The 60948-nt window shown below is 38.5% G+C and overlaps 2 protein-coding genes across 3 annotated transcripts in view; one reads left to right on the top strand and one right to left on the bottom strand.

Annotated features, from left to right (window-relative positions):
• The first annotated feature begins 318 nt into the window (after positions 1 to 318).
• DDIAS (DNA damage induced apoptosis suppressor) lies at positions 319 to 36105 on the top strand. Its single transcript, XM_007490885.3, has 5 exons — positions 319 to 732; positions 21685 to 21811; positions 25781 to 25942; positions 29090 to 29207; positions 33172 to 36105. Exons 2-5 carry the CDS (start codon positions 21699 to 21701, stop codon positions 35815 to 35817), a joined length of 3039 nt encoding a protein of 1012 aa, XP_007490947.2. The 5' UTR covers positions 319 to 732; positions 21685 to 21698; the 3' UTR covers positions 35818 to 36105.
• A 15975-nt stretch (positions 36106 to 52080) lies between these two features.
• The window catches only part of RAB30 (RAB30, member RAS oncogene family), a 124798-nt gene continuing 115930 nt past the window's right edge, over positions 52081 to 60948 (bottom strand). For both annotated transcript variants that reach the window (XM_056794910.1, XM_007490883.3), the window contains 2 exons: positions 56568 to 56751; positions 52081 to 53899 (listed from right to left, as the gene is read on the bottom strand). In XM_056794910.1, coding sequence (XP_056650888.1) covers positions 53649 to 53899; positions 56568 to 56751 — 435 coding nt within the window. In that variant the 3' untranslated portion in view covers positions 52081 to 53648. The remainder of the gene's footprint in view (positions 53900 to 56567; positions 56752 to 60948) is intronic.

Here is a 60948-nt window from a genome sequence, read left to right as displayed (position 1 = left end):
GCTTACAAAGGACCCAAACGTGATCCCGTTTTTAAGTCCCACCACTCTCGGGCACACTAGATCAGAGCCTTGAATCTCCAGAACTGAGATGGGTTCTACCACTACTCCCCTCGGAGAAGGGGGAAAGGGACCAGTCCCGCACCCCTCTTGAATGAGCAGACGTGGTTCGTTCTCCAAAGCTAGACTGTAGCCTTCACGTTTGTGGCCCCTTGCTGTGATTGGTTCCTTTGCGCCGGAGTCTCTTCCGTCACTTCCGTATAAACTGCTGGCGGGAGATTCTATTGGTAGGAACTGAGGAAACGAAGCCGGGCACTGTTTGGGTTCGGTCCGCTACTGAGCAACTGAGCTCCTAGGCCGCCGTCGCTCGTTACTTTCGTGGCTGGCATGGGAGAGACGCCCAGATAACCGTTTCCCCTCAGATTTTAGCCTTAGGAACTGATGGCCTCCTGGGCGCTGTCTGCCTTAGTTTCCCTCTCTGTAAAATGAAACAGCTGGAAGGGGTTTCAGGGGCTCTTTTCCCTCGTTCTACAGTTGGGAAAACTGAGACCCGGAAAGATTGATTGCCCAAGATTTCACTGCTAGTCAGTTGCCGGGCTACGAACTGAATTGAAATATAGCACAGTTGGTTCTCTACGATACCGCCTCTCTGGGGAAGATGGGGAGAACTGTTTTCGAATCATAAAGGAAAATTACAAAACGCCCCTTTTGCTGAGCAAGCCCGTGGGGCCCAAGGTAAGTTATTTCGTCATTGTAAAAGGGAGATAATATTTGCAAATTACATACCTCACAGCCTTGTTTGAGGACATTTTTCGCCTTTTTTTAGGTCGTAGACCATTTGGGCAGTCTAAGACTGATGGATCTCTTTTCAGAATGATGGGGTTTTTTATTGAATAAAAAACCAGAGGATCACAAAGTTTTAATGAGTTAGTTATGAACATTAAAAAAAAAAAGTTCACAAACCCTGGGTTATGTCTCTAAAGTAGAAATCTAAGGAAACACTCCTAACTAACTCCCTTGCAGAAGTAGAAAGTCCACAGGGTGTAGACACAAGTATATTTTCAGATTTTTTTGTATATATAGCTCAGTTGTGCTGATTTCTCTCTTTTTTGTCTTTAAAAAGCAAATTTATCTGAGGTGGCTTTCTGAGAGAGGGAGGGGAAGGGATTCTCAGGGAAACTGGTAATGTAAAAAGCAAAAGACATCAAAAAGTCATTTCATTTGTAAAATCTAGTATTAGAGGTGTAAGGGCCGGGCAAGTAGGGTTAAATGACTAATCTAGGGTCACACAGCCACCAAATGTCCTGAGGCTAGATTTGAATGAACTCAGGTCCTCCTGTCTCCAGGCCTGTCACCTAGCTGTCCCACTCCCACTATTCCTAAGCAGACCCACATCACTTCATACCTAAACTGCAGGCAGTAGCCTCCTAATGATTCTATTTGCCTCAGGTCTCTCCCACTTCAATCTGTTCTCCATTCAGCCTCTAAAGTGATTTTCCTAAATCACATGTCCACTCATTTTATTTCCCTACTTATTAAGCTCCATGGTTTCCCTATTGTCTCCAACAGCAAATACCAAATGCTTTGTTGGGCATTCAAAGTCCTTGATAACCTCTTCCCACCTTTCCCATCTTCTTTTGCCTAACTCTAAAACATGTACTATTTGATTTAGTGACATTATCCTCCTGTCTGCTCTATAAACAAGACTTCCATCTCCCAACAATTTCTATGGCTGTCCCCCATGCCTAAAATACTCTCCCTCCCTCCAACTACTTAATATCCCTGACTTCCTTTAAGTCCCATCTAAAATCCCATCTTCTACTGAAAGCCTTCCCCAACCCCTCTTAATTCTAGTCTCTTCCTTCTTGTTAATTATCTCCTATTTATCTTGTATATAGTTTGCTTAGTATGTATTTGTACCACCCCAAACACTTACTAGCTCATTAGATTATAAGCTCCTTGAGGGAAAGGATTTTGCCTCTTTTTGTATCCCTAGCACTTCCCCCTCCTCCCCCCCCAGGAAACAAGCCCAGACTTTCCTTTGGTCACAAGGTCAGTGAGTGCTGGAAGTAAAAGGGAAAGGGGATTCAAATCCACATATTCCTGATTTGAAGTTCATATAGTATACTCCCCTCAATGCCATACTGCCTTTACACTAGCACAGAGCTCAGCATAAGATGATGAGATTTATAACTGGAGGGGACTTTGGAGATGTCCTTTGTTGGTGATGCCTCCCAAGGTCAGTCAAGGAGGGCTTCCTGTTGGGTTGCCAACTCTATTATGACTTTTTTATAAGAACTAGAATTAATTGGCAGTGCATACTCTTGGAGCTAATCATTTAAAACAAGTTCAGATTTATTTAAGAGCTATCCTTATTAACATGTGAGATAGAAAATATAATTCAACAGAAAGTTAACATGATAGGTTTTGTTACAGTAGCAATTCCTGAGAATTAAAGAAAAAGGTCTTTGCAATCCATGAGCACCTGAATCATAGAGTTTTGGCTATAGTGTACACTTTAGACAGAATGCATATGAATAGTAATTTGGACCCAGAACTAAAAAAAAGGTTAGGCTAGATTGTATTTCAGGAATTGTGTGGCACTTTGGCAGTCTACTCTCTTGGACAAAAGCCCATTTTTTCAACATCAGTCCTTGCTCAGTGCTTCTCTACAATTTCAAAACACTGAAAGATCATCACCCTCTCTAAAACAAAATTACTGGTAACTCAAGATGATAGAGAAATGCTTAGTGGATAGGATACTTTGTATAATCCAAAATGCTGTAAAATATATCATTACAAACATATGACTGAAGACCAAATGTAGTCTGATTGGGGCAGAGGATATTGGAACTATTCCTTGTCCTTGGAACTAGACTTCTCTTTAAGCAGTAGGTCTATTCTCAAAGGAATATTTATGGAAAGACATGAACAATACCAGCTTGGAAGACATCTGTATCTTGTAGCTCCCTCAAGTGGAAGGAATGCCTATATCTGAGATTATGGCTATGTTGATTGCTAAAGACATAGTCAGTGATAAGCTAGTCTACTCTAATCCCCTCTTGAAACAGATGAAGAAATTTAAGATCAGAAAGATAAATTGACTTAAAGTCCTTCAGCTAAATTAAGTAGTAGAATTAGGACTAGAATTCAGGTTTCCTGAATACCAGTATTCTTTGTTATATTATCCAATTGTACAGTATGTTATTTTGTCCATTAGTCATGTCCAACTTTTCATGACCCTTTTTGGGGGTTTTCTTGGCAGAGATACAAAATTATCTTTTTTTTTGCCTTTTTTTTGCCATTCCCTTCTCCGGTTCATTTTATAGGATTAAGTGATTTTGCCCAGGGTCACAAAGCTAGTAAGTGTTTTAAGGTCTGATTTGAATTCAGGTCCTCCAGACTCCAGGATAGGCACTGAATCCACAGTGCCACCAAGTTGCTGTAGCTCTATAGTATACAAAAAGGAAAATTTCAATCTATACCAAGGAGCTTTAGCCCTTGATCACCATCTTGCATTTCTTACTAATCGTTCCAATGTACACTAAACATCTCTCTCAAACAGAAGAATAAGTTTCTTGGAAAAAAAAAAGATATGTATTCTTATATTTTTTAGAGATGTAATTTACATATCTTTTAAAATGTAATGTATCCTTTTTTGCTTGCTTTTTTCTAAGTTCTTATCTTTTGTCTTAGAATCAGCACTAAATATATCGATTCTAAGAGAGAAGAGCAGTTAGGGCTAAGCAATTGGGGTTAAGTGAATTACCCAGGGTCAGTATCTGAGGTCACATTTAAACCCAGGTCCTCCTGACTTCAGGACTGGTGGTCTATCTGTAGAGCCACCTTGATATCTCTATCCCTTACTTTTTCTTATTTACCTTACTTGTAACATCAGTATTTTTTTTCCCCTTTAGTGAGTATGCTGGTGGGGCAAGGGGATGGAATTTCTCAATGGTACCTTCAGATCTGTAGCTATAAGTGTCCTATTAGGGGTTAAATTAATTAAAACTGGACTCAGGGCAACAAATCTCTCATAATTATTAATAATAATAATCCCCTTCCAAGTCTGAATCACTATTAATCAGAGCAATGAAAATTAAAACAACTCTGAGGTACAACTCCCACATCTATGAGATTGGCTATTATAACAGAAAAAGGAAAGTGATGAAACTTGTAGGGGATGTGGAAAAATTGAGAATATTTCCCTGTGTAAAGAGTGAATCAAATTCTCTTTCTCTATCAATCAACAACTTTTAAATTAATCAACCAAAAACTTAAGTACCCCTACACTTGGTGCCTTACCAGTCACTAAATATGAGAGTTCACAAGTCATTTGGTAGAGTGGGTGACAACTCCAGAGGCCAATGCCGCCCCTCCTTAGGCAATGCTAGGCAAATGGTAAAGTGGGGGAGCTACAGGAAGTGATATTGAGAAAACTGCTTTAAAAAGGCCAACTTGAGGTTTAGTCTTGGACTCTGCATTGATGAGCTGGACTGGAGTAGGAGACTCTTTCCTTGGATCCTGTGGTAGTGAGTGGAGTGATTCCTTCCTTGGTTCTTTGGTGAGGAGACCCTCTCTGCTTGTTGGTGCTTTGGTAGGACAGTCTCTTCAGTGTGAGTTCTGGTGAGATTCTTGGTGGTGTTAGCCACCTCTTTGTAAATAAAACTGCTAAAAGTCATTTTGACTTAAGCTGTAATATTTTTGAATCCGTATTTTGAATCCAATATTACTTTAGAAATTACTTTAGAATTCTCATATTTAGCATAAAACCTAAATTTAAATTCTTACACCTATTTAGAAAGTTGTGAACCAATTCAAGCAACCATTATGGAGAGCAATCTGGACCTATGTCCAAAAGGCTATAAAACAGCAATACCACTACTAGGTTTGTATTTCAAAGAGATTTTTAAAAACGGGCGGGGGGAAGGACTTAAATGTAAAAAAGTGTTTAAAGCAGCTCTTTTGTTGGGGTCAAAGAATTGGAAAGTGAGAGATTACAGATCAATTGGGGAATGACTGAGTAAGTTATAGTCTATGATTGCAAGGAATACTATTGTGCTATAAGAAATGACAAGCAGGAAGAGAAAAGAAAAACCTGGAAAGACTTAAATGAACTGAAGCAGAGTGAAGAAAGCAGAACCAGGAGAGCACTGTACACAGTGAAAGCAATCCTGTAAGATGAACAACTGTGAATAACTTAGCTATTCTTTACAATACAGTGATCCAAAACAATACCAAAGGACTCGTGTTAAAAAATGCCATCTGTTTCCAGAGAAAGAACTGATGAAGTCTGAATCCAGACTAAAGCAAACTTTTTTCACTTTCTTAATTTTTGTTTGAGTTTCATTCCACAAAAGGATCAATATGGAAAATATTTTGTATGATTTCATATATAAAAATCTATATCAGATTGCTTACCATCTGGCAGGGGAGGGGATAGAGGGAGAGACTTCGAGACTCAAAATTCTTCTTTAAATGTTGGAAATTGTTTTTACATGTAATTAGAGGGGAAAGAAAAGAAAAAATTGAACTAAGGGGTAGACTTCAGACTTAGAAGGGGGGAAATTGGATGCTTGGAATGGGGAATGTGGTGTTGGGTTGTAATGATTTACAAGGATGGAATGGTTTTGTGGAGACAGGCCTCAATTGGCTATCATAGGAACTGTGAGATTTTGCCCATCTCCCGAGTCTGGGTATTCATGCATCTCTTAAAGGTCATGTCCTGCCTCACCCCTAAAATCTCATATTTCTGTCCTCAGAAATTATACTTTTCAAACAATCCAAAAAAAAACAACAACAGCATTTTAGGCAGCAACTCAAGGACTAGGTGATGGAATCTAGGTGTGATGAGGACTTGGTGTTTGAATCCTGGTGTGCTAATTTCTTTGTGACTTCTAACAATGGAGGAGGTAGTGTGGGCTGTTGGAAGGAACACAGGATGGTGTCAGATCTGAGTTCCAAATCTGCCTCTAGTGAGTGGAGCCAAGATGGTGGCTTAGTAGCAGTGAAAATTACTCCTGAGAATCCTTCCAAACCATTCTGCCTCTGCTTTCTTACTACTTGTATGACTTTGAGCAAGTCTCAACCTCCCTGAGCCTCAATTTCCTCATTTGTAAAATGAAAAGCTGAGATTAGATGGCCTGTGAGGCCCTTTCAGCTCTACAACTCATTCCATTATCCTTTTTTTATTCATTGTCTGAAAATGAACTTGAACATTAACAGAATAATTTTTATTTGAGAACTTGGAAAAGCAGCATGTGGAATAGTGGATAGTGCAAAAGACTTGGAGTCATAAAGACCTGAGTTCAAATATCCCCTCAATTACTTATTAGCTTTGTGACTCAAGTCACTTCACTTCTGCCTTGGATTCCTTATCCAAAATGAGAAAGGTTGATTAATGTTCCTTCTAGCTTTACATCCTATTACTCACTTAGTCCACCAGAGGGCAGCCATGTCTCTCCACAGCTTACTTGGAACTTTTGAGCAGCTGCCTGTAAATGGTTTATGAGGAGTTCCTCCAGCACAGCTCCGATCAGGAGGGCTCTTCTGTGGTTTACAAAGGTTGAGATCTTATTATTGGTCATTCTCATTTTGATGTTACTTAGCCCTTTCCGTGTTTGCTTTTGTACCCCCAAGTAGATTATGAACTTTTCTTTTTTAAATATGTATTGGTTCTAAGGCAGAAGAGCAGTAAGGGCTAGGCAATGAGGTTAAGTGACTTGCTGGGAAGAGAGGGGGGAGGCATAGCTAGAAAGTGTCTGAGACCACATTTGAAGCCAGAATTTCTCAGCTCTGGGCCTGACCCTCAATCTGCTGAGCCACTTAGCTGCCCTTGGGTTATACACTTTTCAGATCCTTTCTTTTTCATCTTTTGTACCTGTGATATGGAAATCACTTTAAAAGACTGATATATATTAATTTAAGGTTGCCAAGGAATTCAGCTATGTAATTCCTAAATGAAAACTTAAGTCAGCAGTCAACCTTTTATGGAGTTTTTAATTACAAACAGGAGGAAGAAAGGTGAGAGAGAGAGAGAGAGAGAGAGAGAGAGAGAGAGAGAGAGAGAGAGAGAGAGAGAGAGAGAGAGAGAGAGAGAGAGAGAGAGAGAGAGAGAGAAAGGGGAGAGAGAAAGGGGAAAGGGGAGAGAAGGGAATAGGGCTTAATGCCCCCTCTGCTTAGGCTGGGCCAAAGGCCCAAGCCCTTAGATAGCTGAGGCAAAGAAAAGAGATCAGTCCCTATCACTCACGTGACCAAAATGGAGAAACAGTCTCAGGGGCCTCCACCTCCAGCCTCCTTCAGAGCAAGCCCTCCTCTCAGATCTCTCCAGGAGCTCTCCCTCCAGGACCTCTCTTCTCTCAGACTCCTTCAGACCAAAACCTCTCAGAGCCAAACCTCCGAGCAAAACCTCCATTCTGTGTCCTCAGACCCCGCTATCTTTAAGGAACCCATCTAAGTCCCCTCCCCTCAGTTCTCACATCTACCAATCACTGTCAATGTCTCCCCTGTGCCAATGGTGGCTCTAGCTTAACCCAGGACCTCCCAGGGGTCTGGCCCCTTTGCACATGTATGTTGAAGGTCATATTCTCAAATAATTAAATCTTGATCTTTGCTGCAGTCCTTCCTAAATCCTGTTACTCTGAGTAGGGTGGAGATTGTAAGTTCCAAGACCTGGTTCTGTCATTCCAAGTATCTCTATTGTATCAATTCTAAAATCAATCATGACTCAAAGAACTTCCTGTTCTATGCTTAAGCATAGGTCAAAGCCCTTTCCATTGCTTAGCAAAAGGTTTCTGTCCTAAAGCAGTCTTAAGTAGGGAGGAGAAGGATCCTCCCATGCCAAGGGGTTTCACATTCCAATAGAGTTCTTACTATCAGTAGGAAATTTTTTCAAGTATGGAATTTCCCAATGGGGAAATTTCCAACATTCATAAGTCTAAGAAATTTTAAGGTTTACATACCCCAACAACTACAAAGAGGATGATATTTGCATAGCATGGGTAGTCAAATAAATATTTGTTAATAAAAATATGCTATTGTGAGATAGAGAAAACTTGAAGGAAAACCTCAAGAAGTTCCTTATAACTCAGAAATCTAAATAGAATTGTGGCATTATTGCTTCTCAGGGTTGTTGTGGGATAGCCCAGTGTAAATGTTAGTATTCAGAGTAGTTAAAACACATGATAATAAACATGACTAACGTTTAGGTAACATTTGCTATGCACTAGACACTGTGCTAAGTACTTTACAATTATCATCTCATTTAATCCTTACTACAATCCTGAGAAGTAAAAGCTATTATCCCCATTTTGTAGGTGAGGAAACTGAGGCAAACAGAGGTTAAGTGATTTGCCCAGGATCATACAGTTGGTCTGAAGCCAGATTTGAACTTGGGCCTTCCTGACTCTAGACCCAGTGCTCTATCTAGTATACCACCTAGTTGCCCCTCTATATTTAAAAAAAAAAAATTTAACATCCTACTGTATAATTATTGGCCAAGGATTTTATATATTCTGTTTTCACTCTGTCCACTGTTTGTTATACAATATAAGGAGATTTATGATGATATTAAATCAGAGTCCCTGCCCACATGGAGAGAAAACATAAGCCAAAGAGAAAACTGCCAATAAAAATTAAATAGAAACAAGCTGTTCATTTAGATGCATGGGAAGAAGTTTTCCTTCTTTCTTTCTCTCCTTTTCTCTTTCTTTCTCAAAACTTATTGAAAAGGAGTCAAGATATTCCCCGGAGGAAGTAGGGAAGATACCTATGCTAGGTACTATTTTCACAGAGACAAAGACAAAATATTCCCTACTGTGGACTGTACAATTTATACTCAAATAAAATATATATAAAGAATCATATGAGCAGAAGCACTAGGTGTGAAATCAGAGGAACTAAGTCGACTGCTTCCTCTGCTTATATGCCTTTAATAAGAGGAATAAGAAGAGATTGAAGAAGGAATATAAAGAGGAATAATGGGAAGGGTATATGCTAAATGAATGTTTCTTAAAAGAATACATTCTAGAGGATTTGAAGAATAGGAAACAAGACTGGTTAAACTCTTTTTACTGTTAAATCAGTAAGCATTTATTAAGCACTTCCCAAATACTAGCTAGGTGCTATTAGTACAAAGACAAAGACAAAATATTTCCTATATTCTACTGGGGACTGTACAATTTATACTCAAAAAATATATATATGTATAATATGTATATATATATAATACTAATAAATCATATGAGCAGTAGCACTAGGTGTGAAATCAGAGGAACTAAGTCAACTGCTTCTTCTGTTTATATGCCTTTAATAAGTCACTATTTCTCTAGGTCTCAGTTTTCTGATATGTAAAGTGAGGGGCTTTTATTAGCCTCTAAGATCCCATCTAGCTTTAAACCTTTATGGGGAGAACCAACTGATTGCCTTGTCCTGTCAATTTGAACTCTCCCGTCTCTCCTTCTGAAATTGCTCCCATCCTGTACAGAACCTCCCCACAATTGCACTAGTGCGCGTGTGTGCTGGCGCGTGCGCACGCACACACACATACACCACTCTTAGCATCAAATACTTTCAAAATTTTCCTATACCTTATGAATTTTTTATCTTCCTTACTTTTTTGATCCATTGACACTGGCCTCGTTACCCTTCACAGACAACATTTGATCTCCCAGTTCTGGGCACTTCCACTGACTGTATACTCTATCTTCTCATCCCCACCTACTGGCCTCTCTGGTTCCCTTCAAGTCCCAACTAAAGGCCCATCTCCTACAAGAAACCTTTCTGGATCCCCCTTAATGCAATTCCACTGGGTTTTACATGTATCATTGATCAAGACCTATTTCCATATTATTGATATTTGCACTAGGGTGATCATTTAGAGTCTACATCCCCAATCATATCCCCATCAGCCTATGTGATCAAGCAGTTGTTTTTCTTCTGTGTTTCTATTCCCACAGTTCTTTTGAGGCTGAACTTGAGAAGACCATCTAAAATTAGTTTCTCTGCTCTTTCCTCTCATTCTCTTCTTAATTCTAACATTTTCTGACTTCTACATCATTCAACCTAAAGTGCTCTTTCCAAAATTATTATTTCTTAAATGCTGACTGTACTGATCTCTTCTCAGCCCTCATCCTCAACCTCTCTGCAGTCTCTCATACTGCTGATCACCTCTTCTCCTTAATACATTCTTCTCTCTAGGTTTTTCTACTACCTTTTCTTGATTCTCCTACCTGCTTGAATCCTCTTCCTCAATCTCCTTTGCTGGATCTTCATCATGGTCACATCTGCCAACCAAGGGCTCTGTTCTCACTTTGCTATTGCACTTAGTGATCTTATCAGCTGCCATGGATTCACTTATCATCTCTGGGTAGATGGTTCTTAGATCTACTTCTCTAAATTTAATTTTTCTGCTGACCTCCAGTCTTGGATCTCCAGCTACCTACTGAACTGGAAGTTAATCCTGTTCTGAAGTGGAACACATTTTCTTTTCCCAAAAATGTTCTTCTCTTCCTAAATTCCCTTTTACATTTGAAAGTACTATTCATACCCCCAAAACCCCAGGTGTCATCTTTGACTCCTCATTCTCACCCCCCTGCCCATAATATATATTCTGTTGCCAAGACCTGTCAATTTTGCCTTTTTAAACATGTCTATATGCCCTCTTCTGTCCTCTGACAGTTCCTGAACTCCTAGAAGAACTGCTTTTTGGTCTCTCTGCCATATCTCTTCCTGCTCCATTCAACTGAATCTATTCTCTTTAATGTGATCAATGATCTAGCAATCACTGGTTCTGGCCTTGCTAAAGCACAAACAAAGGCCACAAGGAAGCAATGTGTTAGTTTTATTTCACTTTTATGGCTTTCCTTTAAGGACCCTTACTGTATTCCCAAGTAGAAAGCTTCACAAGTTCCTGCCTTTCTTGGTTGCCTTTATGAATTGCATCACTTTAGCGTATTCTGTTCAACAATTTATTTGTCTCTCTCCCTTCAGGGTTAGTGAAAATATTCATACAAGAAACACTCTAAACATGTTTCACCTAAAAACTCACCTACAAACATACCATTTAAAAAAATCTTATATATGTATTATGTTCTTTTCTCCTTGTAAGTACATAGTGTTTTGCTCCTTAAATACTTAGCTTACTTTTTAATATATATATATAAAAGAAACTGAATAAATTATTCATTAGATGTGATTGAATCAAAAGCATATATCTTCTTAAGCTATTCTTTGTCATTATCTTTGTTAACATTTGTAGAAAATTAATATTGAATCATATCTTTTTTAAATCATTTTCTCCCAACAAACCATCTGGTTTTAAAACTGAACTGGTTTCTTCACTAAGCTATGAAATTGGGTTGAATACTCCCTTCTTTTGTTTATATCTTGTTAAAGGATGACAGGATTACCATAGTATAGTGGTAGTCTCTCGGTGACCGAGAATGACGATTGTCTTTGTGCATTATCATCTATTAATGTACCCTCATGTGGCTTTGAAGTCCAAAAACTGAGGCGCAAAGTTTTTGGCACATGGGGCATGAGACGCCCGTTATTACGGGAGGTGCAGTTGTGGCCTGGTGTCGGCGTTCATGCGCAGCAGCAAGACATTGACGTCGTTCATCTTCAAAGGTGGTGGCAGCATGGTTAATATGGGTTCGCCAGCTGCTTCTGACAGAGGCAGCAAGTTCTAGTTGCTTTGGTGTAATGCCAGCCCACTTCAAGTTTGACTTTAGCTGATCCTTGAATCTTTTCTTTGGTCGGCCTTGTTTCCTGAGTCCAGCTGACAGTTCACCATAGAATACCTGTCTTGGTATTTGCTGTGGGTCCATGCGGATGACGTGTCCAGACCATTGTAGCTGGGTTTTGAGCTGGTGGAGTTGGCTCTGTCGAGGACTTCCTGATTGGTGATTCTGTCCTGCCATCGGATCCTCATGATTGACCGGAGGGAGCGTTGGTGGAATTGCTCCAGCTGTTTCATGTGCTTCCGGTACAGTGTCCATGTCTCGCAACCGTACAGGAGTGAACTGAGGACCACTGCGTTATACACTTTGAGCTTCGTCGCAGGGCTTACACTGCTGTGTTGGAGGACTTTGCAGCGCAGCCGCCCGAATGCCTGGCTGGCCTTTTGGATCCTGGCATTAATCTCGTGGTCTAGGGACCTGTTGTTGGTGATGGTGCTGCCCAGGTACTTGAAAGTGTTGACATTAGAAAGCTGCGTGCCATCAATTGTAATGCACAGCTGGTTAGTTGGCCTCCCTGGTGCAGGTTGGAACAGCACCTCTGTTTTGCTGAGGCTGATAGTCAGGCCAAACAGTTTTGTTGCAGTGGAGAACCTGTCCACAATGGTTTGAAGATGATTTTCTTGGTGGGCCATGAGAGCACAGTCATCTGCAAAGAGAGCTTCCAGGATGAGTCTCTCTGTTGTCTTTGTTTTTGCAGTCAGGCGGCGAAGGTCAAATAGTGAGCCATCCAGTCGGTATTTGATGTAGACGCCCAGGTTTAGATCCATCACAGCATGTCGTAATACTTGGGTGAAAAATAGGTTGACTAGTACCGGAGCGAGGACACAGCCTTGTTTCACACCATTGGAGATGTTGAAGCGATCGGAAGTCTCTCCACCAGACAGGACTTCCCCTGTCATGTCGACATGAAAGAGCTGGATCAGTTTGACAAATTTTGCTGGGCAACCGAGCTTGCTAAGGATCACCCACAATGTGTCCCTGTTCACTGTGTTGAACGCCTTCGTCAGGTCTATGAAGACAATGTAGAGACTCAGGTTCTGCTCAAGGCATTTTTCCTGCATTTGCCTCACCATGAAGACCATGTCGATGGTGCTGTGATCTGGTCGGAAGCCACATTGTGATTCAGGCAGGTTCTGCTCTGAAACAGATGATAGGAGTCTGTTGAGTATAACACGGGCGAGGATCTTTCCAGCAGTGGAGAGTAGTGAGATTCCTCTGTAGTTGTCACAGGCTGCTCATGAGCCTTTGTTCTTGTATAGGGCTATGATGGAGGCATCTCTGAATTCTGGGGGCATGTCTTCCTCTTCCCATATGCTGGTCAGCACTATGTGGAATGCCTGGAGCACCTTTCCATTTAAGGCCTTGTACACCTCGGTTGGGATCCCATCTTTACTGGGTGCCTTGCCTGCACTCATTTGTTTAATGGCTTTTTGGACTTCCTTTATTGAAGGAGGGACGTCAAGTTGTTCAATGGTGTGGTTTTGGGAGATCTGGTCAAGGGCGCTTTGGTCAACTGAAGAGGGTCAATTGAGAAGCTGACTGAAGTGTTCTTTCCACCTGTTGTTGATGCCTTTTTTATCTTTTATGAGAGTTTCACCGTCAGAGGATAGCAAGGGTGTGGTGGTGGGTTTTAATGGCCCATAGACAGTCTTGAGGGCACTGAAAAATTGTTTGTAGTTTTTCGTATCAGCAAAACGCTGGATTTCTTCTGCCTTTTTTTCCCACCATCGGTCTTACATCTTCCTGATCTCACACTGCACCGTGGCTTGGAGAGACTTGAATCTGTCCTTTTTAGGAGCAGACAGGATTACAGGCAGGGCCAAATAGCTATGGTGAACCCTGACTGAGTGTGCCAAGTTGAAAAGTATGATGACTCAGCCATGTGGCAGGGAAAAATAGGCTTGTTGATGTCCTTAAGACCTGCCTGTGAAGTAATGAGGGAGGAATTGGGGTCTCAAGTCACCTTTGCAGTGGCTATTTACCCATTAGAGATGTCTTAGGATGTCTAGAGGAGGAACTGATTGGTAAAGTCACAAGGGGTATATATTGGCAGGCCCAAGAGGTTCCCAGATTCTTTTTTGCCTGCATGATCTCTCTCTCTTGCTCAGCTCTCTTGCTTCACTCACTCTTGGTGGTGGTACCTGTTCAGATTGTTTGAGGGACACTCAAATCAGTTTCATAGCCTGGGGAAAATATACCATGTTAGCCTTAAAATCAGATTGTTCTTGGGGGAAAAATTACTTCAAAAAGATATCACAGTTTGATATAAATTTTCCATAAATGTTAAAGGAAATTTTAGATTTTCCTTGAGCAGTTGATTAATAATTTTTTAAATTATGAAATATTGCCTCTCAAGAATTTAAATCATTACACATTTTAAATTTAAATTTTTTGCATTCTTGTTCCAAAGCATGGAGTGGGTTATTGAATGGCATGCTGGGCTTCAAGAACAGAAAAACCATGTTCAAATCTTCCCTCTGACACTAGCTGTGTTATTTTGGGCAAATCAATTAACCATTACCTCTATGCCAAAAGCAACTCCACAGGAATTATACATTAAGTCATAGATGGCTGTGATATGAGTGGGAGTTTCCCTACACTGACAAAATCAAAAATATTTTTAGTACCCTTCATTAGGTATTTTAAACATTGTATAAGAATAAATGGATTTCAGCAGCTGCTGTTGCTCACTGTTGCTTTTTTTCTTTGTTTTTTATGATAGGGAAATGTACTACACCTGTTATTTCACCAGTATAGAAAGCTTCCAAGTAAGGAAACTTTTGCTACCAGTGCAGGCCAGCATCTAAAGTTGTCTAAGGCACTGAGAGATTAGGAGACTTGCCTAGGGTCACACAGACAGTAGGTTTCGGAAGTGGCACCTGAACACAAATGTTCTGGCTCCAAGACTAACTTTCATCTACAACAAGCTACCCGTCTTATTGTTTATTATAAAGGCAAGATAAACCTACTGGATTTAGGATCATGGGAATTAGTGCTAGAAAGAACCTTAAAGATCATTTATGAAGAAGAGCCAAGGTGGCAGAGCTCTCCCAAATTCCCAACCCCCCGCCACCAAACAACTCTTTTTTCTTTATCTAGAATATTTTTCCATGGTTACATGATTCTCCCTTCCTCCTGGAGCTAACAAGCAATTCTACTGGGTTATACATGTATCATTGTTCAAAACCTATTACCATGTTATTCATATATGCAGTAGAATGATCTTTCCCATCGAGCCATGTGATCAAGCAGTTGTTTTCCTTCTGTTTCTACTCCCACAGTTCTTTCTCTAGATGTGGATAATGTTCTTTCTCATAAATTCCTATGGATTGTCCTGAATCATTGCATTGCTACTAGTAAAGAAGTCCATTACATTAAATTGTGCCACAGTGTATTAGTCTCTGTGTACAGTGTTCTCTTAATTCTACTCCTTTCGCTCTGCATCAATTCCTGGAGGTCTTTCCAGCTCACATGGAATTCCTCCAGTTTACATTCCTTTCAGCACACTAGTATTCCATCACCATCAGATACTACAACTTGTTTGGCCATACCCCAATCAATGGACACTCCCTCATTTTCCAATTTTTTGCCACCACAAAGAGCATGTCTATGAATATTTTTGTACAAGTGTTTTTCTTTATTATCTCTTTGGGATACAAACCCAGCAGTGGTATGCTAAACAACTTCAAAATAATACTTCATATTGAATTCTCAAGTGGCAAAAACAAAAAGAATCAGGGTAAAACAATTTTATTTCTCAAGACAACTTGGAAGGTTGATGGGAAAGATCCATCTCACGAGGATAGTGGTTGGGCCTGGAGTACAATACATTACAATCTATACCCTGGCAAACCAGCTACATACCTTGGAGGTAATTGCATCCATGGCAGCAGCAACTTTGAATGTTCTCTACTCATAGATTTTAAGAAGGTCAGAAAACTGGTCAGAAGATTACAAGGGACTCTTTGCTAGGATTGTGTGCAGGGCCTTGTTGCATTGCCCATTCACAGTTCTAGGTTGTAGTCTCACGGCAAAGAGGAACATTGACACACTTACTGACACACTTGCTTACAGCAGCCCTGATCTCTGTTCAGGGCAGAGAGGAATATTTACGGTTGCACACAGACCAGGGTACAGGCCAGAAGAGCAGTGACCACAGCTCCCCATAGGTCATATCACCTTTGAAGAACTGAAAACTTAGTGATCCCAGTACTGGCTCTGAAAACAGCAGCACCAAAAACCTAAAGCTGGGACAGTGCTCCCTCTACCCCAGGAGTAGAGCCCAAATGTAACATAATGATAAAAGTCTGAGAAAATGAGCAAACAAACAAACAAAAAAAACCATCTAACCTGAATATAGAAAGCTATATGGCAACAAGGAAGATCAAGATACAAACTCAGAAAACAACAAAGTCAAAATAGCTACGTGCAAGCCTCAAAGGGAAAAAATGTGAATTTGACACAAACCCAACAAGAATTCCTGAAAGAGCCCAAAAAGGATTTTTGAAAATCAGATAAGAGCAATAGAGGGAAAATTGAGAAAAGAAATGAGAATGATGCAAGAAAATTATGAAAAGAGTATTAAATGTATGGCAAAAGAGGCATAAAAAATATGGAAGATATAACACCATCAAAACCAGAATTGACAGGATAGTAAAAGAGGTACAAAAATCCACTGAAGAGAACCTGAAAAGCAGAGTTGACTACATGGGAAAAGAGGTATAAAAGTTCACTGAAGAAAATAATTTTTTAAAAATAAAAATTAAGTTGGGCGAACGGAAGTTAATGACTCCATGAGACATCAAGAAATAATAAAACAAAATTAAAAGAATGAAAAATAGAGAAAAATGTGAAATATTTCATTGGAAAAACAACTGACCTGAAAAATAGATCCCAGGGAGATAATTTAACAATTCTCTACCATAAAGCTACAATTAAAAAAAGAGCATAGACATCATATTTCAAGAAATTTTCAAGGAAAACAGTCCTGATATCCTAGAATCAGGAGGGTAAATTAGGCATTTTTTAAAAAACTCCAATTACTTTCTGAAAGAGATCACAAAATAAAAATTTCCAGGAATATTGTAGCCAAATTCCAGAGCTCCCAGGTCAAGAAGAAACTATTACACACAACCAAGAAACAGTTCAATTATCATGGGGCCACAGTCTGGATAACACAACATCTAGTAGCTTTTACATTAAAGGATAAGAGAACTTGTAATATGATAGTCTGGAAGACAAAGGGGTTAGGATTACAATCAAGAATAATATACCCTACAAAACTAAATATAACCTTTTAGGGAGAAAATATTTAATGAAATAGAGGACTTTAAATCATTCCTAATTAAAAGACCAGAGCTTAATAGAAATTTTGATTTTCAAGTACAGGACTCAAGAGAAGCATAAAAAGGTCAACATAAAAATGAAATCATAAGGGATTCAATACAGTTCAACTATTTATATCTATATATGGGAAGATGATACTTCTAATTCCTAAGAATTTTATCATGAGTGGTTAGAAGGTGCATATATATGTATATATACAGACACACACAGAGAGAAGGCATGGGAGTGAGTTGACTTATGTGATGATTTTTTAAAAGTAAAATTAAGGGGGCAGCTGGGTGGCTCAGTGGATTAAGAGCCAGGCCCAGAGATGGGAGGTCCTGGGTTCAAATTTGGCTTCAGACACTTCCTAGCTGTGTGACCCTGGGCAAGTCACTTAACCCACATTACCTAGCCCTTGCCTCTCTTCTGCCTTGCAGCCAGTATTGGCTCCAAGACAGAAGGTAAAGGTTTTAAAACAAATTTTTAAAATAAAATTAAGGAATGAGAAAGAGGGATGCACTGGGAGAAGAGGAAGAGGTAGAATGGAGGAAAAAAAATTTTTTAAAGATGCAAAAGAAAGAACTGTAGCAATGGAGGAGAAGATGAGAAGTAGCAGGCAGCACTTGAACTTTACCCTTATCAGAATTGGCTCAAAGAGGGAATAGTATATTGACTCAAAGAGAGATTACAGACACTCAATTGAATATAAAAAAAACTTATAGGAAAGTGGGACAAGAAGGGAATAAGATAGTCCTGATAGAAAGGAGGATAGATTGGAGGCGGCACTGATCAAAAGCAAAACATATTTTTGAGGAAGGATAAGGTAAAAGAGAAAGTTAGAGAAGGATAAACAATAGAAAAAAATAGGATGGAAGGAAATGCATAAATCATAACTGAATGTAAATGGAATGAATCCACCCATAAAATAGGAGTAGATTAAAGACTAGAATCTGACAAAAGTTGTTTACAAGAAACAGTTGAAACACATACAGAATAAAAATAAGGGATTAGAACAGCTGAAGTTTAAAAAAAAAAGGCAATAGCAACCATCTCAGACAAAGCAAAAATAGATCTAATTAAAAGAGATAAACTAGGAAACTATATCTTGCTAAAAAGTATCATAGACAATGAAGTAATATTAAAACTATATGCACCAAATGGTATAGAATCCAATTTTTTAAAGGAAAAGTTAATGAGCTATAGGAGGAAATAAACAACAAAACTATACTAGTGGAGGACCTTAACCTTTACCCTCTTAGAACTAGATACATCTAAACATAAAATAAAAGCTAAGGAGATGAATAGAATTTTAGAAAAGTTAGATATGATAAGCCTCTGGAGAAAACTGAATAGGAAAAGAAAGAAATATACCTTTTTCTTAGCATTACATGACACCTTCACAAAACTGACAGATATTCACTGTAGAAACATCACAACTAACTGCAGAAAAGCAGAACTACTAGATGTATTATTTTCAGATCATAATGTAATAAAAATTATATTCAGTAAAGGACCATGGAAAGATAGATAAAAAATTAATTGAAAACAAAAGAATCTAGTCTTGGAGAAAGAATAGATAAATTAATTGAATGTATAACTGGGGAAAAAATTAAAAACTCCCAATTAAATATCAAGGTGGGAATCCTGAAAAATCAAAGGAAAGGTGAATAAAATAGGAATTAAAAAATAAAAACTATTAAGCTAATAAATAGCCATAGGAGCTGGCTTTATTGGGGGGGAAAAACACACACAACGGGTAAACTATTGATTAAGAGAAGAAAACCAAATTACCAATATAAAAAAAGAAAAGGAATTTGCTACCGGGAGCTATTTTGCGTATTTATATGCCAATTGATCTAACAATCCAAGTGAAATGGATGAATATTTACAAAAATATAACTTGATCAGGTTAGCAGACAAAGAAATATAATACTTAACCCTGTTTGTTTTTTTTAATGAACAAAATAGCAATAAGAAAAAATTCCCAAGGCCAGATAGGTTCACAAGTGAATTCTATTAAACATTCAAAGAACAATTAAATTCAAAACTACATAAGTTATTTGGGAAAATAGGCTAAGGGGCCCCACCAAATTCCTTATATAATATATGTATATATAACCTAAATCAGGAAGATAAAAAACAGAAAACTATAGACCAAATTCCCTAATGAATTTTGATGCAAAGTTTTTAAATAAAATACTAGCAAGGAGATAATAACAATATATCACAAAAATCATACCCTGTAACCAGGTGGGATTTATATTAGGAATGCAAGGCTGATTTGATATTAGGAAAACTATCACCATAATTGACCATGTCAACCACAAAACCAATAGAAATCATATGATTATCTCAATAGAGGCAGATAAAGCTTTTTTGGTGAAATATAACATTCCTATAAGAAAAATTAGAAAGCGTAGAAATAAAACTACAGATATCTGCAATGACAAACATTCTTTTTTTTTTAATCCCTTCTCTTCCATCTTAGAATCAATACTAAGAATTGGTTCCAAGGCAAAAGAGTGGTTGGTAAGGGCTAGGCAATAGGGCTTAAGTGACTTAACCAGGGTCACAAGGCTAGGAAGCTCTGAGGCCAAATTTGAACCTTGGACCTCCTGTTTCTAGACCTGACTATCTACTGAGCCACCTAGCTACCCCAGGAAACATTATCTCTAATGGAGATAAGCTAGAAGCCTTCCTACTAAGGTCAGGGGTGAAGCAAGGGTGCCTGTTATTACTACTATTATTCAATATTGCACTAGAAATGATAGATATAGCAATAAGAGAAGAAAAAATAATTGACAGGATTAGAAATAAATGAGGAAACAAAATTATCACTCTTTGCTGACAATATGATGGTATGCTTAGAGAATCAGCTAAAAAACTAGTTGAAACAATAGAATACCAAAAAAAAAAAACCTCACATAAATCATTAGCATTTTTACATAGTGTTACCAATAAAGTCCAGCAGCAAATGATAGAAGAAGAAATTCCATTTAAAATAACTGCTGACAATATAAAATACTTGAGTCTACCTGCCAAGGCAAACCCAGGAAGTATCTGAACATGATTACAAAATACTTTCTCACAATGTCAGATCTAAGCAATTGGAGAAATATGGAGCTCATGAATAGGCTGAGCCAATATAATTAAATGATATTTCTACTTAGATTAATTTACTCATTCAGTACCATACCAATCAAACTACCAAAATATATTTCGTAGAGCTAGAAAAAATAATTAATCGGAAGAAAAAAAGATCAAGAATAACAAGGAAATCAACTGGGGGAAGGTGAGCCTAGAATTGTAGATCTCAAACTGAAGTACAAAGTAATAATCATCAAAATAATTGGTACTAAGAAATAGAGTGATGGACCAATGGGATAAATTAGGTTCACAATATACAGTAGTAAATGATATTAGTAAATTAGTGTTTGATAAGCCCAAAGATCCAAGCTTTGAGGACAAGAACTCGCTGTTTGCTGGGAAAACTGGAAAGCAGTTTGGCAGAAACTAAGTACAGACAAAAATCTCACACCATAAACCAAGAAAAGGTCAAAATGGATACATGATTTAAACATAAAGGGTGTTACCCAGAACCAGGAGAACATTGTATATAATAGCAGCAGTAATGTACAATGATCAACTGTGAATGAATTAATCTACCAACAATGCAAGGATTCAGGATATCCCAAAGTGACTAATGACCAAAAAGACCAGCCAATGCCATAGAAGGAACTGATAGTGTCTGAATGCAGATTGAAACACACAATTATTTTATTTCCTCCACGAATTTTTCTCTAGTATAAGTGATATTTTCTTCTTTCAGTGTTATGAACATGGAAATATGTATCATAACACATGTATAACATACCACCTGCCATTTTGGGATGAGGGAAGGGGTGGAAGGGAGAGAACATAAATTACAAAATGTCAGAAAATGATTATTAAAAAATGTATCAACATGTAACCATTTTTTAAAATAATTTTTTAAAAATATGAAATGCAAAAAAAAAGAGTGATACCATAAACAGATTAGGGAAGCATGAAATATTTTACCTATTAGATCTATTAAAAAAAGAATTTGTGACCAAATGAGATTGAGAGAGAACTAATGGGTCTGAATACAGATTGAAACATACTTTTTTTAACAACTTCCTTTATTTTTCTTTTTCAACATAACAAATTTGGAAATATGCCTTGCATGACTGTACCTGTATAATTTATATCAAATGACTTGCCTTCTTAGTGATGAGGGGGTAGAGTTTGGAACTCAAAAATTTTTAAAGCATGTTAAAATTGTTTTTATATGTAATTGAGAAAAATAATTTAAGATATATAGATAAAGATATATACTCACTTAGTCCAGCCTTCTAATTTTAAAAGTAAGAACACAGAAAACCAAGAGAGTGTTAAGAAGCTTGTTCAGGATCTCCCAGGTCAAATATAGGACCCAAAATGGATTTATTTTTAGAAGTCTGGGTGCACAAAGCAAACTTTGTAAACTTTGTACAAAGTCAAGTTTACAAAAATTTTCATTTATCTACTTAGGAGTTATGTATCTCAGTTAAAGATTTGTCATTCACTTATAGAAGCTGCTTTTTTTCTCTCCTCACAGAACAGAGAGAACGCATGAATAGAAGAAGAAAGTTTCTCATTGCCTCTATAGTTGCTGTTCAGAATTCCAGTTTCATATATCCATCATGTCAGAAGTGCTTCTCTAAAGTAATCCTAGTTTCCAAAAGGTAATTTTTGTGTAAATGGTCTGACTTAAAGGGGTAAGAGTCAGGGGATAAGTGCAATTGAAAATACTTTAATAGTGAAGGAACTATTAAAGGATGGCTAGAAAATCAGTTAGCAAAAGGAAAAAAGCAGACATTCCCAGGATGGGGAGGGGCAGGGGAAGTGGGGGAGGTGGGTTAACAAAAGCATGGGAGGTAACAAGTGGGACAGAAACTACTTGAGTCTGGCTGGAGCCTAGTATGTAAAATCCAAACTTCTTTCCCTGGCTTTACGACCCTCCACAATCTGGAACTATTCCTTCCTTTGCAGACAAACTCTTTTACTTCCCTTTACATACTTGCCCTTCTTGGTGACTGTCTTTTGTTGTTTGGATTACCTTAATGGTGTTTTTCTTAGTTTCTCTCTCCTGTTAGTATGTAAGAGTTATCTGCAAAGGAGTGGTTCCAGATTGTGGAGAGTCGTAAATGCCAGAGAAAGGAACTATGGAAGATTTTTTAGCAGAAGGCTATCTTGATATGTTTTGCATGATAGTACATTTATAACCCAGATCAAATCACCTGCCAGCACCAGGAAGGAGGGATATAAGTTCAATTATATATAATTTAGTAAAACACGTGGAAATTTGTTGTTACGTGTAATTGGTAAAAAATAAAAATAAAATTTAAAAATAAAATGTTTAAAGGATATCTTACTAGATCGATATGCTTGAAGATGATTGGTCTAGTAGCAGTATACAGAACAGAAGGAAGACCTGCAGAAGGGTATTGTAATAGTATAGGTAGGTGGTAATGAGTGCCCATACTCAAACTGTGGCTGTGAGAATAAAGAAGAAGGAATATATGTAAGAGATTGTGGAGATGAAATCAGCAAGCTAGAAACCTTCATATATAACCCCAAGCTCTCACGCATGGGAGACTGACAAAAAATCATTAAATAATAATCAAATTGAGTGGGGAAAGATCTGACAGGAAAGAGGTGGTTGTTTTTGTTTGTTTGTTGATAGAACCATAAAGACACTTTGGTCCAACTGAGGCAAAACAGTAAAAAAGATAGGCCTGAACTTCTGCTCTGAAATCCTTTGGCAAGGCCAGAAAGAACTACAGTCCTTTGTTAGGAGCCAAGGTTAGTTCCAAGATAAGTCATTCCTCAAGTGGGCCCCAGACTCCTCAGACAAGCAATATCTGCCTAGCACTATTTTAGGCAAGAGACCTTGAAGCTGTATCTTCATAGACACATGTATACTAAAACCAAAAAACCCTTTGTATTCTGTGTATCTCCAAATTTGCACCTCTATAGTTTCCCTCTCATCATTCCATTGGCTATTTCTGATGTCATGCCTATGAGCCCTGATTGACTCTCAGTGGTATAATGCTTCTTTGGAAAAAATCATATATACATTGGACCTATATTCTGAATAAATTGAAACCTGTTGCATGCATGGTTTTCCCTTGAGTCCATATAACTCAGTCTTTGGGATTCCTGTGCCATCTACTGCCTGTCTTTCTCTGTCTCTCTCTGTGTCTGTCCTCTTTGGCTTCTCTGAGCTAGTTTTCATTGAAGCCAGCAATTTTCTCCCCTTGAGCTGGCTTCTCAGCAGCTACCCATAACAATTTTTTTTTTAAGTTTGAGCTTCCAGTAGTACATCTAAGTAGAAATGTTCTAGATGTAGTTAGTAATTCTGGTCTGGGGCTCAAAAGAAATGGTAAAGCCCGAGGTAGAGATTTGGGAGCTGTCTACGCAAAGTTAGTCATTAAAATCCTGAGGATGAAAGAGAAGGAACATGAAGAGGTAGAAGAAAGTCGGGGGAAATCTGTGAGAAATACTCATACTTAAGGGCCAGTAACAGAAAGGAAAGATTGGACATATTGGGAAGTTAAGAAAAGAACAAAGAGAATGTAATATATCAAAAGCTAAGATAGGACTTCGTGCAAAGATGGGGACATGACAGGTTCTAGCTAACCCACTAGAATCATTGCAGGAACAAAGAAGAACTGAGTATCAGCTAACAGGAGAATTGAGCCAAGAAACTCCATTGAGGTAATCCACACAACAAAAGAAAATCTTCAAGGAATATGATTAACTTCATGTCTGAGCCAGTGTCAGAGGCCCTTATTTTCCCCTCCACAGATTTGTGGGATTGTGGGAGAATTGTGGGAGAGGACAAGGCTCAGAGAAAAGAATCCCATCAGTTAGTAGCTTGGTGGCTACTTATAGCCTTCTATTTTAACCCTAGAAAATAACTTGAGGAACAAGATGGTTATAAACTCTAATAGTTACAAAACTAAGGTGGAGATCTACCACCTCTAGAAATAACTGAAAAAATGAACAAACAACTAACAATTTAAAAAAAAAACTACAAACAACAAAAAATAAGTGTAATAGTTGAAGAGAAACCCAAGAGAAAATTTCAAAAAAGAAAATAATTCTGCAATAATTTCAAATAAAAACCCAGAAAAAAAAAAAGAGTAGCTTGGCATCAAGAACTCCAAGAATGATTTTATGGCCTACTGAAAGAAATAAAGCATTAAATGAAATGGATGGAATTGGATATCTTGATGAAGAACTCAGAGAAAGAAAAAAACAGCATAGAGCAAAAGCTGGACAATTTTATTGAAGTTGTAAGCACTTGCAATGGATTGAGTTTGCAATATTTAGGGAATAAAGACATCAGATGTGGAGAACTTTTTCAAAAAGTTTAACAATAAAAAGGAAAAAATGATCTGGGATAGCAGCCTAGAGGGCTAATAATGGTCAAGAGAAGGATTTTTTTTTTTTAAGATTCAGGAAACGTGTATGTAGACAATTAAGAGCAGACCAGTAGAGAGGGAGATATTGAAGAGGCATGTGGGGCAATGGCTGGAACAAGAGAGAAGAAGTTGGAGAGTATGGGATCAAGGACCCTGGTAGAGGAATTAGCCCTAGTGAGCAGGATACATATCCTTTTTATATTTTGTGTCCAGAGGAAAGAAGAGAGTGGGTGACAATGAAAAACAGTATTTAGGGAAAAAAAACTTGAGGAGTTCACCAAGATAGCCTTCAATTTCTCAGTGAAGTAGGAAGCTATCATCCATCTACTTCTTTCCAAATCCCCTATGATCCAGAGGCTAACTCTCTTGCTGTGTCTCAAACAAAGCATTCCATCTCTTGATTATATTTTCACTCTAACTGTCCCCCACACCTGAAATTCTCTCCTTCATCTCTACCCCCTTGCTCTCTGGTTTCCTTCATGTCTCAACTAAATTCTCATCTATAAGAAGCCTTTCCAAGTCCCTTAATATTAGTATCTTTTTTAGTTTTACTATGTATCTTGTTTGTACTTAATTGTTTGCATGTTGTCTCCCCCATTAGACTATAAGTAATAGATATTTATCTAGTTCTTAGCTTCTAAAAGTGCTTTGTATGTCTAGATTTTAAAACCTAATTAACTATCACATTCCAATAAAGTTGATAAAGAGAAATTAAGTTATTCCCATTTGTGGATAAGGAAAATGAGGGACAGTGTGTGTAAAAGAACAATACAATATTAGCTACTAAATTCTTGGCAGAGAAATAAAGGTTAGAATTATGGTCATCTGTTAGTCTGATATTATCTTCATTATGCTGCTTTTAAAACAGTAAAATGTCAGTCACCAAATTTATAAATGGAGGTTTGGATACTTAATAAATACATGATAGACTTAATTTTTCACCCATTTTTTCATTACTTCCATATATGACTTTAACTCATGCAGTAGGCCCTAGTCGTTAGTGAGGTCAGTATTTCTGAAAAGAGCAGTTAGTTTTGAGAGAGAGGAAACTAAACTGAATTTTAATATTTTGCACCAAACATAAATAGAAAAACTTGTCTTTTCAGCTTCATTTATTTACTAGAGAGGCACTTTTTGTTGGAAAAAGAAAAGAAAATGATGAATCTTTAACCATGCATAAGTGAACAACATTTAATTCTGCCATTTTCTTTTTCAATTTTACAGGTTTGATTGCCCCAAATGTGGCTGTACTGGTGAAGCCAAGAATGTCACTTACAGATATAAACTCTCCTTAAAAGTTTCTGATACAAACAGATTGTTTTCAATTACTATATTTGGAAGCTGCTTGGATACATTTTTTGGCATTACTGCCACTTGCCTTAACAGGTAGAAATATTTAATGTTTTACTTCATTTATTTCTTTCTAAACATTCTCTTAAGATGTCACTAGAATTTAGATTTGAATATATTTTAAATCAATATATCCTGAACTTATTGGAATGTTGCAACATTCATAAAATTTTAAACATGATTTTAAAATACATTTGCCATAACTTCTTTCACCAGATAATAAAAATAAAACATAGAAAGACAGAAAGATTATTTTCTGGATGCATATAAATAAGATTACTGGTAACCAGATGCCATTTATTCAGTTAGAAAGTTAGGATAAGGGGTTCAGTTACAAAACCTACATATAAAGTGGAAAAGTATAGAAAAAATGAATAATGATCCTTTCCAGTTGAAGGTTTATCTAAATTGGAGTCAGAATTCCAGACCACATTAATTAATTGTATTTTCAATGTTTAATAGTTCAACCTGTTCAAACTTGTTAGATTTTTTTATGGTTTGGACTCTGAATATTTAAAATGGTGGTCGCCAGGGATTTAATTTCTAAATCCCAAAATGAATTACTAAAGTAAAATGTAATTTATGGTAGTTTTATTTACAATAGAGGGAAGATATTAAGGAATGAGAGAGAGGGAAAACTCCAGCTTCCTCTGAGCCAGGTAGAAATTCTAAGGCCCTAATCAGGGAAAGGAGTCTCAAGACAATGGGCCTTTCTCAGAGGTTTATACCTCCAGAAAGGCAAGGTCACTAAGTCAGCCTTTCACTCACCAAGGTGACCATCTAAAAGGAAAGCAGTCTGAAGTCTCCTGCATGAGCTCCCCCAGGGATCCAATTCCACAGCCAAGTCTGAATGTCTATCTTCCAGTCTCTCCTCCCAGTGACTCTTTTATACTCTAAACTAGAGAGACTAATCCTCCAGTCCAACTCCGAGTCAGAGTTCTTCCATCTGTCTCGAATCTCTCTCTCTCTCTTGTGGTCCTCTATTTAAAGAGCTTTTTCTCTTGTGTCATCTCCCCTAAATTTCACATCTACCAATCACAGCAGACACCCCTCTCCAGGACTGCCCACTCTTTCACACCTGGGTCACAGACCTCCCACTCAATGCATGAAATAGGTGTTCACACCTTTTTGTAGTTAGTTATACCTTTTGTGGTTAGTTAACACCTTTTTTGGTTAGTTCATCTTTTGTAGTTAGTTAACACCTTTTTGTAGTTAAAATGGGTAGATCTACTTCAAATACTGAGTTAACACTTTTGTAGATTAAAATAGGTAGATTACTTCAAATATTGAGTTACCATCTTTTGAGGATTAAAATCTAAAAACAGGTTGTGGATTACAATTCAATCTTCCCAATAAAGGAAGAGCTAAGTACCTTCATTGTTATAGACAGGAGGTAGCTAAATCCAATCTTCTCAAACTTTTATACTGTATTAGGTTGCTAAGAATTCTAGGAGTGTCCTAATACTAATAGGCCACATGGTTTATTAAGCATTTTCCTCATAATAGTCCTTTGAGGTAAATTATGGTAAATCGTATTACCAATTCTTTCTTGTGCTGTCTGCAACATTCTTTTCCTGTCCCCTCCATTCCCAGTGGTGTACATCCTAATAAAGGCCTTCATTACCACCCCTTTATTATTATTATTATTATTATTATTATTATTATTATTATTATAGTTTCTCCTTATAAGGCTTTCAGCCAGTCATTCATACTAATGCTAGTATAATCCTTTTTATCCATACATCTAGTCATATCACTCCACTATCTAAAAATCTTCAATGTATCCTAATGATTCTGAAATGAAGTCCATATTCTCTCCTGCCTCCAGAGGAAGCAGGACTTCTGCGGTTCCCAAGCACACACCATGACCAATCATTCCCTGTACCTGGAATGCCCATCCTTCCCCACTGGACTCTCCCCTATCTTTTAAAGATGCCACTTTCTCCAGAAACTTGTTCTTCTGAGCACCCTCACCTTCAGTTAGTATAACCTCTCCCTTCTGAGTTTGCTTTCTAACTCTCTGGTGCACTTATCAATTGGATAATATAATCATATATATCATTGCTCTCCATGATGGTCTATTACACCTATCCCATAGTATAAACCTCTTAAGGCTTGGAAACATATTAAATGTCTGTGTTGCCAGTATTCTTAACTCCATTTTATACTTGTGACACTTGCCCATGGTATTGTAACAGATATCAGCAATGAGACTCACAGCCTGGTTTTCTCCAGTAATTTTTCCACTACACCCCTTCGAAAAATAGCTAACATTTAGATAAAGCACTTTACATTTTACAAAATATCTTCCTTGCACCTGCCCTAGGAAATGGATAGTACAAGTATTTTTAGCTACATTTTACAGATGAGAGAGCTGAAGCTCTGAAAAAGTTGACTTACTGGAGTCACATGACTGGAAAGTATCAGAGCCATGACTCAAACCCAACTTACCTATTCTATTTCCTTTTCCTTGTCAATAACTACAAACCTTCTCATTCCCTTCCTACCTTCTGCCCCTCTTCTTTAAAATGGGGCACAGTGAGGTTAGACTTGATCTTTAAGGTCCTTTCTAGCTCTGAATATTTTGAACCTATAATTATTTTCCTTAGAGATATAAATTGCTAAGATATAACTCAGTGTGTGCTGACCTAGGGTATCCACTTGGTTGCAACTCAGTTTGATAAAAGAAACGGTAGGGGATCCCAGGATTTCTAAGGAAGAACAGAGACTCCCCTTGGCTTTCAAGGTAAGGGAGGGGTTTTAGGCCACTGTGCCACTGTTAGAACAGTACCACCCTCAATTGTCTGGGAAACTGGTAATGTCATTACTGTAGCTCCCTGGAAACCAGGACCACTCCAAAGCCCCATGTTCCACTAGACCCTAGTTATATAGAGCTAACAACCAATTCCCTAAATTACTTTTTTTCACATTTTATACTTGATTATTATGTTTCTTTAAAAACAAAGACCTACTTATGTAAAGTTAACTTCCTATCCTCTCTATATTTGGTCCCCAAAGGATATATTGCAGGTGGATTTGCAGAAGGCAGTTTCTATTTTAGTACTACAATGAGGGAAGTTAGAGCTCTAATATGAGAACAAAACTTCTGATGCTCTCAAAATAATTTGGTCTCTCATTTTTCAGAACATTTTGTTTATATTTTAATTTTCTCTTCCATTCAAGGTATATAAAAGATTCTAACCAAATTGATGGGACATTGGACAGTAACTCAATTCAGGATATATTAATTCAAGCAGTCCAGGCATGCTTTATTGGGAAAACCTTTATTTTCGGAGTGACGGTAATTAAGATTCATACTTTCTTAAAGTATCCTACCCTACTCTTCATAGTATTCAGATTATTTCATTTAGCCAGATAGTTTTGAAAGGTTGCATCATAAGGGACCTGTAACAATAGTCATTAAAATAGGAGAAGTAATCAATCAGTAGTTTAAACCATTCAGCTGATGAAATTAACACCTGTGGCAATATCCTCTTTTTGTACACAGAAGGGAAGCCCTTTTCTATTTAAAATTTTCACAGCTCCAAAGACATAATATGATCTCAGAAGTGTTGACTCTCCAGTTCTGATACTTGGTACATTTTCTCTTACAGATTTTGTTCAGATATTCTATAAAATAAAATTTCTTTTTTTTTAACACCCTTTCCTTCCGCCTTGGAATCAATACTGTGTATTGGTTTTAAGTCAGAAGAGTGGTGAGGGCTAGGCAAGGGGGGTTAAGTGGCTTGCCCAGGGTCACACAACTAGGAAGTGTCTGAGGCCAAATTTGAACCTAGGACCTCCCGTCTCTAGACTTGGCTCTCAATCTACTGAGTTACCTAGCTGCCCCCTAAACTAAAACTTCTATCTGTTCCTCTGCTCCTCTTTTTAACTGGGCATAATTAAATTATTATATAAAATAATTAAAGGAAGACAAGGTAGAGACTTTGTAGCCATATGAATTCTTAATAAAGACTCTTTCCTGAAGACAGGAGAAGAAACATGTTAGCTAAAAGAATTCTTCATTTATAAGGTCCATATATTATCAACAAACTTGGGGTTTTTCTATAGCACATATGTATAATAACATATACATATTTTATATGTGTATAAATTATTTTTTTTTATTTATATATATATAAAATAGCTATAACATGGCTATTCTGAGATAACTTGACTGTAATCCAATCCATGAACATGTATTGGACTTCATTAATTTGCTGTTGTAGAAAAAAACATTGAATTTGAAGTCAGGAGAACCCAGATCTGTTCCTGACTTTTTACTTTACTTATTGTACAGATTTGAGCAGATCACTCAGCTTCCTTTCCTTATATCTGATTTAAGAATACAACACTTACCCTAGTCTATGGCATTGGGTTGTTGTGAGAATCAAATGAGATAATATATGTGAAAGTGCTTTGTAATTTATAAAGTACTTTGGAAATGTAGGAAAGTATTTTTTTTTTAACTGTAGCAGTGATTTCACTGGAGAACCCTTATCCTAACCCACAAGCTATGGGATGGTCCCTTATGCTCTAAGCATTATTCTACAGGGTTATGGAAGTATCAAAAAAATTGCAGGTCAGCACTAAAAGAAGTAGTTTGTGTCTTGGGAATTCCCTTTACCAAAGTCATTATGTGTTAGAGGAAAGACTTGAACTCATGTCTTTAGAATCTGAGACCAGTATTCTACTGCTGAGGCCTCTCCAGTTAGTATTATTCTTATTATTATTACTTGCAGAGTAATGGATTGTGCTTTCAAAACTAGCTTGCTTTTGATTTTGCAATGAAAAGTGCTGAAATTTTAAAATTATTTTAAAAGCATATACTTAGAAAACATCAATAAAAAAATTTAAGCATTGGTTTTTACCTTGTGCCACATGTGCTTTTTTAAAATATAGTGAGTATTGACATAAATGAAGCAGTTCAAGAAAGGTAGTTATTTGGTCTCCTTTCAATCTTTAAGGAAAAGGAGATAAAAATTCACTCATTCAACTAACATTCTTTAAGCATCTTCTGTATCTCATAAATGTCTCTTCAGATCTATGTCTTTAACGAATAATGCTTGGAAATGATCAAATAAAATATATTTAAAAAAAAATAAATGTCTCTTCACTCACTCTAGTTTATCACCTCTCACCTGGATTACTCTAATTACTGATCTCCTGTCCTCACATTTCTCTCCAGTCCATCTTTCACACAACTGATTTTTCTAAAATGTATAACTAACCATGTAACCCTTTCCTCCCACTTCCTCCGAAAACTCCAGTGACTTCCTATTATTTCCAGTGTCAACTATAAACTCCTTTATTTGTCATAAAAGTTCTTCATAACTTGGCTTTTTCCTACCATTCTAGACTTCTACATTTTACTGCCCAATAGACACTCTATAATCCAGCCATACTGGCCTACTTGTTGCTCTTGATATGACATTCCAATTCCTAACTCATGCCTTTGTTCTGACTGTCCCCCATTTCTACAATGTCCTCTCTTCTTAACTCTTCCCTCCTAAATCTCTGGCTCTGTTCATGACTCATCTTAAATCCCATCTTCTATAGTCCTTCCCTGCCTCTTTACCCCCAGGGAGTACCTTCTCTAAAATTGCCTTTTATCCTCTTTATATATATTTTACATGTACCTAGTTAATGTATATGTTGACTCTTCTATTTGAATATGAGCTTCTTGAGAGCAGGGATTGTGTTTTTGCCTCCCTGTAATTCCAATGCTTAGCACAGGAGATGCTTTAGAAATACTTTTTGATTGACTGTCCTATATGATTAGTAGTAGAATTTCAAAAGATGGAGATGGAAGCAAAAAATGCATAACAATCTTTTCCTTTTTCTCCTTTCCTCTTGGTTGTTTTTTTTTATTTATTTAAAATAAGTTTTTTTAACCTGGAGCTTAAGATAAATTTAATACTTTGGAAATGTGCCTTTTAATTAATCATCTAGCTTATATGTTTTTCATATTATAAAAGTCAATCAACAAACATTTATTAAGGGGCAGCTAGGTGGTACAGTAGATAAATCCAGGTCTGGAGATAAGAAATCCTGGGTTTCAAATGTGGCCTTAGATACTTCTTAGTTGTGTGACTCCAGACAAGTTTTTTGACCCCCAGTTGCCTAGCCCTTACCACTCTTCTGCCTTTGAACCAATATTTAGTATGGATTCTAGGACAGAAGGTAAGGGTTTAAAAAAAAAAAAGATTTCCCATTCCTATTCCTACCTTCATATTCCTTCAAATTATATCCCTAAAACTTTCTTTAGTAAGTGGACTTCTTGGTTATTGGTGATATACTGTCTCTCTTTTTTAAACCCTTACCTTCTATGTTAGAATCAATACTGAGTATTGGTTCCCAGGCAGAAGAGGGGTATGGGCTAGGGCATCAACCTTTTAGAGACCCAGTACCCAAACTACACCCTCACACCACATGTGAATCCCCGCCTTACCCCAGACAGGAGAAGGAGGAAGCATTCCCATTGGGCTCCTGGGCAGAGGGGTGGGTGATGGGAGAAATGTCCTTAGGCAACACATGGAGAGGGGAAGAGGAGCAGCTTGGCCCTCCATCACTCTGGCTTTCTAATAACGAACTCTGGTGAACTCTGTGCTTGGCACATGTGACCCCTCTGGCATGTGTGCCATAGGTTTGCCACTACAGGGCTAGGCAGTGGGGGTTAAGTAATTTCCTCGGATTTGAACTCGGGACCTTCCATCTTCAGGCCTGGCTCTATCCACTGAGCACCCAGCTGTCCCTACTTTTGCCTCTTAAATACAAGTCAGTAGTACTATAAGTACTATATTTATGCAAAACTAAGTCCATTTAGCATTTGAGTTAATGGGAACAAAAAATAGGTATAATCCCCAGATAATCAGCTGTACCAAGTCCTATGATCCCACTCTCTGCCTTTAAGATGCCTGCCCTGAGTGACAACAGGGAGGGGAATGGATATAGATATGTAAATACCTCATGGGCTCCATGTCTATAGTCCTGTGAAATCCATCATTACTCCAAGACAATCAGCTCAATGCATTTATGTTGTTGGGTGCATAGTGTATTTATACGTAAAGAATAACACCTAAGAAAATCTACTTCCAAAAGATAAGTTCCCACTCATAGTAGAAGTTGAAAAATTTGAGAATTCATAGGACTCATTCTTCTATATGAAATTACATCTTGCTTTAGTATTCTAAAAATTTTGCTAGGTACTTGGGTAAGGCTAGGGAAAACACATTACTAATGTGAGCACATTCATTTCTCTGCAGAATTTTGAAAACCAAGGTGAGCAAGCTTTGGCCTCAAACAATTTGTTACAAAAATGCTCTCACGATGATGGGCACATTAGAGAGCTAGTCGCCTGCCAGATTTCTCTGCCAAACTCAGCTGTCACAGGATACACAGTTATCAACTACTTTGATCAGCTTTTGCAGTCTGCTAATTTCAGGAATATTCACTGTGGCCCACAGCTCCCTGATAGCCATTTACTGGAAGGTGATCACCCCAGCAGTGAGCTCAGCAGCTTAGGTAGCTCTGGCAGCAGCTCTTCTTTTGTTCAATCAAGTGGCAGAGATCATCTTTCAAGGCTTTGGCAACAATTCCTTGGACTCACACCAATTGTTACACAACCAGCTGATGATGATTTCTCCATTTCTGAGCAAAGTAAGGCTGATGTCATTCTTCTACAGCAGAAAGAAAGGGTCTCCTCTGCTGAGACCCCCCATTTTAGTAACTGTCATGAACTTACTCGGGACTCTCACAGTCCTCACTTGTCTCTGGGTGAGGCGTCTAAAAAGGGAAAGCTGGATACAGAATCTAATCATATGACTGCCATTCTTAACAACTGTCATGAGGTTGGAGCGGCCAATAACTGGGATAGTTTTTGCCCTTTAAAAATGAAACAGCCACTCGAGCAAAACAATATGAATCTTCTTGGACCTCTGCAGAAAGAAGAAAAATGTTCACAATCCAAGTTAACTCATCATCAGGATCGCAATTTAGACCTCTCTTCAAACCTTCCCAAGAGAACTTCATTTACCACCTTATCTCCTAGTCATGAAGTAAGTGCTGGTGATACACTGGAGGAAGACCCTGAAATTTGGGATGACCTGCCATTCTCTGAAAGTCTAAATGCTTTCATGGCAGTCATCGAAAATGAGAACACTATTGCCCAGGCCACAAAATGTTCTATTATAGATAAAGACATCAATCCATTGGACGATCACTGTGGCAAGTTGTTTCCAAATACACAGAAAGCTACTGGAAATACTCATGTGTCACATATGAGGCCACAGGTAAAATGTAAAAACTGTGGCGAAAATAGTGTTCTTTTCCACTGTGGCTCAAAAATGAACTTAAGTTCACAAAAGGAAAGGCAACTAGATAACACAGCCAATTGCTTTTCAACGAATATTAGTGGAAAAGAAATTTCTGACACAGCTATGCCTAATGCTAGAGTGTCAGACCTACCTGAGACTCCAAAAGCCTTCAGAACATACCTTTCTTTAAAAAAAAATGACAGTTTTCTGCAATCCAAAGTTGAAATCATCCCAAGTCCTAATACTCCAGGGAATGTCCATTTTTGTGCCAATACAAAGTATTCTGTGAAATGTGGAGAAAGGCGATCTTTAGAAACAGACAGAACAGCTACTTCTTTGTCTTCTGAAAAGCATGTTGTGTTTTCTGGTGTTTGTCATGCAGGAAATAAAAGATGCTCTATCTGGCTACAGAATCAAGAAGGAAGTTTTACAACATGCAGGGAACTTGTGCAAAACTCAAACACCCATTCCAGTAATAAAAATGAGAGTACAAATGTGTTTTCATTAATGGCAGGATCTCAAGGAATAACATCTACAACTGTAAAAAAAGACTTCCTTCAAAACCACTCTCCTGGTCATGACAGCAGTTACAATGCTTCTGCTGATCTCTTTGATGTTAGTGCCAAGGAAACTGGGGAGGAATGTATAGATAAATCACAGGGCATTTTGTCAACATTGGAAACTGTTTTGACAGAAAGTCATCCTCTATCTAATTTTCCCCATAGTCCTTTAGATAGTAATTGCAGCCATTTTCAGAGAAGGTCCTCACAAAACATACTTCCATGTTCAAGAACACATTCTTCTCCACCTTATTTTCAATCAGATTCAGACTATGATCTAGGAGACAACCAAGAATTTGTCCCTTATTCACAGTCAACTCCTATTGCACCACTTCATCATAGACTGAGAGTCCATAAAATGAAAGAATCTTTCAAAAAAGACCCCAAACTTTATATCAGCTATAAAGAATCAACAATATCCTTTGAAGATGGCCTACAGCAACCCACCCCAAATTGCTTAAAAAATGAAAAAACAACTAGTCCAAGATCCAGGAACACTTCCATAGCCAATGATTCACAGCAAATGTTAATCAGTAGTAGTCCTACTATCAAGTTCCTTGAAACTAATTTTGATGATTGGGTTTACCATACTACAAAAAAAATATTTTTTTCACCTGTACTTCCCACATCAGAAATGCTTAGATTAAATTCCAGGGGCCCAGGGAAATGGCCTGCTGCCTGCAGTACCCCTAATCAGGCCATGGGACCCCAAAACAAAAAGAGGCAGATGGAACAAAGGACTGATAAAGATTTAATCGGGAAAGAATTTCCTCTGAAGAACAAGAACAGGGTGACAACTGTGAAAGAAATTACTCCTGAACTTGAAAATAATAAAGACAGTGGAGGCTGGAGTTCCAAAAATGCAGCTCTTAGGACTGATTCCTGTTCAAATGTCAAATGTCGACTTTCATTTTCTGAAAATGAGACCCCTCCAGCTATTGAAGTTCCAAATAACTGGTCTCCTGAATTGTTCACACAAAGTCAACAAAACCCAATTACTAAACACTTATTGAAGATTCCCGTTTGGAAACTTTAGTATGTATTGGCATTGGAGTCTGATCATTTTTAGACTTCAATAAACCTGATGCTTTTAATGCCTTTTGGCATGATTAAAATGTTGGGGTTTTTTTTGGTAATGTTATTTGGTAAATGAACTCTGATGTAGATAATCTGGCACTTTATTTTATTTTAAAAATTGTACTTTGGTGATGTTGATTTTGTTTCTTAAAATATAATACTTTAGCCAAAGAATAAAACTTATTGCTTAGTTATGTGCAAATTGTGAGATTTATATGTAAATAAAGATGGGAAAACAAACTAGGTACATGAGTAGATCCATTCTGATCCCATGATGACTATCCTTGTTCATTTTTTTAAAAACCTATACCATTACCAACTTCTGTTTTTCTCCCAGGACAATTAAGTGGCACAGTTGAAAAGAGTGGCAGGCTTGGAGTCAGGAAGATCTGAGTTCAAATCCAGACTCAGACACTTAATAGCTGTGTGGCCCTGGACAAGTCACTTAACCCAGTTTTCCTCAGTTTTTTCATTTGTAAAATGATCTGGAGGAGCAAATGGCAAACCATTCCAGCATATTTTGCCAAGAAAACCCCAAAATGGGGGTTATGAAAAGTTGGACATGACTGAAAATCTGAACAAAATTTTTCTCCCTCTCCAGATTCTTGTATTAACTATAAAATAATAGAAGTAGCACGGTATAGTGAACAAAAAGCTCATCATAGGGCTAGGACGACCCGAGTTCAAGTCTTGCCTGCTATATATACCTGCTTTGTAACAAGTCACTGATTCTCACAGTGCTGTTGGCAACTATCAAAGACTACAAGTCACCAAGAAGGCATTAGTCTGCAGTAGTAGTTCCCTTTACCAGTGAAGTCACAGGTCTAATCCCCAAATTATATAATAATAAATATGTAATAATCTAATAATATATGTAATAAAATATGTATCATAAATATATAATAATAGAGATAACTGATATAGTACTTTAAAGTTTTTAAGGAGCTTTACCTATATTTCCTCATTTGATCCTTAACCACCCTGCTAGGTAGGTACTGTTAGTATTACTATTTTATAGAGATTGAGAGATTGACTTGCTCAGGATCACACAACTAGTAAGTTTATGAGGCAAGATTCAAACTCAGGACGTCTTGACTCTTCCAAGTCCAGTGCTTTCTCCACTACACCAATGAGATGCAATGAGAATTGGGCTATCTTCAGTACGTCCCAGTTCTTGGAACCCACCAAGGCTCCCTCTTCTCTCAACAAGATCGCTGATGTGATGTCAACAACAAAAATATTTGTGCAGTGTATAATTATCCTACGATGTTATACACTGATTGAAACTTTCAAACTGCTTTGTAACTTCCTATTGGTAACATTTCCTATTATGTCACACAGACTTGATTGGTGTATCACAGGATGGATTTTCAGTTCTTCTGTTGTATAGATATAAGCGAAGTCCTTCCTTTCCCCTTTTTCCTTCTTCCTTCCCTTCAGTCCTAAAATTCTCTTAAGGACAAGTGGCCAACGATATTTTAAGTTCTTGCTCAGCAGCCAAGCAGCCCTGGTTGTTCTGTCTTATTTCTTATCTCTCTCTTGATAATGAGCAGCAGGCAAGTGGTACAGTGGATAAGCCTTGGATTTTCATCACAAGACCGAGTTTGAATACAGATTCTCCCACTTCTTACCTTTGTGACCCTAGGCAAGTTTCAATCTCTTTGAGCCTCCGTTTCCTCCTCTATAAATGAAGAGGCAACTAGATGACCCCAAATGGCCCTTTCCACTCTAAATCTGAACCCAAGACCTTAACTTTCATGTTTTTGTCAACTTCCTTGCACATTGAATTTCTAACAGAGCCTTCCCTGATACTATTTTGGTCTGAGAATATGTTCTAAATGTGCTATAACATATTGAGAAATTAATGTGTTACAGAACAAAGAGTTTGAAAACATTTCTTTTATTACCAGGGATTCCTCAAATTTTAGGAAAATATTATATTCTGCAACATTACATCAGATCCATAATCCAGGCCAGCAATACTCTGGTTCTGTTGGTGGCACCAAAGAACACATTGAAAGGAGAAAACAATAGTTCCCTTTATAAGATCATGATTTTAAAATTAGAAAGGACTTGGGAAGCTATCTGGTCCAACCCCTTCATTTTACAGATGAGGAAACAGAGGCTCAGGAAAATTAAGTGATTTGTCCATTGGCACCCAAGTACTAAGAATCTGAGGTAAGATTTTGGCCCTAGAACCAGTATCCTTTCTGCTGTACAATGCTACGTCCCTGCAAAAAGTTAAGTATTGGGAAAAAATCTGATGAAAGCTATAATTTGATATAAATGTTTGGTCAAACCCCAAATTCAGGCCAGTTTGTGATCAAGAAATACCCTGTCTATATAGATAGTCTCTATAGATATCTATATACCAGATGCACAGATGACCACATACATTGTATAGCCTTGTACTTCATGCGAAGGAACACAACTAGAACAAGAATAAATATTTTAGCACATCTATTTAGCAAAAATTAAACACTGAGGGGCAGCTAGATGGCTCAGTGGATAGAGAGCCAGACTTGGAGACAGGAGGTTCTAGGTTCAAATTTGACCCCCAAGCTTCCTAGCTGTGTAACCCCATGCAAGTCATTTCACCCTGATTGACTAGCTCTTACCATTCTTCTGCCTTGGAACCGTTCCAAGATGCGAGAGAAGGGTTTGGTTTGGTTTTTCAATAAAACAGTATTAGTTGGATACAAAGAAGCAGATATCCTTACATATTGCTAATACGCTGCTTAGATTTAGTTTTTCTGAAAAGGATTCTAGCATATATAACAATAACTACAAAGCAGTTCATACTCTGAGTAATTTCTGATAGGGAATGTATCCCACAGAAATAACCAATTATTTATTTCCCAAAAATATTAATAAAAGCAATATTTATACTGGCATAAAAGTAGAAATACATCAAATACCTAACAAGGAAAAATATTTAGGCTAGCAGGATAGGATGTATGCACACCATGGCAATAAATGGAATGTCTGAAATTATGCCAAGTGAAATATATGTATATATTCTGATTATGGCTACTTTCAACTGTCACAAGGAATCGTACGTATTTCAGATTACACAAGACTGAATGGAATACTCTGGTTTTTCTTCAGATCATATAAATCTTTTGCCTTGATAAATGGAAAATTTATAATATTACTGTTTACTACTTATTAATACCAAATGCAGCATAATACAACGAGATGAATGTTTGCAAGACTGGAAGTTCTGAAAGCTAAATTGTGAATTTAGACCTTGAAGTCATCTATCCCTCATTTTGCAGATGAGGAAGCAGAGGCTGAAGGAGATGACTTACCCAAAGTCACAGGTGGCAGAACCAACATTAAGTTCTCTGACTTACTATCAGTATTCTCCCAAAGAGAGGAGGAATTTCCTTTAGGAAGGAACTCCTCAGTATATTACTAGAATATTCAAAAGAGTTTGGAGGGTGGGTCAATGGATAGAATTGAGCCTGGAGCTGGGAGGTCCTGGGTTCAAATCTGACCTCAGGCATTTCCTAACTGTGTGGCCTGGGGAAGTCACTCATTCTCAATGTCAAGCCCCTTACCATCCTTCTGTCTTGGAAAAGATATCAATTCTGAGATGAAAGGTAAGGGTTTAAATACAAAAACATTGACTCAAGATTTCACATAGGAAAAACTAATGACAAATTAAGTTGGATATCGAGTCCCATCATTTTAATCCATTATATATGTATATGTGGGTGTGTTGGACAAGCACCTCAGCTAGACAATAAGTCAGGCCTTGAACGAAATAAGAAGAAAATAGGCTGACTTGCAATTGGAAAATGATGCAATATTTTCTTTATCCCAAGATACCAACTTATATATAAGCCATTTTTTCTAAACCAAGAAGAAAATATAAACCAATTTCCCTAATAAATATTGATGCAAGGAAATTACAGAAATATATCACAAAGATTGTACACTAGAACCAGATGGGATTTATAATCAGGAATGCAATTGGTTCAATATTAGGAAAATATCAGCATAATTGACTATCTAAACCACAAAACCAACAGAAATCAGGATTATCTCAATAGATGTAGAAAAAAGAAACGACAAAATACCACACTAGAAAACAGGAATAAATGGAGCTTTCCTTAAAATAAGTAGTATCTATATGAGGGGAGCCCTCTCACAAAATCACACATTGGGGCCCCGCCTACCTCACGCCATGAAGGGTGGGTCATGGGGCAGTGACTTAGGCACCAAGCCAGAAAGGAGAAGGAATAAAAGGGAGTTCCTGGAAGTGGGCTGTCTATTCTTTCAGGTGCTCAGCGAAAGGAAGGTGGACAAGAGAGCCATGTGGAGAGTCCCCCACATGGCTAGTCAGAAATAGGCTTTTTCTCTCTGCCTTCTCTTATTCAAGTAAATAGTAATAAACTATGGAAATTAAGAACTGAAGTTGAATTTAGTTATTACATATCTAAAACCATAAGGAAGCATAATCTGTAATAGGGATAAGCTAGAAGCCTTTCCAATAAGATCAGGGGTGAAGCAAAGATGCTCATTATCACCACTATTGTTCAATACTGTACTAGAAGTGCTAGCTCTAATAATTCAAGAAGAAAGAGAAATTGAAGGAATTTGAATAGCAATGCTCTCCCAGTAACTTGTATGGTTATGAATCTTGGAACACCAAGGAATCAAAGTTGTGGGTGACCCTCCAGGTAATAAAAGAGATGTCTGACTAGTGCATAGGCTGCAACATATTATTCCAGTGCTCAAGAAGGGATATGACCAAAGAAATGTATGGTTATTAAAGGAGGTGAGCAAGAATGAGGGAGAAAAGTAGGATGTTCTGAGTGCCTCACTAGTGCTCATGAAATATGTAATAGGACCTCAAAGGCTTCTAGCATGTTGGACAGAGGCTGTGGGTGAGGATCTGAAATATGGACAAGAATCACATAGGATGGGAAGGTTGTGATTATCATCAATGGAACAAATCCCTGCTTTGATTAGAAACAGGGATCCCATGAAGTATGAGAAAAGTTTATCTTCACACGGTTCTAATTCTCTGTAAAAATGCTTGCATATCTAATAACTCAAGTTGGGCTTATATTCTGAACATCCCTACTATTCATAGATGTTAGAGCTGAAAAGAACCTTTGAGGTCTAGGACCAAGGCTTTTTTTATTTTACAGGTGAGAATGCTACAGTTCTCTTAATTTCTGAGGGAAGTCAACATTTCTTTGAAAAAACATGGAAGGAGCTTCACAAGGAGACACAAACTAGGGAATTCCAGAGGAGATAATGGAAAGAGAGTGAGATTGTATTTGATGGGCTATAGGAATGGCAGAAAGAGAAGGGAATTTTCTAAACATCCATTTACTCTGGAATTGCAGAGGACAAGAAAATTCACTGTCCCAAATTAGTTACCACTTTTCCAATAACAGAATGGTCACTCACGTCCTAGCTAGTATGATGGCAGACTATGATTGGGGTGTGCTGAGTGTTTAGGAAAGACTAGTGCCTTTGGTATGATGACTTGCTGAGCCATTCTCAGGACTGCTTACCCACCTGCCACCCAGCTCTCACCCGTAGTTTTCCTGTACTTCCAAGAAGCTGTGGCATGTGCAGCAACCACCCCCTGGTAAACCATCTCAGCAGGTATGCTAAACCAGCGAGTTAGGGGGTATCTACCTGAGACATATGAGGACTTCCCCTGATAAGAGGGGCATATGAGAACAATTTGTTTCAATGGTCATTTAGGCAGCAGAAGTGGACACTGTGGAGTACTTAAAGCTTGCTTCGAAAGACATTGAAGAAGCCCAGTCATCATCCACTGCCACCTGGGACCATTGACAGTCTTCCTTACTTTTGTCTTGCCACTGGACTTGGATGACTCTGGAAGAAAGACAACTTTGTACAACTCTGCCTCGCTTAAAGTCGATTCATAGGCAAGCCAAAACATCACCCTCCTGGTGCCATTTTGGACCCTTTTGAGTACAAAGGACAAAAACAAGTATGACGGCATGATTTTCTCTCTCTCATGAAGAGGGAGAGAACAGGGACTACACTCTGGGCCTGGGCTGACCCTGATGACCAGGAAGCCTGGTGACAAAAGGGCCAGTTCAGGTAACCAGATGGTAACAGGCCTGGTGTCTGGTCCTTGGTGATTAAGAACCAATGATGTAATTGATTTTACTCACCATCATCAACCAGGAAATCTCTAGTTGCAACTTCACACTGATAATATGCCATAGTCTACTTACACCTACATAACTGTCTCTCCATTGCACTTAGGGACATCAGTAATTTTAATTCTTTGGTGATTGTGATGTTGCATGCTTTCTGTACTGAATTAAAAATCTGCTTCAATGCAGCTTCTCCCCGCTGATCCCGGTTCTGTCCTCTGAGACAAAAGAGATTACATTTACTCCCATCTCCCAGGTAATAAACAGCCCTTCAAATTTTTCAAGGCAACTTTCCTACCTCTGCTTATCTCTAAGACTTCTCTGGTTCCTTCCACTGATCCTGGATTAATTTCTTTCATCAAGTCTGGCTCTTTATTTCCCATTTATTAAAACTGTGTCTTGGGTTAGAGTTAGTGAATCCTATATGCAATATCCTAAAAGCTTAAGTTAGCTGCAAATAGCTTCCCAACAGGGCTAGAAATGGGTAGTTCTGCTCTTGCAGTTCACTATAGAAATGTTAATAGCAAAGGCCAAAAGCACAAAAGTACTAAAAATAGGCCCATTATTTGCCTGTTGGCTTCTCTTGCTCTCCAGAGCATGCAGTTACAATATGCCTGATATATTCAATAAGAGCAGACATTTGGGATCATCAACCACCCACTGAGGAGTATTGGTGGCCCATTAGATACAAAGAAGCAAATTTCCATATTTTTCAAGTAACTTGCTTCTAGAGTGTCTTCCTGCTGTTGCCCAAACGAAAAATGACCATATTGGGTCTTGGAGATATAAAAATTCAATACTTGGAATGCTCACAGTATAAGAAGAGCTGCACTCTCCACCAGTGCAGTGCCCGTCATGCTCTTCTAATGATCTTTGATAGTTTATGGAATGTTATATCCTGCCAAAAAAAAGTTCACACTTCAGAGTTTAGCATTCCAGACTTTCCATAGTGGGATGCTGCTCTCCTTTTGTTGTCCTCTGACGCTGCTTCCACCATGAACTCTACACCACAAGAAAACTGGACTTTTCGTCCCATCTGGATCACATCTGGCTCTTTCCTGTTTTGGTGCCTTGGCTCATACTGTTCCCTGGTTCTGAAATACCCTCGTTCCCAATTTCCACCATGTCAGAATCTCATCTTTAATGCTACATCTTCTATACAGCCTCCTCTGATTATTTAGTCAGAAATGATCTTTCTCAGCTTTATTTGGTATTTTGAACCTCTGCATGCATTTTTTTCCTCTTTGACCCTTTGCCTTATTCTGGGGGAGGGTGGGTGTGGGTAGGAGAAATATGGGGAAATATTAATTTATTTAAACATTATTTGAAACCAAGAAACTTGTGTTTGAATTGGATCTCTGACACTGAGTAGCCATGCAAAAATGGGTAAGTCATTTCACTAAGCTCTATTTTCCTTTATGTAAAATGGGGATAATAGTAAAAAAAAGTATACTACCTATCTCACAGGGTTGTAAATTATCAACACTATGTAAATGTGAATGATTTTCAGCAAGGTGAGAGTGTTGTAACCAAGACTATCCAAGCTCTCCTCTAGGTCCGACATTCTTTGTGTCTACTTCAAGGACTTGAAGTGGTGATCTTCAAAGTACAACAAACAGTAAAGCAACTTAATTAAGCAAGTGCTTCAGGGCACCCCCTCCCCAAAGTATAAATAAATTCTATGAGAAGAATTTTGTTCTGACTAATAATATGATTTTTCTTTTTTTTTTCATAATAATCCAATCTTTCACTAGTTACCTTTCCCCAAAATGCTTCCTGACAGCATTTTTTTTTTAAATCTTTACCTTCCAACATGGAATTAATACAAAGTATAGGTTCCAGGACAAAAGAGCAGTAAGGTAAGAGCTATTGATGGAGGTTAAGTGACTTGCCCAGGGTCACAGCTAGGAAGCATCTGGAGCCACATTTGAACCCAGGATCTCTCATCTCCAGTCCTGGCTCTATCCACAGAGCCTCAATTGCCTTAAAGCCAGTCTGACTTTTAAAGAATTACAAAATCCATTTATGATCATAACTTATAAAAACAAAAGAAAAGGATTTAGCAAATTATTCACACTTGTCAATACCATTTAAATTCAATCCACAAAGGGCCTTTGCTTAACTTAAAAAATCAGAGATCTTAAGGAAGAATGAATATATTATTTGTCATCTTGGTATCTGTAGCCTCTAATAGAGAGCTTTGCACAGAATAAGAGATTAAGTACTTGATGAACTGAAGATTGAGAAATAAATTCACGATATACCATACAAAAGCTACTCAGCAAAGTCAAATTAGATTTTTGCTCAAGAGATGTGTTTTCACCAATAAGGATGGTACAGTGAAAATATTCCTAAATGTCACCAATCTTTGACAAACGATTTTTCTGAAGAATTTTCCCAGATGGTAAAAACACAGTACTGGTGTCCTAGAGTTTAAATCATAATTATGCTAAGATGTGTGCATCATTTAATTATGTAGCTGTGCAATAGGCACACCTTTCTGCTTTTGATTCCCTAGTAAAAAGTATTAGTGAATGTACTGAAATTCTACTTACCATACTTGAAAAGATCTAAGTTTGCATGATATGTGCTGGTTGACCTTTTTTTATGAGCAAACTAACACTGTTATTGATTACATGTTTAGAGTGAAAAAGACATAAAATCATATGTTCGTTGTTACTGGCCATCGATCACACATTTTTCCAATAATGACACCAAAAAGGGAGCCCATGGAGAATTAAAGGTTGAGTAATACTTATCCTAATGTTCATTATAGGGCCAATGGATTGTTTTCTGTTGCTTTTTTATATTGGTTTTGTTTTGCTTTCCTACAGAGCACATATGGACAAAAAATGCAATTATTCTAATGGAAATGGTGAGTGAGAATTTACAAAAGGGAGTAAGGTAATCAGCTCCATCTCCCCAGGAGGACAGAACACGACGAGATTTAAATTGTACTGTGAGGTACTTGGGTTAAAAAAAGTTAAATTTCCTGAAAGTGAGGGTTTTGAGAGAGGATGAGATATTTCCATTCTAAATCAAGAAAACTAGCATGGGATCATGGGAATGGGATAATACCTCAAATATATGAGAAGGCAGTCTGGTATAATAGTTTGAGCCCAGAAAGAAGAATCAAAGATGACCTGGGTTCAAATAATGCCTCAGATACCGTATTGCATCCCCAGCCATCACGTCTTCTTGACTTTTGTCTTGCACCTGAATTTTGACAACTCTGGAAGAGAGAATGAGGCAGATGACTTTGTGTAATTCTCCCTCACTTAAATCCAATTTATGTTCCAGTCAAAAGACATCACCCAATGATGCCATTTTGGTCTTCTTCCAGTACAAAAGATAACAGACCAACCAGATATGGTGCTTATTAGCTATTTGACTCGAGACAATTCATTTAACCTTTCTAGACTCAGTTTGATCGTCTGTAAAATAAGGAGAATTAGCTTTATGACCTCCATAGTTTCTTCCAACCCCAAATCTATAATCTTAAATTTTTTTATGGGAAGAAAGCTTCCACCAGTTATTAGCAATAAAAAGGAAAAAAAAACCCACCTCATACTTTAAATAATAATAGCTTGTTTCTCTTTAGTATTTTATGGTTTTAAAAAATTCATTTTCTCACAGCAATTCCTTACAGTAGGTAATAAAAGGATTATTGTATCCATTTTCTTTTCCTTGGAACTAAGAATTAAAGAGGTTATATGAGGGACAATAGGTGGTTCAGTGGATGGAGAGTTGGGCCTCGAGTCAGGAGGACATAGGTTCAAATCTGACCTCAGACATTTTCTTAGATGTGACCCAGAATAAATCACCTAATCCCCATGCCTAGCCCTGACCACTTTTCTGCCTCAAAACCAATAATTAGTATGGATTCTAAGATACAATATAAGGAGTTTAATAAAAGGGGGGGGGGGGCGATTTACCAAGGTTCCATGCCTAATAGCTGTTGGTCAGAACTTGACCCTTTATCTTCTAACTCCAAATTCAGTTTTCTTTTCACTCTATCACGGTACAATTCCGACTCACGAATGGATAATGATGATCATTTACACCTCAGAGCTCTTTCTCTTACTGACCTACATTAGTATGTTCTTAAAAGAATTTTTTTTTAAATAAACCCTTACCTTCCATCTTGGAATCAATACTGAGTATTGGTTCCAAGGCAGAAAAGCTGTAAGGGCTAGGCAATGAGGGTTAAGTGACTTGCCCAAGGTCACACAGGTAGGGAGTGTCTGAGGCCAGATTTGAACCTAGGACCTCCTGTCTCTGAGCCTGATTCTCAATCCACAGAGCCACCAACTGCCCTTAAATGACTATGGGGGCAGGTATCTGGTTCAGTGGATAGAGAGTCAGGACTAGAGACTGGAGGTCCTGAATTTATTTTATGTATTCGAAAACTTCATTCTGAGTAGGACCCCATAGATTTCATCAAATTGCTTAAGTTATCCGTAGCACAAAAAAAGGTTAAGAACCCTTGCTATTCAGAGCATCTGGGTGGCTCATTGGATAGAAAGTCAGGCCTAGAGTTGGGAGGTCCTGGGTTCAAATGTGACCTCAGATACTTCCTGACTATGTAACCTGAACAAATCAGTTAACCCTGTTTGCCTAGCCCTTACTGCTCTTCTGCCTTGGAACCAATACCTAGTATGGCTTCTAAGACAGAAAGTAAGGGTTTAAAACAACAAGAAAAAACCTTTGCTATTGAGAAATCATGGATTTAAAGCTAGAAAGATCTCAAAGACCTTCTGGACTGAGTAGCAAGTATGGGCAGCAGAATTTGAATCCAGGTCCTACAACTCCAGAGCAAAGTCCTTCCATGGTATCACACAGATTCCTGCTTAGGGAAGGACAGGACTAGATGCTCACAGTCATGAGGTCCCTTCCAACTGTGAGACTCTACTGAGTGCCAAGGAGCCTTGGTCTGCAGCTACAACCATACCGAGGTGACTCATTGCTGCTTTTTCTAAAATGAGGACCTTGATCTTGTTCTTGTCTGTGTTAAATAGTTTGGTTCACGTTTCCCTTTACTTACTTAGTTCTTCATTTTTTCAAATCGTTTGCTCAAGTAGATAAAAATCACCTTGTTTAGTTTTACATGAGAATAGAAACTCAGTGGTTACCCAAAGCTCACTGCAGTTTATAACCATTTCTTATGCCCTGCACATAAGAATGCAGTTTAGGGGAAGGAGTTTGCACTTGGTCAAAAGACTTGGGTTCAAATATTTGATCTATTAGCTAATGATGGGACCTTAAATTCTAAGCCAAAATGCCTTCATGATAAAAGGGGGTAATACTTTCACTGCTCACTCCAGAGGGTCCTTTTGAGGATCAGATGAGATAATCTGATGTATAAATGTTGCAGAAAAATCACTTTTGGGGAGTGTTTTATGTAGTTTTAAAAATATGTGTTCAAATTCTACTCTCCAGAAAAGACTTGCTCTGAAATCTCTAAATGAGATAGGTGGCTTTTGTTTGTTTGTTTGTTTTTTAATTGGCTCCAAAGCAAGAAGAGTGATAAGGGCTAGGCAATGGGGGTCAAGTGACTTGCCCAGGTCACACAGCTGGGACGTGTCTGAGGTCACATTTGAACCTAGGACCTCCTCTGGTCTCTAGGCCTAACTCTCAATCCACTGAGCTACCCAGCTGCCCCCAGTTTGTTTGTTTTTAAAACCCATACCTTCAGGGTTAGTATTAATTCTAAGACAGAAAAGTGGCAATAACTAGGCAATCTGTGTTAAAAGTGATTTGCCCAGGGTCACACAACTAGGATTTGAACCCAAGTCCTTCCATCTCCAGGTCTGGTGCTCAATCCACTGTACTACCTACCTGCCTTGGACTAGATGTTTTTAATGCAGTGATTTGTGTAATTCCTGTTAGACCTCTGAGTCTTTGACTATACTGAAAGGACTATACCATGAGAATCCTGTCTTGGCAACCTTCCTCTGTGCCCAAAAGAGGAAATCACTAAACAGATATTAACAAGTCTAGAACTAGAGAGAACTTTGATGATTGAGGAGAAGCCCCCCTCATTTTATAGATGTTACCCAGAAAAGCCAAGTTACTTGCTCAAAGCCATAGTCAGTACCCAAGTGAGATGGGAGGTGCTTTTTGCAGATGAAGAAAAATTGGGGGGAAAATACTGCAGTCAGCAAGCCCTTAATGAACATTATGCAAGATGCAAAACACTGTGTGCTATATTAGTTATGGGAGGAGATGATAATATAATGCAGTGGTCAATCTGTAAACATATTTACTCCCAGACCAGAAGGACCTTGCTTGTATGACAATATTTATCATGTCATTAAGTGTGCTTAATGCAAAGAAACATTGTAAAGTAAGGGAAAAAGCATTGAATTTGAAATCAGAACTAGGTTAGAATCCCAAACTTTTATTTACTAGTGTGTGATCTTGAACAATTCATTTCTGGACTCTAGACCTGTCCCTTCCCCTATAAATTGAGCAGGTGGGATTAAATGGTGGAAGAAGGGGGGAAAGGAAGGGAAGGGAAGGGAAGGGAAGGAAGGAAGGAAGGAAGGAAGGAAGGAAGGAAGGAAGGAAGGAAGGAAGGAAGGAAGGAAGGAAGGAAGGAAGGAAGGAAGGAAGGAAGGAAGGAAGGAAGGAAGGAAGGAAGGAAGGAAGGAAGGAAGGAAGGAAGGAAAGAAGGAAGGAAGGAAGGAAGGAAGGAAGGAAGGAACGACGGAAGGAAGGAAGGAAGGAAGGAAGGAAGGAAGGAAGGAAGGAAGGAAGGAAGGAAGGAAGGAAGGAAGAAGGAAGGAAGGAAGAATCCTAGATCTAAAAATTCTTTTAGGGCTTGAATGTAACCAGAAATGGCCTTTAATAAATAGCTTTGACCTTAAATTAAATTTTTTGCCCATCTTTTTAGTTCCTATTTAAGAAGCCAGGGCTTTCATTATAAGTTTTCCTGGTCAACTTTAAGGGGTGACAAAACCAGACCCTCATAATAAGTAAAATACGTAAATAATAAGTAAAATCCAGTGGGAAAATGGGTACAAAATTCCCTATAAGATTGGGGGAACAACTTTGTTGTATGTATAAGCTATATTTCTTTTATTGCTTTTTTATTTTGCTTTTATTTATATTGCTTTTAATTTTATAATTTGTTTCCAACAGTTTTTTTCCAGGTTTTAAAAAAACAAATATATCAATCTGGCCTCAGACACTTCCTAGCTATGTGACTCTAGGTAAATCACAACCTCCACTGCCTAGTTCTTCCCCCTCTTCTGCCTTAGAACCAATGCTTAGGATTAATTCTAAGACAGAAGGTAAGGGTTTAAACAAAAAACCAACTATCTCTGCGGTGAACTGGATTGGAAATTAAACTTGATCAGTTACATTTGCATTTAGAAATACAATATGATATGGACTAGTTAAACTCTTCCAGAAATATTCCCCAAAACACATGTATGAAACATGTAACTTAGTGTAGTAGAAAAAGCACTGAACTTAGGATACACCTGGGTTCAAATCTTGATTTCAACACTTTTGAAGAGGATATAGACAAGTCACCCAGCATCGTTGAAGCTGTTTCCTCATTTGTAAAATGGAGGTGATAATACTTGTGCTGCCTTCCCTCTCAGCCTTATGATGAAGAAGATATTTTGTAAGTACCACAGAAATTTGAACTACTTGGGATTTCTCTTAATAATCTCCCTATTACCACCTAATCATTATGGGATAATAATTTTTTGTATCCATATTTAAAATCACTGAGTTCTACAGATAGAAGAAAACTTAACCACATTTTCAACAGTTTTTCTCATCATAACAGATGAAAAGAACAGCATCTTGAATGAGAACTTAGAATCACAAAATCTTAGAGTTTGAAGAGAGCTGAGAGACCAGCAATGGTTATCCTGCCTCCACTTGAAAATCTGAAGTAATGGCAAACCTGCTTCCTCACCCAGTAGCCTAGTCTCCTTTTCAGCAGTTCTCATTGTTAGGAAATGTTCCTCATTTGGGGCCAAAATTGACCCCTCTATTTCTTCCCATTCATTCCCATTGCTATGGTGTTAAGACAAATTTAACGTTCTTCTTGACAATCCTTCTAATAGTTAAGAAGTAACTTATGGGAGACAGCTTGGTGGCTCAGTGGATGGAGAGCCAGGCCTAGAGATGGGAGGTCCAGGGTTCAAATCTGGCCTCAGACACTTCCCTGGACCCATAGCTTATGGTCCCTTTCCAAGCTAAGTAGCCCCATTTCCTTTCACTGCTTCTCATGTAGAATAAGTTCTAAGCTTTTCACCATTCCAGCTTATTATTGTCCTTTCTTGTTATTGTGGTTTCCAGGCACAAACAGTATTCCAAAGAACAGTGGAACTATCATATCCCTTATTCTAGACACTATGCTTCTACTAATGCACCTACGATTTCATTAACTTTCTTGGCTGCCATGTCAAACTGATGACACAGATTAGGTTTGTGATGCACTAAAATCCTCAGATCTTTTCCACATGACTTATTGTCTGTCCCCAAATAACCCACACTGTATTTCTACAGATGATTTTTTAAACCCAAGGGCAGGACTTTACCCTTAAACACACTGAATTTTCTCCAATTATATTTAGCCCCCAAGTTCTAGCCTGTTGAGACTTTTTGATCACCCGTATAAAGTATCCCTCCCAGCTTCACTTCATCCCTACAGTATGCTGTCTATACCTTCATCTAAGTCACTGAGAAGAATATTCAGCAGCACAGAGTGCTGGGCAAATCTATGGACCACTCCGCTAGAGACACCCCTTCACATGGTCTCAGTACCTCAATCTATTCCAAATCCATGTAAATATGTATAATACGACGTAACCCACATTTATCCATCTTATCCACAGAAACATTTTTAGAAACTCTGACCATTGTTTTGCTGAAGTTTACATGTATGTAAACTAAATATATATGTAAACTATGTGTGTGTGTGTGTAGTATTCTCTTGGTTTACCTGTGTTGGTAGTATGGGTTAAAAAAAGTAAATGAGATCATCTTTTCTTTTTCTAAGTGTTCCTTTCATTCAGTTCACTTAGTTAGACTAAAGTTGGTGGAAACAATGTTGTCGAAGTCAGAACTCCACCCCAAAAGCACTTGTACCTCACAATTACCTGGGGCAAATTATTGTCAAGAATCTTGTACTGGCCTTGGGGAAAATACTCTGTTTTATAGGTCATTGCGTCTAACACAATGGCAACGGCATGTGAGTGGGTCAGGAGATGGGAGAGCATAGAGAGCAGAGAAGCGTGGTACTGTAGATTGGGAGGGAAATGCTGGAAGGAGCCTGGCTCAGGTAGCTCCACTTCTTCAGACTCATAAAGTCCCAGAAGCTCTTCACCTTTTGCTTCAAAGAACTTACTATGGATGTGGTATACAGGAACAGCAGCCAGTTGGGTCTTACTATTCTTGGGGTATTTGGAGTGACATTGAAAAGATGGAGCAGATTTAGAGGCAAAGGATAGAGAGGGAGGATAAGAAATGGTACCATGTGATTAGCTGAAGGATCTAGAGATGCTAATGGAGAAGACTTGGGGAGGGTGTCATGATGGATATCTTCAAGATTTCGGGGCTCTCATGGGAAGTTAGACTTCTTTTTCTCAGTGCCCCTAACCCTTTTCATACTTGGGAACCACAGATGGAAGTTGCTGATTAGCAAATTGAGGTTTGGTATTAAGAAAAATTTCCTAACAAGTTTTGTCTTAAAGTGGAATGGGCTATCCTAAGAGGTATAGGTTTCAAACAAATATAGTCAGGATCTAGGCCTAAACCACCATCTGACCCAGTCCCATTAGCCATGGGTATAGAAGTCTAGATGAAAAGGAAAACAGGCAACCCCCAAGCCCAGTGAATTGCCAGAAATATCTTTTCAACACCATGTTGTCATGACACAATTCTTTTCAGTTCATTAGCATCTGAATGTAATGATATTGGGACTGAGGTCCTCTTCAATAATCACAGACTCGCAAGATCCCCTTGTTCCATTATCCATCCCTTGTCACATCCTAAATAGCACACCACAAAAAGGTTTGCAAGGATTGACACCATACAATGGTAAATTTGTTTCCAATTTGCATTTACGTCAACGAGTAAAATGAAACATGGTCGATATATGGCACTAAAGAGGGTGTAGCAAAAATAAGTAAGTGCTTCCATTTTGAGTAGGCTTAGCCAAGTTATACATATATATGAGTTGGAAACTTAAAACACAAAAGCAACAAGAAGTAACATGAAAAGTGGTGAGTCAGTTATTCTTTCACATGGAGAAGGTTCCTGAATCATAATTGATCTTTCTTCTATGAAACTAGAGTTTCCTAAAGTGATTGAGACATACATAAAAAATGATTCAGATACGTCGCACCTCTTGCCTCACTCTACAACGTATTAAAAAACAAAACAAAACAAAAAAACTACAAATCATACGTCTGGATCTTGGTGGGTATGGCAAGAATTATCTCAATAGACCTTCATTATTCAAAGGCTTGGTGGGCTGCTGTCAAGACTGTGCTCTGCTTTGAACCCTATATTGTCATCAGGAAATCCACAGTATTTTGGTCAGCTCTGCTCTATGTTTTTAACACTATCTTTAATTTTTTGGAGCTACTTTGTTACTTTAGGACAATATTACCATCCGTTGAACTTTTTTTTAAAAACTATTTTCAAATGTTTTCCTCTATGTAGGGTTGGGGTTAGGGAGCAAGGGAGTGGAGTGAAGGAAGGACAAAATGGCGGACAGTTAGGAAGAAGAAATGGTTCCACTTTCCAACACATCAAAAGAGAAGTATAGCTCCTTCTGACCAACTCAACTCTAATCTAGAAAAGGAGGTAATGAGACGTGGAGAAATAGCACTTTTTATCATACTTCCCCTATTTATTTCTACATAACACATTCAGAGGATACTAATGTAGTAAAACGTTTGGTCTAAGGAATTGTCAGCTGAACCATTAGCACCAAAAGGAGTCACAAGGCCTGTATCCTTTGTTAGCCATGATTGTTACTGTTTGTTGTGGATTTGAGGTCCTTTGAATTTCTCCATTCCAAAGTTCTTGAAAGGGCCTGTGGCCAAGAGATGTACTACAATTCAAACTCATTATGGAGTCGATGCTGAAAATCCCTCAGGATGTGGCAGACCCACCAATGGGGTTGTCATTGGCCTTCCCAGTGTGTGGTTGGCTGGCAGGCTAGAAAATCGAGGTGCTCAAAAGATCTCAGAGAAGACCCTACCCATCCACCAAATGCTGGGCAGAATTGCTCTTTTGGGGGGTTGATGGAGAGGTGTTTCCTCCAGTCGGTCCAGAAAGACTGGTTGGGGGGTGTTTTATTCTTTGCTTTTTTAAAAACAAAAAGCAACTATCACAGCACATGCTCAGCATCTCGGGGAGCTCCTAGTACAATCTTCCTCTCACTCCAGCCCAAGCCTGCAAAAGGGTCAAACCATGTGAATGTTCTGCTAGTATTGGCCTGTGGGCAACGCCCGTGGCCTGCCATGCTTTTTAAGCTCAGCAACCTGGAGAAGTCAGAAGGTCCAAAGAGCAAGAACCACCATCTTTGCTCTACCTCCCAGGAACTACTGGCCTATCAGAGCAGGCATGGATTCTTTTCTCCTTCTCTGCCTCATATCAGCTTTTAATTGAAATTACAACAAGTCAAATAGCTGATGCTTTTCCCTTCTCCTGGTAAAGGGGAGGCCACATTGTTCACAAGAGTATTCTGCCTGGCCTCACTGATCAGTCGGCACGCCAAGTCCAGGAAGAGTTTCTCCACGTTATCAGACTCCTTGGCTGACGTTTCCAAGTAATACATGTCCTGAGCCTCGGAGAACTCTTCGGCTCTTTGCTGGGAGACTTCTCTCCTTTCAGCTAGATCGATCTTGTTGCCTGTAGCAGGAGAAAAGACAGAGGAGTCACAGAGGATCTGGTGAGCCCAGAAACACCTCAGTTGAGATCAAGACTCGAGGTCGGCCCCACTGGCGGGTACAGAAAAGCTCACAGCCACTCTGGGCGATTTTTATTTTAGAATGCCACTGCCACCTAATGTAGGCTCTCCTACGGAGCTCGCTGGCTTTGCCCCTCCAGGCTCTCTCTACATCTCCATTTAATGTCTTTGGATGGAATCCCAGAAAGCAGCGTTTTCACTCGGAGCCTTTGAAAGGTCTCCCTGTGATACAAAACGCTGCTGTTCCAGATCCCGTGACGTCCACTTTTACCCAGGAAAGTGTTTCAAGCGTCCATCCACATGGATCCCAAAAAGGTGTTTCCAGATCTGCCCTCTGGTCATGTGCATGTTTTTCAGCAAGTATATGGACCGGGCTTCATGGAGGCTGACCATGGTGAACAAGTCCTGCAGACTGGAAGCATGAAGCACTAAAGGAAAACCCCGCATGAAGATTTATTCTCTAATAGCACCAAGAATTCTGCCCCCTGCAGTTCCAAAATTGGGGTTGCCATTTCATGCATTAGAGGTGTTAAAAGGAAAATCCCATCCCCAAAATACACCTATAACAGAGGTAAGTGAGGAATGTAGGTATTCTTAATAGCCACACTTTAATTTAATGCAGCAAGCATTCTCAATGGCCAGACTTTCATGATTGAACATTAACTACTGGGGGGCAGCTGGATGGCTCAGTGGATGGAGAGCCAGACCTAGAGACAGGAGGTCCTGGGTTCAAATCTGACCTCAGATACTTCCTAGCTGTGTGATCCTGGGCAAGTCACTTAACCTCATTGCCCAGCTCGTACCACTCTTGTGTCTTGGTACCAGTACACAGCATTGATTCTAAGATGGAAGATAAGGATTTTTTAAAATATACATAGAAAAAGTATGATTTGAAGGGTATAAAAATACTCCAACCAGTTGGTTAGTTAAGTATTTGTTAAGAATCTACTATGTAAAGGTGGTGAGGTAGCACAATGGATAGAGTGCCAGGTCTGGAGTTGGGAGGAACTGAGTTCAAATCTGGCCTCAGACACTTCCTAGCTGTGTGACCCTGGGCAAATCCTTTAATCCCCATTACCTCACCCTTACCACTCTTCTGCCTTGGAACCAAAATATACTATTGATTGTAAGGCAGAGAGAGGTATGGGCTTTTTAAAGAAGGAAAAAAAGAAAATTAGTAGCACTTTTACATGATTACTATAAAAGATAGTTTCTCTACATTCTAAGGAACAACTTTAGAGGTCAAAAATGGCCTTAGTGTATTTCACTGAAAATCTCATTTCTGGTTAATGCATGAACCACTTCAGTAAATCACGACCTCTTCTATCAGAATATCATTCTGACTGTGTTCAGAAAGATCAAATAAATGAAACAGCAGTTTCCCAAGCAAACTCCTCTGAAAATTTATAATAAACACACACACACACACACACACACACACACACACACACACACACACACACACACCAAATCTTTACCTTCTACAAAAGGGGTGAGGACTAGGCAAATAGGGTTTAGTGACTTGCCCAGGGTCACTCAGCTAGGAAGTATCTGAGGCCAGATTTGAACCTAGGACCTCCCATCTCTAGGCCTGACTCTCAATCCACTGAGCTACCCAGCTGCCCCTGGCATTCATTTTTAATAACAAGGCTAATAGTAGTTCCCATACATAGATCTCTTTAAAAGAGCTTTCCTCTCAACCACTCTATGAAATAGATATTGAAAATTATCCCCATTTTATAGTTTAGAAAACTGAGGTTCAGGGGGCAGCTGGGTGGCTCAGTGGACTGAGAGCCAGGCCTAGAGATGGGAGGTCCTAGGTTCAAATCTGGCCTCAGATACTTCCTAGCTGTGTGACCCAGGGCAAGTCACTTAACCCCCATTGCCTAGCCCTTACTGCTTTTCTGCTTTGGAACCAATATACATTATTTATTTTGAGAAGGAAGGAAGGAAGGAAGGAAGGAAGGAAGGAAGGAAGGAAGGAAGGAAGGAAGGAAGGAAGGAAGGAAGGGAGGGAGGGAGGGAGGGAGGGAGGGAGGACGGGAAGGAGGGAGAGAGAGGAAGGAGAGAGAGAGAGAGAGAGAGAGAGAGAGAGAGAGAGAGAGAGAGAGAGAGAGAGAGAGGGAGAGAGAGAGAGAGAGAGAGAGAGAGAAAGAGAGAGAGAGAGAAAGAGAGAGAGAAAAAGAAAGAAAGAAAGAAAGAAAGAAAGAAAGAAAGAAAGAAAGAAAGAAAGAAAGAAAGAAAGAAAGAAAGAAAGAAAGAAAGAAAGAAAGAAAGAAAGAAAGAAAGAAAGAAAGAAAAGAAAAGAAGGCAGGAAAGAGAAAGAAAGAATTAATTTATTCCAAGGCAGAAAAGTGGTTAGGGCTAGGCAATGGGGGTTAAATGACTTGACTTGTCCCAGGGTCACGCAGCTAGAAGGTGTCTAAGACCAGATTATATCCCAGGACCTTCTGTCTCCAGGTCTGGCTCTCTATTCACTGAGCCACCTAATTGCCCTAGAGAAAGTATAGATCATTCATGTAAACACACAGTACCTTATATGCCACAACACCCATTATAAAAGTGAACTACTCTTTTTATTAACATGAATTACTTTTGAGCCTCACTTACCCACTAATACAGTGATGACCTTGTTGCTGGCATACTGCTCTATTTCTCTTAGCCATTCTGGAAGACAGCGAAAAGATTCCTCACAGGTGATATCGTAGGTGAGTATCAAGGCATTGGCACTTCGGTAGTAACTCTGGGTAATTGATCGGAATCGTTCCTGTCCTGCTGTGTCCCAAATCTGCAGCTTTGGGAACACAAGAAAAGAAAAGGATTGGGGATAGGAAGAAAGGATTCGTTACTAGCCGCCATTTGCAATGACAGAGCTTCCAATCAAAGGCTTCCATCATAATTTTCCATCCTAGAAAGACACATAACACTTCTTATTTCTTAGGAGTGTTTTAGAGTGGGAACCAGAGGATGAAAAGAGGGATGGAGATCCTTATTTTTTTTAACTTGCTTTTTGTTGTTGTTTCTTTCTGGGCTTGCTTTTTTAAAAATCCCTTTTCAGCTTTAGTCCTCAAAGATTTTTAAAATTCAAGGCACAGAAGAGTCAGACATTCCAGCTTATTCCCTTGGAAGCTGAAGGGCCATGCTCTTTCATGTGACTTTTAGCATTTCAATCAGTAACTGGACAAGAAAAACAGAAAACCTACAACTCTTTCCTATTCTCCACTTAAGAAGCAATTCTTAACATATTCCTTCTGCTGATGACTATAGAAGCAACATGTGATCAGTTCAAGCAATCCCCAAGTTTCATTGTGCCAGAACAAAAGTGAAACAGTCCCTTAACCTCAGGGGGTTGCTAGCCTAGCAAGGGGAGAGATACAAATATAGGTTTATACAAATATACAAGAGAACTTGTGGGGGAGAGGCATTGGCAGCTGGGTCAGGAAAGGCTTCATGTATAATGTGGTGCTTGAGCTGAGCCTTGAAGGAAGCTAGAGATTCGACACACCAGGGGGAAAGGGTAAGGCAGGTGAGGCACATGATCAAGGACCAGCAAGAAGGCCAATTTGGCAGGACCACAGTGTTCCTGAAGGAGAGTAATATGAGGAGAGCTAAAGGCAGGCAGGAAGGAGCTAAAGGACTTTAAAAGCTAAAAAGAAGAATTAAAATTTATTCCTAGAAGTAATCAGGAGCCACCAGAATTTACCCAGGAGAGACAGGGTCACTTTAGGGAAAGCCACATTGGCATTGGTATGGAGTATGGATTGGAGGAGAGAGACGAGGTAGAGAAACCAATTGGAAGGTTACTGCGGTAGTCCAGGCAAGAGGTTGCCAGGGCTTGAACTAGGATCTTGGTTCTGTGAGAACCAACTGAGAAGATGAGAGAAGGTCATGTATGGAACAGACCCTGTAGAGATAGAAACAAGATTTGGCAAATGACTTGATAATAAACTCTTACCCTATCATTTACCAACGTATGACAATGGGCAACGACACAGAAGTACGTCTCTCTCTGGAATTTTGTCTCTACAACCCCAAGAGGAAGAACAAAAATGGAAACTTGTATATGCTATGGCAAATTCATATAATTTTTGTCTATTTCATATATACAATATACATCATAGTAATATACTATGTATATCTGTATGTACGTCTTATTCTCTTAGCATACCATAAATTCCCAGAGGATAAAGACCATTTCTAATGCTGTCTCTTCTAAATTTAGTATCTCCTTGAGTGGAGAGTACACTACTCTGCAATCAATAGGCATTTAATAGTTGTTGAATCAAAGGAGCATTCGGCATGAAATAGCCTAAAATAAGATCATGAATTTAGAACTAGAAGGCATCTCAAAGATCAGCTAGTCCAAATACCTTATTTTACAGAAGACAAATTGAGAGTAAGTACCCACGCTAAAGAAACCAGCGATCCTTCAAAGTATTATAAATCAAAATAGTCAGATTGGGGTCTAGAAAGGAGGAGAGGAACCGTGATTCATCCATCCAAAACTATGAAAGTCAATGCAGCCAGCATCAGAATTGAGAAATGTTTAACTGAGTGTTATCGGTCTTGGACAAACCTTGCAAGTGGTTTTAGCCAGAAAACTTGGAGCACAAAGGAACTTGGATGAACTGGGCTTGACCCATGAAAGATACTTGCTCTGGAAGGGTCTCCTTCCACAAGAGCCTGGCAAGTGGTCACTTATCACCCACGAATCCCATAATGGACACAAGTATCATTGGCTATAATTTGTCTCGGTAACCCCAGATCTTCTCTGGTAGGCATGTACTTAGGACATGTCTTAGGTTATTCTTAAGTTTCTCTTTCCCAAAATCAACTAAGTGATGCCTGATTTGTGACCCCAAACCTAAGGGCAGCACATACTGCTTACCCTGTACTCATGTTTTCCCCTCCTTTCTATAGATAGATGACTTCTGCAAAGACCGCTAGAGCAGAGATCTTTTTAAATTTATTTTTAACAGATTTTATTTGTTATTAATTAATTTATTTATTTAGAATATTTTCCCATGGTTACATGACTCATATTCTTTCCCTCCCTTTTCCTCCCCACTCCCTGAGCTCCTCTCTGATACTTTCTACACTAAAAACTTTTGTTTTCCTTTGCTTTTTAACCTTTATTCCTTTAGTCAGTTGTAAAGTTGTTTTTTGTTTTTTGTTTTAACCCAACCTCTTTCTTGGATATACTGGGAAAGCAGTATATAGTATCCTGAAGACTAGATTTGAAATCAGAAGACCTGGCATCAAATCCCACTCCAATATTAATTAGCTATGTGATCTTGGAGAAGCCATTTTCCTTCTCTAAACCTCACTTTCTCTATCTATAGAGAGGGAATAATATCACTTATAATATCTATCTCATGAGGTTGTTGTGGGGAATTAATTTGGTAAAGTTTAAAGTGTTAAAGGTGAGCTAAAATTACAATTAAGAGGAAGAAAGTAAGACCAGGAAAATAGGGGTAAGGATGGAATAGAGATTCCCCAGTGAATAGGCAAAGACCAGGGGCTATAGGAGACACAGAAAAGACCTCTTCCCCAAGAACCCTATGACAAGGGCCAAGAGAAATCAAGCAAAGATTTAAGGCATCGGTTTGCTGAGTCCTTTTTCTATCTGGGGACTGAAAAATTAAAAAACATGTTTCCAACTAATTCTCTATGGCCTTGTTCAAGTCATTCATTGAAGTTCTCTAAGATACTTTGGAAAGTAATCACACCTTCAATGCTTAAAGACAGTGAGCTGGGCCAGATGATTCATGATTATGATATCAAAGAGAGAAAGAGAACATTTTAACCCCTATGTTCTCAGATCTCCTTGGAAGACTCACAAAAGAGCTATAGGTAATGTGGTGTTCTTCTGGAGGAAAAGATTCTTTAGCCCTGGAGCCTCTGGGATTTTTTTTTTTGATTCAATGGAAGTCCTTACCAATCAATTATTTTTTTTTATTTAACTGATTAATTAAGAATATTTTTCTGAGCCATCTGGGTAGCTCAATGGATTGAGAGCCAGGCCTAGAGATGGGAGGTCCTGGGTTCAAATCTGGCCTCAGACTCTTCCCAGCTGTGTGACCCTGGGCAAGTCACTTGACCCCCATTGCCTAGCCTTTACCACTCTTCTGCCTTGGAACCAATACCCAATATTGATTCCAAGACAGAAAGTAAGGGTTAAAAAAAAAAAAGAATATTTTTCCATGGTTACATGATTCATGTTCTTTCCCTCCCTTCTTCCCTCCCCCCTCCCAGAGCCAATGTGCAATTCCACTGGGTTTTACACGTGTCATTGATCAAGACCTATTTCCCTTTTATTGATATTTGCACTAGCATGATCTTTTGAGCCTCTAGTATTTTCCAGACAACACGACTATAGGTCTTGAGATGGAAAGGACCTTAGACATCCTCTGACCTAAATCTCTCATTCTGCATGAATGGAACTTCAGAGAGATGAAGTAACTTGCTCAAAGATATACAAGTAGGAAGTGGTCATGAAGATTCAAACTCGGGTTTTCTGACCCCATATTAGATTAAGTAACAAATGAACTACCCTTCAGTTTTCAAAGTTATATTAGGGGGACAGCTGGGTGGCTCATTGGATTGAGAGCCAGACCCAGAGATGGGAGGTCCTGGGTTCAGATCTGGCCTCAGACACTTCCCAGCTGTGTGACCCTGGGCAAGTCACAACCCCCATTCCCTAGCCCTTACCACTCTTCTGCCTTGGAACCAATACCCAATATTGACTCTAAGATGGAAGGTAAGGGTTAAAAAAAGTTATATTAGAAAGAATATTGCATTTTTAATTGGAAGACTCTTCATTTGAGTCCCAACTCAGCCACTTAAAAAGTTGTATGACCTTAAACCAGTCATTTAACTCCTCTGTAATTCAGTTTTCTCATATGTAAGAATGGGAATATTAAAAAAAAAAAACACCTTATCTTCTGCCTTAGAATCAACACTAAAGTATCAATTCTGAGGCAGAAGAGCA

Source organism: Monodelphis domestica, chromosome 4 (genome assembly GCF_027887165.1).
Source record: "Monodelphis domestica isolate mMonDom1 chromosome 4, mMonDom1.pri, whole genome shotgun sequence".
In the NCBI taxonomy this organism is placed as follows: domain Eukaryota; kingdom Metazoa; phylum Chordata; class Mammalia; order Didelphimorphia; family Didelphidae; genus Monodelphis; species Monodelphis domestica.
The sequence above is the reverse complement of the archived record's forward strand: the minus strand, read 5'-3'. Positions and strand labels throughout refer to the sequence as shown.

What these genes read in the sequence shown, in the direction of transcription:
- DDIAS (XM_007490885.3), top strand. Translation starts at nt 21,699, where the DNA reads ATGAATAGAAGAAGAAAGTTTCTCATTGCCTCTATAGTTGCTGTTCAG. An exon ending in ACTGCCACTTGCCTTAACAG is followed by an intron (nt 25,943 to 29,089) that starts GTAGAAATATTT and finishes CTTCCATTCAAG; the next exon opens with GTATATAAAAGATTCTAACC. An exon ending in CCTTTATTTTCGGAGTGACG is followed by an intron (nt 29,208 to 33,171) that starts GTAATTAAGATT and finishes ATTTCTCTGCAG; the next exon opens with AATTTTGAAAACCAAGGTGA.